This window comes from Dromiciops gliroides, chromosome 4, assembly GCF_019393635.1.
Source record: "Dromiciops gliroides isolate mDroGli1 chromosome 4, mDroGli1.pri, whole genome shotgun sequence".
NCBI lineage: Eukaryota > Metazoa > Chordata > Mammalia > Microbiotheria > Microbiotheriidae > Dromiciops > Dromiciops gliroides.
Window position 1 is genome coordinate 171,972,238 of NC_057864.1, and position 72,089 is coordinate 172,044,326.

The 72,089-nt window shown below is 38.7% G+C and overlaps 1 protein-coding gene across 2 annotated transcripts; it reads left to right on the forward strand.

Annotated features, from left to right (window-relative positions):
• Window positions 1-10,670: 10,670 nt before the first annotated feature.
• TMEM100 (transmembrane protein 100) lies at window positions 10,671-17,738 on the forward strand. Of its 2 annotated transcripts, none has more exons than XM_044004874.1 (3): window positions 10,671-10,805; window positions 14,059-14,251; window positions 16,791-17,738. In XM_044004874.1, exon 3 carries the CDS (start codon window positions 16,851-16,853, stop codon window positions 17,253-17,255), a length of 405 nt encoding a protein of 134 aa, XP_043860809.1. In that variant the 5' UTR covers window positions 10,671-10,805; window positions 14,059-14,251; window positions 16,791-16,850; the 3' UTR covers window positions 17,256-17,738. The 2 variants fall into 2 exon arrangements, with proteins under 2 accessions (XP_043860809.1, XP_043860807.1); XM_044004872.1 differs by having other exon boundaries at window positions 14,086-14,251.
• Window positions 17,739-72,089: the final 54,351 nt, after the last annotated feature.

Here is a 72,089-nt window from a genome sequence, read left to right on the forward strand (position 1 = left end):
GGTCTTCCTGAATTCAGGGTCAGTGCTTTATCCACTGCACCACCTAGTTGCCCCTTCCAGACACTTCTTAGCTGTGTGATCCTAGACAAGTTGCCTAACCTGTTTGCCTCAGTTCCCTCATCTATAAAATGAAGATAATATTAGCCCCTACCTTCAAAGGATGCTGTGAGGATCAAATGAGAGAATTTTAAAGAGCTTAATAGTGCCAGACACATAGTAAGCACTATATAAATATTAGCTATTCTTATTAAAGCAGTCTCTGCCTTCAAGGAGATTATATTCTATCAGGGGAAACAATATGTACACACATACAAGATGTACAAAAATACACAGATACAAAATATTTACAAAGTACATCCAAGGTCATTTCTTGGGTGGAGGCAGGGAGGAGCTCTCATAGGGAGGGATCAAGCAATTACTCATTCTGAGGTTATGAGCAAATTCTGAGGATACAAAAAGAAGGTTAGAAAGACCTGTGCTTCTAATGATGTGTTTAAGAAAGCCTCAGCTCTACTATCTTGAGTGATAGCAAGATTATTTGGGACCATATTTGAATAAAAATGATATAATAATAAAAATGAATGAATGAATGAATGCCAAGCAAGGATCCCAGATGCTTATCCACCCACTGCTTGTTTTCTTTTGTGTTTAACCAGACCTGTAATTTCAGTGGTATGGGGAATTCCTGGTGTGGAATTGCTGTCACCAATGCAGATATGTACCTTATCTGCAACTTAGAATCTTGGAGAATTGTTGAAACATTGATGTTTTTCTTTAATGCAGAAGGTTATATAGCTTGCTAGGTTGAAATATTTGGTACTTTTCCAGGTTGGGTTACCTGAATTTTCTTTTAATTGAAGCTTAAGTTATAGCAAAATTCATAAGTACTTAGAGCTGGAAAGGACCTTAAAATCAAGTTTAGTTCCCTTGTTTGACTGTTTTTTCTTTTTTAAAATTTTTCTTTTTTCAGGGCAATGAGTGACTTATCCAGGGTCACACAGCTGGTGTCAAGTGTCTGAGACAGGATTTGAACTCAGGTCCTCCTGAATCCAGGGCCAGTGCTTTATCCGCTGTGCCACCTAGCTCCCCCTGTTTGTTTTTTCAGTGGAAGACATTGAAGCACAGGAAAGCAAAGTGATGTCCCCAAGGTCAATTAGAACATTCGTGACCCACTTGGGATTCCAATCCATTTTCCCTATTCCTACTCCAGTGATTTTGCACTCTACATGTTGGGTTTAACAAGAAAATCATTCAGCTTTGCTTTTGCAAGATGTCTAAAATTTAACTCCACCTCTTTAGATTCATAATAATAACTAACATTTAAATAATGCTTTAAGATTTGCAAAATATGTATATAATTTCATTTAATCCTTACAACAACCCTGGGAAATGGAATCTAATATGTCCCCCATCTTGCAGATAAGAAAACTGATGCAAAGGTAGATTCAGTGGCTTGCCCAAAGTCACACACCTAATTTGTGTCTGAGCAGGATTCAAACTCAGGCTTTTCTGACTCCAGCTCCAGTGCTGTATCCACTATACCAGCTGATTGACATCAAGAGAGGGAGTGGAGAATGTTTCATGGAAAAAAGGCTTTATTTGGCACTAGGAGCCCTAGATTCAAGTCCCTCTTTCCTGTTTAATACCCATGTAACCTCAGGCAAGTTATAAACTCATTAGGTCTCATTTTTCTTCATCTAGAAAACAAAAATGTCAGGTTAGATGATCTGAAAGTTCCCTTCAATCTTTCAATCTATGATCCTATGAAACCACATTAGAGTTAGAAAGGACAGTTTATTGGAACTGAGTTTAATCAGGAACTATAATCCTGGTGCATTAATATTACATAGTGTTTTTGTTCAGTCTTCTTTTCAGTCACGTCTGACTTGTTGTGACCCCATTTAGGGTTTTCTTGGCAAAGATGCTAGAGTAGTTTGTCATTTCCTTCTCTTGCTCACTTTACAGATGAGGAAACTGAGGCAGAGTTAAGTGACTTGCCCAAGATCACACAGCTAATAAGTATCTGAGGCCAGATTCAAACTAAGGAAGATGAGTCTTCTTAATTCTAGGTCCAGCACTTTATCTACCACACGGCCGAGTGCATTAATACTTTTTTAAAAAGTGGCAAGTCTATTCCATTCAAGAAACTCAATTAAGGAAGAAAGAGAAAAAAATCCTCCAGAATTATTGTATCCATCGAACTGAAAGGGGGCGAATAATTTTATGGCAAATTTATTGGCTAAATGCAAATGGCCAATTAGCACTGGAATATTTCTGAGCCAAACTGATGTCCTTTAACTCATAGTCATTGTAGAAACAGCTTGTTCTTTTCTTTTTTTCTATTGCCATGAATTATTTTGAGATCATCAGGTTTTTTAGTTTGGAAGAACAATAATGCCAACTTCCTGCATACTTTTCTTAAGTAAACTAAGAGGAGACAACAAGGTGCAGTCTCCTTTCTGGAGGAGGACTTTAGAGATTCCATCTAAGAAAATGGAGGTTCTGTCCCCTGAATTGTTCTGAAGACTGAATCCAAAAGATAAACACCTCTATTGATACATAAGTCTACTACAGTGTGGCCAACATTTAATTTTCTACTACCCACTCTATGGCCATTGAAGTCTGTCTAAATAAGTGAAGACATCTTTCTGAACATTTTCTGGAGCTACTCATAATCTCAACAAATATCTGTGTGCAAAAGCTTCTGTGGGAAGGGAAATGCTTGTTTTTTCTCAAGGAAGCATTCCTTTGGGTTGAGTTTCTCTTATTTTGGGTATTTCATAAACTATGTAGAATCATAACTGAACAGTGCTCATTCAGGACCATACCCATTATTTGTGTGTGTAGCCTATGACTGTTCTTTATGAGAAACAATACTCCAACGAGTCTGGAAAATGCTGTCAAACATCTGCATAATTGTCCTACTTAAGACTAAGCATCTAGATATTTGAAAACACTTCAACTGGATAAATAGTCAAGCTGTTTTTTTTTTCATTTTCTGCCTCATCATGGTACAAAATGCCCCATTCTAGGGGCAGCTAGGTATCACAGTGGATAGAGCACTGGCCCTGGAGTCAGGAGGACCTGAGTTCAAATCCAGCCTCAGATACTTGACACTTACTAGATGTGTGACCCTGGGCAAGTCACTTAACCCCAATTGCCTCACCAACAAAACAAAACAAAACAAAACAAAAACAAAAATAAAGGAGTTATAACAACTTAGGGGAACCAATAATTTAAATAATCAAAAAGTATTTTTAAAGACTTCATCACCTGTAAATGACTTAGCTTTTCAGATTAATAACATGATCTAAGACAATTCCAAAGGAATTATGATGAAAAATGATATCCACCTCTGGAGAGAGAAATGATGGAGTCTGAGTACAGAGTGAAGCATAATTTTTCCCTTTCTTTATTTTACTTGCTTTTTTCCAAAATGGCTGAAATGGAATATATTTTGCATCATTTTCCATGTATAATTGACATCACATTTCTTTCCTTATTGGGGGGAGGGGCAGGAGGGAGAGAATTCATAACTCAAACATTTTTAAATGAATGTTTAAAATAAATAAGAAATATTTTTAAAGAAAAAGAAATTGGAAATGTAATTAGGAACTGTTTAGCAAAATAAATAATAAGTACAATGCAAAAAAAAAAATAAATGAAACACATGGGTTCAAGTATTGGCAGAGCTGTAACTAAGGAAGAACAATCAGAACTTTGCCCCAGAACACCAGAGAAGCAAAAATTTAACGATGCCCTCATTCAGAAGCAGAAACAACTGAGCTTAGAAAATGATTGGTATTGTTAAATGCTGGACCTGCAGTTAAGGAAACCTAATCCCTAAGATACTTACTAACTTTGTGACCCTGGGCAAGTCACTTAACCTGTGTTTTCCTCAGTTTCCTCAACAGACCTACCTCACAGGGTTGTCATGAGGATTAAATGTGATACTGTTAAAACACAGCACAATGTCCAACACACATTAGGCATGTTGTTGTTGTTGTTAACTATCTGTGAGCTAGTGTAGTAACAACCTGTCTTTCATACAACTAAACTTGTCTGAATTACCTCTTATATTATGTTCATACCATGAATCACAAAGTTGATTTGAAGATCTTCATGATTAAAAATTCCTGGTAGTACACAGCTCTGACATTTATTGGCCATGTAACCATGGGCAAAGCATTTAATCTCTATGAGTCTTGGTTTCCTTGCCCATAAAAAAGGATAATTGTACTTGACAGTGTAGAAAGAGAGCCAACCAAGGAGTCAAGAGGGTTAGGTTAAAAGAAAAAATGAGGCAGCTAGGTGACAAGGTGGATAGAGCACCATCTCTGGAGTCAGGAGTACCTGTGTTCAAATACAGCCTCAAACACTAGCTCTGTGACTTTGGACAAATCACTTAAGGCTGATTAGGGGAAGAAAAAGCTTGGGTTTAAGTGCTGCCTATGAAGCATATTGACTGTTTGACCATGAACTATTCATTTAATTTCTTAGTTTTCTAGGCAGTTCTTTTAAGGCTAGAAGTCATTAGTGTAGGGACTTTCCACTGTAGTAGTCCTCCCCTCATCAATGAAATCATAGAAGTGAGCCAAAATGAAAGAAGGAAGGAAGGAAGGAAAGAAGGAAGGAAGGAAGGAAGGAAGGAAGGAAGGAAGGAAGGAAGGAAGGAAGGAAGGAAGGAAAATTTGCATAACCTACCTCAAAAGATTATTACAAGAAAAATGCATGTTAAACCTTCACACAAAAAATGCAAGTTACTGCTATTAATTCTCAATGTGTGCCTACCTTTCTTGGTGCCATGAGATCACTGCCCTTAGAAACAAACAGAAGAGCAAAATACCCTTTAAAAATTATAATAAATTGGCTGGTGGGCTAGAATAAAGATGCCAAGGCCCAAATACATCTACCTTCAGAGCATAAATTCAGACACACTCTTGGAAACACTGGAAAGGGAAAACTGGCAAATATCCAGGATCCAAAGGAACCCATTTGAAATGGATAAAAAGTGGACTAGAAACTGTGCCTGTGCCATAGTTGGATGCCCTGGAGGATTCTTCAAAATTGCAGAAATATTGCCAAGTCAACCACATTACATGAAAGTATACTGAAAGTAAATATGGACAAGTAATCCAATGCATATGGGGATGCTTTGGGCAAATTGCAAAATGTGTGCATTCATGAGGGAGAATGTTGCAGTACCCAAAATGTGGCAAACATAACCACAAAATCAAAACATGCCAATCTCCCAACCTAGAACTAGAACCCACTGCCTCTTGTAAAGGTAAACAGACGTCTTAGCATCACAAGGGTTTTTTCAATAGATTTTTCTTTGTTTTACTAAATATTTTCCAATTACATGTAAAAAATTAATATTCATTTAAAAAATTTTGTGTCAATTTTTCTCCTTCCATCCTGCCCTTCCCCCCTTAAGGAGATAAGCAATGATATTGATTATACATGTGAAGTCAAGCAAAATACATTTTCATGTTAGCCATGTTGCAAAAGAAAACAAATACCCACACACAAAAAAACGTGCTTCAATCTGCATTCAGAGTTCATCAGTTCTCTCCCTCTGGAGGGAGATAGTATTTTTAATCATGGGCCTTTTGGAATTGTCTTAGATTGTTATCTTTTTTTTTTTTTTTAAGTGAGGCAATTGAGGTTAAGTGACTTGCCTAAGGCCACACAGCTAGTAAGTGTTAAGTGTCTGAGGCTGGATTTGAACTCAGGTCCTCCTGACTCCAGGGCCCGTGTTCTATCCACTGCGCCAGCTAGCTGCCCCTTAAATTGTTATCTTGATCATAATAGCTGAGTCTTTTACAATTGATCATCCTTATAATCTCACTGCTACTGTGTATAGTGTTCTGGTTCTGTTCATTTTACTTTGTATCGGTTTATGTAAGTCTTCTGAGGTTTTTCTGAAACCATCCTACCTATCATTTCTTATAACAGTATTCCATCACAATCCTATACCACAACTTGTTCAGCCATTCCCAATGATGTGCATCCCTCCAATTTCTAATTTTTTGCCACCTGTGGTAAAATAATGGAATTTGGCAGATGCCCAAGGGTCCAACTTGTTTGATTTAGTAGTGTTTGAATTGGGCGTGAATGAGAAACTACTAAGTACCCACTTAAAGATGATTAGATTTTAGCCACACCTGGCCCACCCTATTAGACCTAGCTTAACTTGGCCAACCCTGAGAAGGCGTGTCCTCAGAAGCTGTGGACTGTGTCATCAACAGGTAAACAGTCTCAGCCACACTACTTGAAGGACCTCCCCTTAGGGGGAGGGAGAAAAAGGTAGAAAAAGGGACCCCAACAGGAAGTGGCTCACTGACTCTTGGTCTCTGTCTGGCCTTGGAGGAGCATTCAGAGTGAACTAGAGACTGGCTGCTGACTCCCATAGAAATTATGGACCCCTGGTGGTGAGTTAAATCCAGCCCTTTCAATTAGCTGAGCTAAAAGTGAGTTTGGGTTTGAGACAGCCCTTGTTAGAGCCAGGGAGATTATCCATTTTCCTTTTTCCCAATTCCCTTGTCCTTGACTTTATTAATTTCACCTTTGCTGTGTATTTTATTCCCATTAAACAAAACCTGATTTGTTTGTGGAAAAGAAGCTTTTAAGCTCCTTTCTTATTGGCCTGGGAGAAATAACTTAAAAAGGCAGTCTGGAGGGGAGAAAGCTTTGGACCTAGAGGTCCCTCATTATTTTCTGAACCCCAATATTACAGCGAGCCACCCAATTAAATCTCCCCATATTAAATTTGGCCCCTGCACACCCATGGGTTTTTCCAATACTGTATTGAATGACAACCCCTCTTCCTAGTATCCTCCCGACAGAGAGGTGATGGATTAGATATGTAGAATGAGACACACATTTTTTGGAGACATGGCCAATGTGGACCATGAATATACTATATAGACAAAAGAAATGCTTGGTAACTGAAAAAAATTAAAATGAAAATATAATGTATAACATATAATGTTTCTTTGTTCAATGACATTTCCAAGTTGATGGAATTCTCTCTGGAAGTGGTGGGGGTGCCAAATCAATTCAATCAAACTCAAATCAGCAATCATATCATAAACACGTACTCTGCATAAGACACCGTTAGGCCAATATATGTAACAATGCCTTTAGGGAAAGTCAGTTGAAGGTTTCTAGATCTTAAATCCATCCATATCTTTCTTTAATATCAATCATTGTAGATGCTAAGTTCCCACAGAAGCAGATAGTAACTCCTCTGTGCCTTTCTACTTTGTGTGATTCTTGGCCATGTTTTCCTATAAATCTTCCTTAGGGGATAAACCCAGAATACCAGAGGCCTTCCCTTCCTCCTTTAGTATCTCAGGATATCAATGTGCCAATAAGACATGCCCATCTCTTGTCTTTTGTCTTTCTTGTTCTTGTACACATCTTTATTGATAATATTCTGTACCATGTTTATGTCTCACATTTATCTTTCTTGTGTCCTTTTAGTTGCTTGCCATTTTTATTCTTCTGAGACAGTGATGTTCCAAGATTTATAACCATGTATTTATGTATTCCCTCCTTCATTTATTCCTCCCTCCTTTCCTTTTTCCCTGGCTCACACTCTTCCTTTCTCCCTCCCTCTCTCCTTTCCTTTTTTCCCCATCATCTGAGCCTCCCTCCCTCCCTCCCTCCTTTCCTTCCTTCCTTTCACCTCTTCTTGCTCCCCACCTTGTTCAATTTTAATAAGCATTTATCAAGGACCTACTATGTATAAGGAACAAATCCAGGCCTTGAGAAAACAAAAATAAAAATGAAACTGTCCTTGTTCTCAAAAAATTACATCCTATTGGACAGAAAATAACATATATACAAGTGGGATTATATAAGTGAGGAAGAAATGGTGTTTTGTGTAATTAATAGCTTGGAACCATCCATGTTTAACATGAGGGAAATATTCTTCCTTTGAATAATATGGTGAGGGGAAGCTTTGGGGGAAAGCTGTTTTACCTATATAACAGTGAAACAAATTGGTTAGTGGCATAAGGGGCAAATCATATTGCATTCTTTGGCTAGATAATTTATTAGTGATGCTACCTTTTCTGTAGGCTTAAGGAAGGCAACACAAAAGCCAGTTCAGGATACTTACAATGCTGTAATGTCCTAATCATCATGTGTCACATATAGTCCATAGATGCCACACTACTTGTATATTAAATACAATATAAAAAATAAAGACATTCTGATAGAGTTGAAAGGGCATTAGGCTGGGAGTTAAAAGAGATAATTCTAGAACTACTAGGTTTATTTCCAAAGATGACTAGGGAAAAAGGAAAAGAGCCTATATGTTATAAAATGTTTATAGTCACTCTCTTTGTGGTGGCAAAGAAATGGAAATTGCAGAAATGGCCATCAATTAAGGAATTGCTGAACAAGTTGTGGAACATTATTTTGATGGAATATTACTGTGCTATAAGAAATGATGAGCTCAATGATCTTAGAAAAACAATGAAAGACTTACATGAAATAATGAAGAGCAAAATGAGCAAAACCAAGAGAATGTATATAGCAACAGCAATATTGTTTTAAGAACAACTTTGAATGAATAAGAAATTTTACTATTATAAATGCCCAAATTCCCTATAAAGGGCATATAAAGAAATTTACTATCTACATCCAGAGAAAGAACTGATAAATATAAGTATGTGTCGAATTATTTAAAAATACACACCTATTTGTGTCTAACAGAAGTCATCTCTGGGAGTGAGGAGAGAGAAAAAAAGGAGTAGGGGAAATTTACATGATAACTCTATTATATCTTTAAAAGGAATAGCAAGTTGTACATAATAGATTTGCAATTTCATGTGCAATTGTCTTTTTTCTTATATGATGTTATAGAAATGCTTGTTTTATTCCATAAAGTAAAAATAAAATAAAAAATAGAACTAGTACTATCACATTACTTATAGTATCTTAGGCAAGTCTTTTCAACAGTGCAATAGGGAAATAATACTTAACTTGGGAGTCAATTAACCTAGTCTTGGCTCTGACTCTACTATTAACTCTTATTAGCAACACAATTCTGGGTAAATTACTTCATTCTCCACCCTCAACCCCAGTGTCCTCATCTGTAAATTGGAAGGAATGGATAGACTACGAAGGGACCTTAATAATCATCTAGCTAGTCTGACCTTTTCTTTTAAGCAGCTAGATGGTGCAGTGCATAGAACAGTGGACCTGGAGTCAGGAAGAGGGGAGTTCAAATCTTGCTTCAGACACTTATTAGGTACATGACCTTGGGCAAATCATTTAACCCCTGCCTCAGTTTCCCATCTATAAAACTGGGATTCAAACCACTACCTCCCTGAGTTGTTATAAGGATAAAATGAGATTACGTACAAAGCTCTTTTCAAACCTTAAAGTATTCTATAAATATTATCTGTTATTTTGCAGATGAGAAAACTGAGATCTAGAAAGGTTACACAGGGGCAGCTAGGTGGCACAGTGGATAGAGCACCGGCCCTGGAGTCAGGAGTACCTGGGTTCAAATCCGGCCTCAAACACTTAACATTTACTAGTTGTGTGACCCTGGGTAAGTCACTTAACCCCAGTTGCCTCACTAGAGAGAGAGAGAGAGAGAGAGAGAGAGAGAGAAAGGTTACATAATCACACAGATGGGAGGGAGTAAGAGAACTGGGATTCAAACCTTGGTCTCTCATTCTGAATCTTCATCCTTTCCGTTTAATTAAGGCTAATGCCATGCATCTTTACTCTCTCAAAAAGTTGTTGTGAAGATTAAATAAGGTGATATATCTCAATCAATAAGCATTTCTTAATTACCTACTATGTACCAGACCAGTGATGCTAAGAGGGAAGTGAAACAGTTCCCAATCCCAAGGGGAGCTTTAAGGTTTACAAAGCACTTTACATATATTAACTATTTGATCTTCATAATAGTCCTGGGAGATAAATATTATTATCTGAGGATGAGAAAACTGAAAAAAGTGAGGAAACTGGCTTGCCCAGGGTCACACAGCTAGAAAATGTCTGAGATAGGATACAAACTGAGGTCTTCCTGACTCCAAAACCCCATTATCTATCCACTGTACTACACAGTTACCTCTAATAAAGCAACTAAGACATCAGAAGGGAGCTTTGTACCCATTTCCTCTGAATCCAGAGCCAATATTATTTTCATCATACTACACTGACTCCCTATTGAAGTAGAAGCTATTATGGAAATTCTTAGGGTTTTGTCATATCATAATTACAACGATATGTTTATCATCTCCTCACTTCAACCCCTCACCTCTTAGAATGGGACTGCTTTTTATTTTTCTTTGTATCCCTACTCCTTAGCACAGTGCCTGACACATACTAGGTGCTTGATAAATATTTATTGACCATTAAATGTTTATTGAGAAAAAAAGATGGGCATTTTGTTTGAAGACACTGAATCCTCAATCGAGGATATCACTTACAAGATCTGAGTTTCAGCTTCTGAAGAGAAAACTTTGAAAATGAAAACCAGAGGGAGGATAGGAATTACTTAAACGACGGCACAATACAAAAGGAAGGAACTTTTCCAAATTCAGCTGCTCTTTAAACAGACCATGATTTGGTCTACATCGACAGAGAGGCTGGGAGAAATACAGCTACGAGTCAATGATTGGGGATTTCCTTTCACCACATTTTCTCTGGTCCCTTAATTGTTTTTAAACCTTGCTGAGTACTTTGTTTACAGTCCCTAGTACAGGGATTTGCATCCTCTGCTCCTGTTTGTGCTGTCCAAGAGTCTGTCTCAGTTCCATTCTGGCTAGAGCAAGGTAAGGATTTTCTTTCTGCTCTGCTCTCTGATCTGAACCTCTGAGACAGAAAAGGAGTGTGTGTGTGTGTGTGTGTGTGTGTGTGTGTGTGTGTGTGTGTGTGTGTGTACGCACGCGCATGTGTGTCTCTATGTGTGGCAAATGACTAAAGGACCCATCGATTTAATCTGATCATTGATGCAGGCTGGCTTCAGAGAGTTGGGGACAATCAGAAAAGTTTCTAAAACCAAAGAATTCTCTTTGAGCCATATGCTTAAAGAGTTTGTTCGGAGAGTTCACTTTTGGCTAGAGATTTTGGTCTCATTTTTAAAAAGGGAAGGATGCTGCATACTGACTTTTTTTTTAAAGCACAAACAAGTTTTGGAGTGAAGGTATCTTTACTTATATATATCCTGTATGATCTGTGTTTCATGCCATTTAAATCTTTGCTTTGCCATCCTGGGCTTGCTGGGAAGAGAGCTGACATTGTTAACCAGGAATTCTTAATTTTGCATTTGGAATCTGTAAAGACTGCAAAGAGAGTATGTTTTGTCTGTTGAGAGGTGGCTTTCCTTAAGGGGATCTCTAAGAGATTGTGTCCCTTTGGGCATTTTTCTTTGGCTGTCTCTGCCTGCTCTTTTCCAAGCCTGGAGGTTGGAGCAATCTGCACTTTGTCTCCAGGAAGGACTTTTAAAGTAGCTCCCCCACCCTCAGATTTCTTACTGAGCTTAAGTTCTCAGCACACTTGGAGGAAGGGGGTAAGATTGTTAAAGAGGGAAAAGATTACCAGAGAGTGAAGGAGAAATCAAAAGGCTGAAGTGAGCCTTTTAAGGAGAAAGATCACAGATATCCCTCCCTTTCCTTAACCTTCATCACCACTGGTCACCCACCTACCCACCACTACCACCACCACCCACACACATTCAGTCTGCCCATCTTGGCAGATTCATTACTTTTCTACCTCTGTCATCTTGTGCATTATAGCTACTAGGAAGCCAGAGCAGTAGCAGCATGATGTCCAAGCATAAGGAAGTGTGTGTGTGGGGGGGGCGATTTTGGCATGGGGTAAGGAATGGGAGGACTATTCTGTAGGAAGGTAGCGAGCAAGCTGATAAAGCAGAGGGGAAACACTTAAAAGAAGGTACTACCTTCTAGTGACAGAACTTTCACACCTATCTCTAGGAATGGTTTTCTCTACTTTTACTATTGCTTTCCAAAACAAATGATATTGCTTTTGAGATGTAATGACAGCATGCATATCTGCATGTGTGTACATGTGTGTATGGCTATGTGTGCATGCATGAATGTGCATGCCTATACATATATGTATATGTGTGCATATTGTGTATGTGTCTGCATATATCGCATGATATATATATATACACACACACATATACATATATACACACAGATTTATCACATATACGAGATACTGGGTAGAAATGGATGGTGTGTTGAACTTAGATATAGGAAAACCTGGGTTCAAATCTCACCGCAGGTACTTACTAACTGTATTACACTGGGCAAGTGCCTCAAGTTCCTCAGGAAAATGAAGAGATTGACCTAGAGCCCCTCTAAGGTCCCTTCCAGTTCTGTCTCCGATCCTATGATCCCTGGAAGGGCTAGGGGAATGGCAAACACCAAGAGCCTACATTGGTCATTGATTACCTGGTGATAACTTCCCCCCCCCCCACTTACTCTGTAAAAGACATAAAAGAGGTGAGGGCAGCAACAGCTGAGACACTCCAGTTATTCCCCTTACTCCTAGCATGTAGTTGTTCATCAGGCAGTTAAACAGGGTGCTGAAGTCTTTCACGATTATTGTACACTTACAGAATTTACATGTCCTGCCTTTTCAACCTCATTGTAAAAATAAAGATGTAATCCTTCCATTCCCCCTCTACTCCCACCTTCCCTTGACAAATAAAAAAAAATGTAACTGATAAACTGGGAGCAACAATACTCTTTTTCAGATGGTAACTTAGCTAAGTGACCTGAATCACTACCTTTGCTCTGTCCCTGTCCCCCACCTCCATGTCATTTTTACTAAAGCAAGTGAACAAGGGAAAAATCCATTTTGCAATTTCATTGCATATGTGGATTTGCTGAATTAAGATAGCCAACCTGCTGAGTCACTAGAAAATGCATGAATTTCACTAAAACAAGAACTCCCATGGGATTTCAAAACTCAGAACAGATTAAGAAAAGTTTGCATGATATACTCCCTGGTATAATTGCCATTTTAAAAATCTCATTGTAACAATCTAACACTTATAGTTTTTCAATATTCTTCAAGACCCAAACCCTAAATGACAGCCCTGTCTTGAGAATAGAAGCTTATAAATGCAGAATAGCTTGAAAAAGATGAAAGAAAAGCTATCCGCATTTGCATTTGAAAGCCACGAAATTTCTTCTCTGGTGTGTCAGTGTGCCCATCATTTACCTATTCATTGATGCAAGCAGTGAGTTGCCACGTTTAATTGGCAACAACTTAAAATCAACATTTTGCACTACTGGAAATCCATTGCCCCCATCTTCCTCCCCTCCCCCATCCCCAAGATTAGCTTGCTCTGGATTCATCTTTCTACAGAACTCCTATACTCCTGGCCTATTCACACCCATTCAGAAGAGGAAGGCTGGAAAAGCTTAGGAACATAAATCTTTTTTTTTCCTCTGGTTCGTAAGGTTAACCCAGCTGCCTGGTGGCTTCCCAGCTGTTCCTGCTGTCGATAATAATTTCCATCCTTTGGTTGTCCCTTGAGAGCTTCCCCCTGAGCCGCCCTCTGCAGGGTCTATAGCAGCACTGACCTCAGGGTGTTTAAACCTTTGGTTCTCCTGAAAACTCTTGAGGCAAGGGAGGAGGGGACAGTGGGGGCCCTAAGCTGGAAGCCTAAGTGGGAAAACATGAGTAATGAAAGTCAGGATCCACATGTAGTCAACTCGATGAGAGAAATCAAAGTAAAAGCTGTGTCCTTTCTCTGGGGACCCAAGCGAATGATTCTGACACTTACCATGTCAGAGAGCAAAAACTGGGAAGGGCTAAAACTTGGAATCTGCTGGCAAGGAAAAGGAAAAAAATGACGGGGAGGGAAGAGGAGGAGGGGAGAGGGAGGGGATAAAAAGAGAGGGAGGAAGAGAGAGAAGAGCTTTTGCTCTTTTTGATGTTGGAGGCACAGGGTGTTAGAGGCAGAGGGCAAGAGGAAAGAGTTTCAGAGTCCTGAAGCTGAGTGGGTTAGGTTTTGTTTTTTTCTTTTTTTGGCTTTCCTCCCTACAGGTTCTTTTCTCATTTATCTTTTCAAAGAGCCCCCCCCCCTCCCCTCTGGCCAAGACACATTACCAGAGGGATTTGGAGCTGCTGCTGCCTTCTTTTCTCAAGTTGACAGAAAAGCTTCAAAGAGATAAGACTTCTGCTTTCTTCCGTAAAAGATCACCCTGAATTTGATGTCAATGGATTTCCCTTTTCTGAGGTAGGTATAAGTAATTTGAACATTGTTCTCATCTATAGTTTTTGCACCATCCCATTATTTTTAATTGGATTTACCATCCCTCCCACCCCTCCACCCCAACACATATCCCACTTCAAAGTCCCAGGTTGCCTCAGTTTTGATTGGCAGTCTCTACTGGGTAACTGCAGGGTTTGGGAAATGTTCTTTGTTGTGCCTGAAATAAGTACAAATGCTCCATTAGGTAGGTGTAACAAAATGTTGGGAGGATATCTGACTGCTAGGACCTGGGCAGACACTGTGAAAATTGCTTTGTTTTGCCTTTATTCTTAGTGGATATTGAAAATATCCAGGGCATCAGTCCGTATGAGGTGTTTCTGCCAGATGACCCTAAGTCTATTTGGTAAGGTTCTACAAGGCAAAAGGCTGAAATGCATGCCTTAAGTTGTTCTGGCTGTCTGCTTCTCAAAACTGGGAGGAAGTGACTAACAAGCCTGAGTAACAGGCAAGAATTTCATCTCATTGACCCAAATTCAGTCCTGTGGATCAAACTGCTTTTCTGTGTCTAAGTTAGGAGACTTTTATTACATTTTCAGGTTTGACTGGATTTTCAAAAGAGGAACATTTCAATAAAGTTAAGTCAGGAGAATTGGAGTGCATCTGTCAAATCTTACTGAAAATTAGCTCTGAATATATGTGCGTTTGTCTATTTGTGCACATGTGTGTTACAGGTAGCCTTAAAGGATGCTCTCTTCATAGGAATTGTGATTTGGCAACTCAGTGCTATTTCAATCAACATGACCCTTTGAGCATTTATTAAGCATTTGCATGACACTGGACTAAGTATTGGGAATATAAAGATAAAATGGGGGAAGGTGAAGTCTCTGGAGAAAGATCCCTGCCTTTAATTAACTTCAGTTGGAATTAAGCTCCTATTGTGTGTCTGTGATAGGCATTGAGGTTGCAAAGATGAAAATGAAATGTCCCTTGCCCTCAAGAAACTTACAGTCTATTGAGAGAAATAACACATACGTGCATAAATGTGTACTAAACGTGTACGAAATAATTGGTTGGGAAGGTAAGAAAGGGGAGTAGATTAAAAAAGACCCATGTAGGAGGTAACCCTTCAGTTTACATTCTGCTGGGGTGATTAAACATGTAAATAGATAAGCATATATTCAAAGGGAGAAGGGAACAAGCACTAACAACCGCAAGAATAGGAATCAACTGAAAATTAGTTTTATTTTAAATTTTAAGAAAATGGAACACTGCAAAACCACTCTCCCTCTCTCCTCCCCCTGCTCTCCCCAACACACTGTCCCTTTTATTTCTTTGTTTAAGGATTAAAAGCCTCCAGGTCAGTTTGGATTGTAGAGTACATACTCATTCATTCTAACTAAAACCTTGTAACATTTCCCTCCACCAGAGGTGCCTGGAAAGTACCTCTATGTAGAAGAGTGAAGCAGAAACATACATGCTTTTCCTCTGTTAACTACATGACAACTAATGGAGGAGTCACAGTCCGACTTTCTCCTGTTCATTGGCTCTGCCTCCATTGACAATCACTTTTGTCAATGGATCATCTTTTGGAAAGAATGCATGTCATGTAGCCACAACACTGGCTTAGAGTTACTGTTAGAGGTATCTGTTCAAAAGACTCCCACCCCTGGCACTGATGACATTTAAAATCTGGATTCAGTCCTTTCTGTTATGTTTCGAGGGGAAAAGGAGCAATAGCATAACGGAAGAGCTAGTAAAGCATTTGTAGCCCTCCTGGGTCTATTAAACACTGTAAAATGCTTCCTGGTTTTTATAACCCCTCTTTCTTCAGTTTTGTTGGCCTCATCTATCAGCTGATGGTGAAAAACATGAAGTTAATTTTTGAATTTCTTTAAGCTGGTTGGATAAATCTATCCAGGCAGAGGTGAATAAGGAAAACCGGGAGAATAAAATATACAATTGAATAAAAAGGTGTTAATGGCAAGATCGGGATAATGAAGCTCATCTGTCTCCACTGTATACATTTTCAGATGTCATCACTGTCATTTTGCTTAGCTGTTTTTCTTTATTACTTGAAAAGGTTCAATTCAAGGTGAAGGTGGGAGAGGGGAGTTAGAAGGGTCCTATATCCAGAAATGACTGTTGTATACAAACAAAAGGCACTATTACAACTAACTTACAAGGTGGAAGTGGGAGCAGGGGCACAGGGAGGCATTAGGGTGAGGAGAGAGGCTTTCTCTAGTCTTCTGCCTCTCAGGTGGTACAGTGAATAGCTAGCTGGTCAGTCAGGAAGACCCAAGTTCAAATTCAGTCTCAAACACTTACCAACTCCAGGGAAGTCATTAAATCTCTGTTTGCCTCAGTTTCCTGATACACAAAATGGGGATAATAATAGGACTAGGGTTGTTGTGAGGATTGAATGACATAATAATTGCAAAGTCCATACTTAGCACAATGTGATCACTATATAAATGTAAGTTATTATTACCATGATTAGAAATTGCATTTTCTTGGTATGTCTTAGAATGAACATTCTTCAGCTGTGTGTCTCTTTTCTCCAAAGCTTTAATGAACACTTCCAGAACTAGTCTACAAACCAACCAAGAAATCCCTGCAGTTCAATATGACTGAAGAGCACTTGAAAGAGATTTTAGGAACAGGGAAGAGTCCAGAGCCCGTCAGGATGGAGAAAAGCAATAACAACGAGTGTGTGGTCACTGCGATTCCCCTGGTCAGTGAGGTTCAGCTGACAGCCGCCACAGGAGGAGCCGAGCTCTCCTGTTACCGCTGCATCATCCCATTCGCTGTGGTCCTTCTGATTGCGGGAGTGGTGGTTACAGCTGTAGCCTACAGTTTTAATTCTCATGGATCCATCATCTCCATTTTGGGGCTTATCCTACTGTCATCTGGACTTCTTTTGTTAGCTTCCAGTGCCTTGTGCTGGAAGGTAAGGCAGAGGAGCAAGAAATCAAAAAGGCGAGAGAGTCAGACAGTTCTGGTGGCAAATCAGAGGAGCCTGTTTGCTTAAAAACAAAAACAAAAACAAAAACAAAAGTGATTCAACAGAAATCTGAGGCCTGAAAACCTGGCCGGACTTTGTCAGATGCTTATGATCAGTATACACATACTCCTCTGTATTTCACACAACTGGCATTTTCTAAATACTAATTTAGAAAATGCAATTGGCAAACTTTGGAAGGGTTTGCTAGCAGTCAGGGGGAAGAATGAGAGTGGAAGGAGTTCACATGACCTGTGTCTTCCTTGACAACATGCTTCATGGCAAAGATTGTTTCTTTCTAAGGCTGACAAGTCAGCTTTTTCTCCACGTTAGACTTTTAGGTGGTTAGGTGTGAGATGAAGACGATTAGTCAATGTTTGGCTAATATTTTGGTTGTTGTTGATGTTTAGTTGTTTTCAGTTGTTTCCGACTCCTCATGACCCCATTTGGGGTTTTCTTAGCAGAGATACTGGAGTGGTTTTGCCATTTACTTCTCTAGCTTATTTTACAGATGAGGAAACTAAGGCAAACAGGGTTAAATGACCTGCCCAGGGTCACGCAGCTATTAAGTGTCTGAGGTCAGATTTGAGCCCAGGTCTTCCTGATGACAGGCCTGGCACTCTATCCATTGCACCACCTAGCTGCCCTGGCTGAGACTGGAAGGCATCAAACAAAACAACAAAATAATGGGACAGATTTGCTCTGAGAATTGCCTACAAAAAAAAATCACTAGCCTAACATTGTAGCATTTAAACACATTGAAGACTTCAAAGGTGTAGATCACTTTTGATTTTATTTCCTTGAAATTCTTTGACTCCCCATCCCCACCCCATAAGCTAATTTTCTGGCATCTATTTTTTATTATTCTGTTCCAGTGACCTCATTGGTGGTACTTTTTTCTTGAAGAGTAAACTTTTAACTTGTTAACTTTTACTGTTGGCTAGATATAAACATGTTTGTAATGGTTTGTGTTCAAAGTAAACAAAAGATGAGCAGAGCTGGGAGGCAATGTTGTTGGGTTAAATTAATATTAAAATGATCCAATCTCTAGCACTTTTGACAATTTTTATATAAAAGTTTTTAAATATAATTTTCATCTAAAATAATAAACACTCAGTGCTGCTGGGAGCTTCCTAAAGGATTTTTTTCCATTATGGACATTTTATTGGCTGCTCTTAATCACCCAGAATCCATTGATTCATTTGGAATAAATGGCTTGTTGCTGTCAGAGGGGAATAGAGAATGTTCCTAACTCCTCTGGACAAACATCCCTTTCTGCAATGAATTCTGTTCTGAAACCTTCACTTTGGAGGGAACAGAGAAGAAAAAGTAGAATCACTTTTACTCCAGATGAAAGCGTTTCTCTGTAATTATAGCTTAGGGGTTTGAGGCCTGGATTTCAAAAATTTTCCACTTTGGTTTGTATAAGATGCTTCACTTACCCTGGTTAACTCTTTAGGCTTTAGTGAAATGGCTAAAGAGACCAAGACTACTTGTTTCATTTTTGTAGGGGTCATTGATCTTCATCCTGTACCCCAGTCACGGCCCACACCCTGTTATTTTATGTGTTATTGGTCACAGGAGAGACAGACAGAAAGTATACCCGGCTATGTACAAAACCTACCCTGTCATTGGAATAACATTTCTGAACACAACCCACTGTGAGACAGTCTTAAAGGCTTGGCTTTCTTTGCAAGGCACTATGTTCAGACAGAGAGGAGAGAGCACTGGAGAGCCCACACTGCCTCCAAGGGCTTCAGTTGCTTTTGGATGGTTGCTGGGGACATGAGGAGGCTCTGTGCCCTATGTACCCCCATTCTTTGAAAGATCTCTATTGATGAAACGGTGTTATTAATGTTTGGCGATCACCACCCCCTTCTTCCTAAGGCATGAAGTGGGAGGATTTGCTCATCGATTTATCATTTTTGCAGGAGGAATGAGGAAGTAGGATGGATCACATGTAATAACCATCCTTTTAATCTAGTCTGTTGAAGGGAAGTGAGGTGGTTTCAGTTCACCCTGAAATTATGGCAGCCCACTTTTCTTTGTGGAAATCAGGTTCTAGATGGGAAACAAACCTAGAGAAGAAATGTCCAGATAGACCTGCCTTTCAAAATGGAGAAGTGAACTCATGATTTATTTTTCAAAACCACCAGGGGGCCCTGTACTGCAGCTTACATACCATATGTTTCCAGGGAATGACTTAGACTCTAGGGAGAATTGGGAGCCAGGAAGATACCTTCTGGAACTGAAAGAGAGAAGAAACTTTTTCTACCCAAGTCCTAGTGGATTTACCCAAGATGCTGTATTCTCTTTTCATTCTTACAGAGGAGATGGACTGCATTCCTCATTTTATAGTGAATGTCATTTGTTGTTATTGAATTGTTTCAGTTGTGTCTGACTCTCCATGATCCCATTTTGGAGTTTGCTTAGGAAAGATACTGAGGTGGTTTGCCATTTCCTTCTCCAGCTCATATTCCAGATAAGGAACTGAAACAAACAGTGTTAAATGACTTTCTCAGGGTCACACAGCCAGTACATTGTCTGAGGACATGTCAAGTCTACTGACTCCAGAGCCTGAGCTCTATTCACTTCACCTCATTGAGTATCTTATGGTTCCTCCAAGAGAAAGAAGCAACACCTTTACAGAATTACCAACCCCAGGGAAAGTCACTTGCTCTCTCAGGTCATTAATCAGTCTCTGGTTCCTTGGACCCCAAGAAAGAGAGTTAAGGTTATGTTGTTTAATTAAGAAGACAAACATTTGTCTTAAATTATAATCCTTTAGAGAGTCATGACAATATAAACTCTTCTGCATGAAGGACCAAGCACATAGCTATGAATAAATGGAAGCTTCCAAAATGAATCATGAACAAAAGGATATTGGGATTACCTGAAGGTTATAGAGCTCTTTATTGACATAAATTAGTTTCGATATATTTTGATTTGATCCTTATAATATCCCTGCAAGACAGTTTATTCCAATATTTAGATAGAGAGCAGATAGACTAACAGATGATAGATAGATAGATAGATAGATAGATAGATAGATAGATAGATAGATAGATAGAATGGCAAATTGGAGAGAGAAAGAGAGAGAGAGAGAGAGAGAGAGAGAGAGAGAGAGAGAGAGAGAGAGAGAGAGAGAGAGAGAGAGAGCACATTTATTAGGGCAAAGCACTGGGGATACAAATACAAGCAAAGTCCATGGCCTGCCCCATCCTCATGCTTCCATAAACTTGGGGGTGGGGGCTAGTATTTCAGGCAAGACATGGAAGCTGGGGCAGGAAGGGATTGCTAAGGGGGCTATTTTATATAAATGCACCATTTTATAAATAATGAAACAGGATTAATGAGGCCAAGCAACTTGCCCAATGTCATGTTGTTGTGCATTCTTCACTTTCAAAGAGCACCAATGAAATCATGAGTGATGTCTTAACTTGCACGTGAATTGGATTTAAGTGAGGCAGAGTAACACAAAGTCCTACAGCTAATATGATACTAGAACCTATGTGTGAAGGTATGTACATATGTGAGCAATGCATCAAGGAGCTATGATTTCACCAAGTGTGAGAAATTATTCCACTATGCAGATCATAGCCCACATATAGACTAAGGCTTAGGGTGATTAGTTAAGTTGCCCATGGACCAAAAGCTCCTAAATATCAGAGGCAGGATTTTATCCCAGGTCTTCCTGACCTCAAGTCCAAGAGTGCTCTATCCAGTATGCAAGGAAGCCTCTCCACACATGCAAATAAATGCTCATGTACATGTTGGATAAAATCCAAACTGTAGCTAATGTTGATAAGAGCTATATTCACTGCTCAATGTCAAATGTGTGTTTAGGAATTCAACAGATAAGCATTTGATTAACTGGTCTTAACTGCCACCACTTGTTAATCATGACATCAATCAAAATGGCTAAGACCTAAAATGAAATGGGGAGAATACTTTATCCAAGGAAAAGTAGCAATCATCTACCTTTGTACATAGCATAGTAGAATTTTAAAAGAGCTTTAAAACACATTGTCTCATTTGCTTTTCAACCACCCCAGGTAATCAAAGTAGTTGCTTTTACTTGAATTGTATAGATGAAGAAACTGAGTCATACTCTACAGTTTTCAAAATATAAAAAGATATCAGGAGGTTAAGAAGGAAAGGGGTTCAGAATCCAAGAAGGTCAAACAGTGATAATTAAGAAACCATATTAACAGGCAGGTAAAAAAAAAAAAAAACATCAGGGAACAAAGCTGAAACTGAAGACAACAGAGTTCAGACCAACTGCCCTAGATAACAGGAGGTCGGACATAAGCAAAATGGCCAAGCAAGAATGGAGTCTGACATTGACCCAGCTGTATTTGGGGGAAGAGATTCCTTCCAGAAGTAGTTTCAACATGCCAGTGTGTCTGAATTCTCAGGTTGGAGCAGAGAGTTATATGTGATTGGAGTAAAGGAGCAGAGAGTCAAGCAATTTCTGTTTGGGGTTTAAAGGAAAACATGACTTTGGTGTTAGCTATTTGATATCCAAGAAGGCTTTTCACATGCATTTTACAACTTCATTTCTTTCTCTTTCTTCTTAGAAGGAGGAAATCTTTTCTGCCAAAAATAAATAACTCCCATCCCCCCAGGGCTCAAACTGTTTGAAACTTGAGAGCTTGAAAATTGAATGTTCCAGGTCCTAAATGAGCTCAAAAGGCTTCCCTTCCCCCAGGCTAGGAACCCTTCTGGGATGATTAATAACATTATGATTCATTTCACAGTGAATTGTAATGCACAGCTGAGTTGGGCTTGAATGGCTGCCACCTTTGGCATCCAGGTACCTTTGGCAGCTTCTACATTGGCAAGCAGGCAATGATATCTTCAATCAATTTTATTGAGGGTGTTCACTCACATTATAGCAACACTTTCCCTCTAGCGAATTTGCATCTAAATATAAAAATGTCTTATCTCCATGTCTCTGAAAGTAAGTGTTTGAAGAAATAGCCAAAATTATCTACATGTTATAAATATTCTGTATTATAAAGATGGCTGCACCATTGACAACTATTCTTAGCTAGCCTATGGACATATAAGTGAAATATCCACCTAGGTTGGGGATATGGTTAAATTACTCTCATATTATTCAAATATCTGACTAAAAGTAGTAGTGTAGATAAGACCCTGAATAGGGTATTTTTTTTCCTGTTAACCTCCCATTTTGGCCTCCATTTTTGTTGTTGCTGTTGTTCCAGACTTGTGATTTTAGTGGTGTGGGAAATTTCCAGTGAAGAAACACCCTGTACCAAAGCAGAGCAGCAACTGTTCTACAACTTTTTGCTTTAGAGAGTTGCCCTAGAGGCACCTGTTTTGCCTCAAGTTCTACAGCTGGTATATGGTAGAAGCCCTATTTGAACCCAGGTTTTCTTGACTCTGAGGTCCACTACACTATCCTTACCTAGTCTTTAATATTTACTTTGAAGGATTTCATGTGATTACACTAGTGTGCTCCCTCCAATCACACAGGTGGGAACCTCTTAAATATATAACAGTCAATACTGTGCTATTGCTATGCTCCAAAAAGCCCATTATCATCTGCTAGTGATGAATCAACATTCTAGAAATGAGTCTATCCAATGATAGCCATGCAGTCCTTCATTGGACTCATCCTCAAAGCTTTTCCAGCTTTGTAAAACTTGTTGGACCTTGAACTTTGGGGGTGTAGACTTGGAAAGTCCATGGAGTCACTTTCCCACTATGATCAAGCATTGCAATAGAACTTCAGTGGAATTCCCTGCCAATAATATCTGACAATCTCAGTAGCTATTAGACTGGTTATGTCTGTAATTGATTCTGATTGAACCTTTCAACTTAAAGCAAATTTCCAAAATAAGCATTTGTCTTTTTCAGTAACTTCCATCCTTTCTTTGTTTCTCTTCCTCCTGACTTTTCTTCCCTCTTTCCTTTCTTTCTTTTTCTCCTGCCTTCATTTTTTCTTTTCCTCCCTCCTTTCTTTCTTTCCCTCCCTCCTCTCCTTCCTTCCCTCCTTTCTTTTGTCCCTCCCTTCATTTCCTTCCTGCCTTCTTTCCTTCCCTCATTTCCTTTTTTCTTTCCTTCCTCTCTTCCTTCCCTCCCTCATTTCCTTCTTTCTCTCCTTCCTTCTTTCCTTTCCTTCCTTCCCTCCTTTCTTCCTTCCTCTTTCCCATCCCTCCTTCCCTTCCCTCCTTCTTCCTTCCTTCCTTCCTTCCTTCCCTCCTTCTTCCTTCCTTCCTTCCTTCCTTCCTTCCTTCCTTCCTTCCTTCCTTCCTTCCTTCCTTCCTTCCTTCTTTCCTTCCTTCCTTCCTTCCTTCCTTCCTTCCTTCCTTCCTTCCTTCCTTCCTTCCTTCCTTCCTTCCTTCCTTCCTCCCTTCTCTTACATCATAATCATTTCTATATATATCTCTCCCTCATCTGCCATTACTTATTAATAAAGATTTTTAAAATTCAGCAAAACCAATTACATCAATCTTATATGATACCATATGAAATATTCCATACCCAAAGACCCCAACCTCTGCAACAAAGAGAAGGTGTTACATTTCCTCAACTCTTCTCCAGTTCCAAACATCCATTATAATTACATGATGTTCTGGTTTACATGACTAATGTTTCCATTTGCATTATTGTGTTCATTGTGTATATAGTTTTTCTGCCTTTACTTATTTCAATCTGAAATCACGCATTTAAGTATTCCCATACTTCTCTGAATTCTTCACTTTTATAGTCTTATATTGTATTCATATTCTATTACACTCATATATAACAATTCATTTAGCCAATCCAAAATTTCTAAGGATGTACTTTGTGTCGAGATTTTGCTCCCACAAACAATGCTGATATGAATTTTTGGTATACCTTTCTATTGCTGACTTCATTGTGCTATGTGCTTAGCAGTGGGATTTGGGGGTCAAAAAGGCATGGCTGGTGATTCCATGGTTTTTCCAGTAACAATGTATAGATATGATAGTTGGACTATAAGGAAAGCTGAGAGTCCTGCAGAATTGATGCTTTTGAATTTTGGTGCCAGAGGTGACTTTTGAGACTCCCTTGGAAGCAAGGAGATCAAATCAGACCATACCTACAGAAATTAATTCAGGAAGGTTGAATACTGAAACCAAAGTTTAAATACTTTGGCCACATAATGGGAAGACAAGACTCATTGGAAAACACCCTGAATGTTGGGAAACATTTAAGGCAAAAGGAAAAGGGCGCAGCAGAGGATGAGATGGATAGATAGTGTCATGGAAACAACAAACATGAACTTAGACAGACTTTGAGAAATAGTGGAGAATACAAGCTCCATGGGGTCATGACGAGTAGGACACAAAGACTGAACAACAACAAAGTTTAGTTACTTTTAAAAACATAATTCAATATCACTTTCCAGAATAATTGGACATATTAACAGATCCACTAATGACACAATTGTTTGCTTATCTTAATATGGCTGTCTTTTGCAGCTATTCTAACATTATTGACATCTTTTGTCATCTGTCAATTTTCAACAAAAGTGAAACCTTAGAAATTTTCAATTTGCATTTTTCTTATTACCATATTGGGAATGATCTTCTTATAGTTGTAAATACATTGCAGTTCTTTTTTTTTTTTGAGAATAATTTGTTTACATCTCTTGAACATATCCATTGGAGGAATGGCTTGTATATTTGTACATTAATTCCCTTTATATCTTAGACATTAGGCTCCTTCCTTTAAGGGATATTTGCAATGATTCCCCCCCCCCATCAACAGTTTCCCATCTTATTCTATTGCAATGCTTTTTTCATTTAAAAACTTTTTAGTTGCATATAATTAAAATGAACAATATTTTCTTCTGTAATTTCTTTATTACTGCTGTCCTTTTTTCCTCTTCCCTTCTAGCCTGTTATTAACTCTGTGCTCAACTTCATGGTCTATATAGTCTCTTGTTCTTCCCTTATGATGTTTTCTTCATGATGGTACCACTCCTACCTGAAGGTTGAATTACCTTCTCTATCCTATTTTTATATCCTCCTTTTTTCTGTTATGCTTCAGTCTTAGTATTATCAACTCACTATAAGATAAATGTTGACTAGAAGGAGTATCATCTAGTTGGAGTCATTCTATACCCTTAGTCATGAGACCTTGTCTTATGTCCTGACATTATCATGAACATTAAGCTCTCTTAAGACCCAAGTTATCCTTTCAACCAATAAACATTTCTTTAGCAACTTCCAGATACAAAACCAAAAATGAAACAATTTCTGCCCTGAAGGAGCTTACATTCTGTTTGGGGAAACATATATGTGTATGTGTGTGTGTATATATATATATATATATATAAATACAAGATAATGCAGTTGAAGAAGGCACTATCTGTAAGGACCCATGTAGAAGATGGAATCTGACTTGAGCTTTGAAGGAAATTCAGCATTCTGAGAGGCAGAGGCTAGGAGAATTCATGCTAATGTAAAGGAGGTTCTGCCTCTATCACAAACAATGAAATCACAGAAGGCCCAGATGGTTCAAATGAATCAGTCAACATAAGCCATATTCAAATAAATCCTTAGTCTTAGGGGAATAGAATGTTCTGGTCACTGGATAAAGGTGAACAATAAGGAATTTTCTTGATATTAGCTGAATCATATTTACTTCTGGGCTTATTATACATAAAACAGCAATCGCATTCAGAATTGGGCAATCCAGTATCAGGCTACTGTAGTGGTAGAGAAGTTCCAGCTAAATTTCTGGGGTCTTACATAGTCAAAAACTTACATAGTCAAAAACTTACATAGTCAAAAACTCTACTTGAGAATTTTTACTCTGGTCACTGTATGGAGGATTAAATGGAGAGGGAAGAGACTTAGGGCAGGAAGACCACTTAAGAGACTTTTGCAATAATCCAGGAGACCCCTTTCTACCCCTCTTTCTCTAACGCTTCCCCACACCCTTACCATGATCACTAAGTTCTATTAAGGTCAAGAAGAGAAAGGTTCAAACAGTTGCTGTGAGGAGAACAGTTGAGAGTTGAACAGGAAAGCATAAAACAATTAGCAATGAGGACCCAGTTGGATTAAAGCAATATAATTTTAAAAATATATTTTATTGATATCTTTTGTTTTTGTTTTACTTTCCCTAAATTTCCTCCTGTGTCCTTCCCTTTTCCCACCCAAAGAGTCATCATTTATCAAAAGGCATTTTCTTTTAAGAAAAAGTGGAAGAAAAGAAAAATCAGCAAAACCAATCAATGCATTAAATATTTTTTGATATTATATGTAACAATCTATGCCTATGAACCTCCATTTCTGCAAAGGAGTAGGGGGTGGGGGTATGTTCTCAAATGTCTTCATTGGGGTCATGTTTGTTTCTTATAATTACAGAACATTCATTTTTTATTGTTTTGTGATAGTTGTTCTTTCCATTACATTGTTATCATAATTATATATATATATATATATATATATATATATATATATATATATTGCTTTCCTGGCTGTTCACATCACATCAGTTCATGTAAGTCTCTCCATGCATCTCTATATTCATCATGTTCATCACTTCTTAATGCATGATCATGTTACATTATATTCACATGCCTCAATTTGGTTAACTCTGCCCAAGCTACAGGCATCTATTTTGTTTTCAATTTTTTACTACCATAAAAATGCTACTTTATTAGTTTGTTATATATGCATAGCCTTGCTTTTTGTCAATGAACTTGAGATACATACCTAACAGTGGAATCTCTAAGTCAAAGACACTTTATTTGTATTATTCCAAATCATTTTTCAGGATAGCTGTACTAATCCACAGCTCCACAAACTGCACATGGCTATGCCTATTTTTACACAATCACTCTAAATTTGACTATTGCCATATTTTATCTTTGTCAGTTTGCTGGAGGTGAAGGGAAACTTTAAGATTTCTTTAATCTTCATTTCTTTTAAGACTAATGACTTGGCCATTCATATAGTTATTAATAATTTGCATTTATTTTAAGAACTCTTTGTTTATATCCTTGACTACTTAAGAGACATCTTATATATGTCTATTAGCATAATCAGTTTATAGTGGTACCAGTCAGCTTTAGGTCTACCATTCTCCAGACACATGGCAGGCTTCATACAGGCTGGGACTATACTTACAAATTCCAAAACTGAGTGGCAGTGAATTTATAGGAATTCCCTTGTGTTTGGGACTGGAGGGTGTATGTGTGTTGTGCGGGAGGGGTAGAATTGGAGGAGGATATGACAGGGTCTTTTCACTGTATTAACCCTCAACAGATCTCCCAGTCATTGATACACAAAAGATGCAATGTTTTTACTCAGAAGTTTTCAACCACTACTATTGGGAACCATTTGCTGATTCCAAAGAAAATAGAATTACATCTTTCTTCCATCTCAACCTCCTATTACAAAAAGGCACACAAATAATTTTCCATTTTAAGTTAAAATGCAAAATGAATTTCTTCTTGGGTTTTTTTGCCCAGAGTATTTAATGTGGGCTTGGAAAATGGCAGCCAGCCAGTCATAAGTCAGCTGTAATCCTATTGTTATTTGGACACAGAGGGAGAGAGAGAGAGAGAATATGAGAGAATTGGAGAGGGAAAGAAAGGGAGGGGAAGGAGCTAAAAAAAAAACACCTATATACTGGAGAAAGGCTGATAACTATTCACGAATACCCTCAGTCCCCAGCACAAGTTGCCTTCCTGAGTGTGATGGCCTGTCTCAGCAGAAGGGCAGGTGGAGTCAAAGTTTTCTGCTCCTACCACTGCACTATAATAAAATTGCTTGCATCAGGGGAAAATAGACAGCACATTTTAGAACTTTCACAGCTCTAAGTTAATCATGGCAGGAAGCTTTTCTGCTACTAGGAGGCTAAGCTGCGTCATCAGAACATCTGACACTGGTATCTAGTGTCAATCACTTTGCTTAAGGTCATTAAAGAATATTAAGTGTCCTCTTACAACATGAAAGAAAGCCAGGAGTGACAATTAGCAAGAAGGCCACAGCATGACAGATAATTGAACAGGTGGATTAAAGAAATGTCTTTCCTGTTTAAAATGAGAGGGGTGATTGACAGACACAAAGGCTGGCTGTTGAGCTGGGCTTTCTCCTGAGCCCAGAGAAGTCTGGTACCCACAAAATAGCTGGATTGGTTTTTATTTGAGTCAGGGAGGTACCTGGGGTTTGATGAATGCCACTGGCTTTAGCCAAGGGGAAGCACCTCAAAGTCAGTTCCTGACAAGGGATTTATAGGAAAACCTTTCATTTACTGACCTGGAGAGGCAGATTTTAGTTGGATATGAAAGGAAAAACTTCTGAGCAATTAGAGTTAACCAGAAGTGGCATGGATTGCCCTGAAAGATTGTCCCTCACTGGCGGGGTGAAGGCTTATGAATATGGAGTAGGAATTGACCTCAGAGATCATCTAATCCAACAACCTCAGTTCACCAAGGAAAGTGAGGCAAAGAAAAGTGAAATGATTTACCCAAGGTCGAACTGGTAGTCACTCAGCTAATAAGTGTCTGGATCTGGATTTGAACTCAGGTCTTCCTGACTCCAGGCCTAGCATTCAATCCACTGCATTGCCTAGCTGCCCATATAAGTGCTAGCTATTATTATTATGTAGGTATAGCCTATATGAATGCACAGGATTTGAAAAAAAGGGCCTTTGACTATAAACCCAGTGCTTTTTCCATTGTATGAGGACTCCGGACAAAGACTGAATAACCAATCACAGACAGTTGTTGAAAGAGTTCTCCTTTGGGTGTGGATGGGATTGGATGATCTCCAAGGTCCTATGCGATTCTCGGAGTGAGAATGCCAATTTGAAGCCAGTTTGCATAGAGCAAGGAGAATAGTAGGTCAGGATGCACCAAATATATCTGTTCTGACAGATCTCAAAGTACTGGGCTTGGCCCATCAAAGCCAAACCAAACATTAGCCCTTCCAGTTTTATTCAAAATCATCTGTGCAGAAAGAAAAAACATAATAAGGGGAAGAAGCTGTCTAGCTCATTGTGCCCATTTGTAGGGTCTTACATTTAGAGCTGTAAGGGACTTCAGGAGCCATCAAGTCCAAGTCTCTCCTTTTACAGATGAGGAAACAGAGGCTCAGAGAAGTCAAGTGACTTGTCCAGGTTCACACAGCTAATAAGAATCCAAGGCAGGGGGGCAGCTAGGTGGCACAGTGGATAAAGCACCAGCCTTGGATTCAGGAGGACCTGAGTTCAAATTTGGCCTCAGACACTTGATATTTACTAGCTGTGTGACCCTGGCCAAGTCACTTAACCTCCATTGCCCTCCCAAAAAACAGACAAACAAAAAAAGAATCCAAGGCAAGATATGAACTCTGTTGTCACCTAGCATAATAATAACAAAGGCACCAACAGTTTGGGGAGAAATTCATTCCCAAAGCTTTCCTACTTCTTTTAATAAGTACTGCTAGGCCATAATCACTTTAAGTTAAAAGAGAATAAGGTCAGCTAGACATTCTTAAGAAAGTGAACCATCCTGTTTCAATTTGCAGCCCAGGGGTAGTATTTGAAGTCCTCAGTGAAAAAAAAAATACCTTCCCTTGGACTTCAAAGCACAATGGGAACATTTTTAAAAGATTACAGTAGTAGTCTGGTCATTATGGGCCCAACATTGCCCAAGATTATGAGGTATGTCCCTGGGAAACACTTAGAATTGTGCCTCTCCCCTCCTCAAAAGAGTTAGGTGAGTGAAAAGCTTAAGGCACAAGTTGGGTAGGGAAGGGGAATAAAAATTCAAATTTAAGTCTGGGTTATCTGGGGGATTGGAGGGGGCCATTGAATGCATATTTCTACCAAATCCCAACTTCTTATTTTGTCAAGAAATTAGTGCTTTACAAAGCTTTAGGAGTATGGCTTCTGTATGGTTTGCCTAATACAATGTGAACTGTGAGGAACAGTGGATAAAGTGGGCAGAATTTGGTATCAGGGAAAGGGATTTTAAATCCCTACCTTCCCCCTCCCTCCCCCAAGTATCTGTGTTGCCTTGGAGAAGTCATTTAAACTACCTGGACCTCAGGTTTCCTCATCTATAAATGAAGGAATTAAAGTAGATAACCTCTGCTCTCTAGAATGATGTTCCTTCAAGCTCAAAATCAAGGGTTCTTAACCTCCAAATTTTATTTTAAATTTTGATGCCTATCTCAATACAATTGTTTTTTGTAATCCTATATATTTTCTTTTATGTATTTAAAATTATTATTCTGAAGAGGGGTCCATAACCTTCACAAAGCTGCCAAAGGGGTGACATAGACACGCAAAAAAGGCAATCGCTCTAAATCTATGACCCTATGAGATAGAGTTGGCCATATCAATATTTGACAAACATTCATTATAATGTGCAAAGCACTGTTCTTTCTCAGAACCAGAAACCAGCTCCTGCTCTCAGAGAAAATAGATATTCACAGATAAGCAATACAAACTCATTTGAGGAAGGTGGGAGAACTAGCAACAGGGGAAAATGGGAAGCATTTAAGAAAGGTGGCATCTGAGTCAAGCTTTGAAACATGATAAAAGATTTTGAAGAGAAGGTGGTGAGAGAGGAGTGTATTCAAAGATATGGGGAACAGCTTACATGGCTGCATAGAGATTGGAGATGTGTAATAAAAGGATAGGGTGGTATTGAAGATAGAGCACTGGACTTTGAGTCAGCAAGACCTAGGTTCAAAACTTGCCTCAGATATTGACTAGCTACATGATCCTGGGCAAGTCTTTTGACATCTCTGTTGCCTCAGTTTTTCTCATCTGTAAAATGAGTAAGTTGGATTCAATGTCCTCTAAGGTCTCCTTCAGCTCTAAAATTGATGATCCTCTGAAATGTTGATTCAGCATAAGCCTATATAATCCATGTTTGTTAGACCACAGAATGAATAAAGGGGAAATAATGTGAAAGAGGGATAGAAAGGTAGATTGGAGTCAGATTTGGAGGGCTTCTAAATGCTAGGTGATCGATCTAGTTTCTGTTTAAGTACTAGAAGCAGTAAGAAATGGTAAATTAACAGAATTCATGGAAAGGTTTTTTCCTCAATTCATCCAGGTATTTCAGGTGAGATTTGCTAGAATCCCAGCAATATGGCTTCATGGACACAAACTACAGATTATTAATCTCACACTATGTCATGTAGCTACCAGCCACTGGTTCCTTAAGCCTTTGTAAAAGTAGCAATCCTATGGAGCATGCCCCTTGACTTTTGGCTCCATGTGAATCACAGGGGCTTGAGCCCCTTGATAAAGGTCAATTGTGATGACCTCTGGTTGCCTACTTGGTAGGCTTTAAGGCGAATTGTAGAAGGGGAAAAAAACTCCATCTCTCTCTCTGTCTCTCTCTGTCTCTGTCTCTGTCTCTGTCTGTCTGTCTGTCTGTCTGTCTGTCTGTCTGTCTGTCTCTCTCTCTCTCTCTCTCTCTCTCTCTCTCTCTCTCGTCTTTAGGACTCTACTATGTTTCCATTGGACTTCCAGTGGGTGAAAAGAATAAGAGTTTGTCTCTCTTCTCATTCCCCTAACCAACAACAATGGTAGAATGATTGTGATGATATATGTGCTTGCCTAAACATGACTGAAACCAGACCTAAAGATCCTTGTTGCCCCTTTTACTTTGCATCTCTTTCCTAAATGCAGGTGACTGAGCAGCAATTCTCAGAGACAACATTTCCAAACTTGGCAGAATCCCATGAGTTTGAGACTTGAGATCATTGGATCAAAGATTTAGAATTAGAAAATAAGGCCATTGAGTTTGACCTCATTTTAGAGATGAGGAAACTTAGGCTAGGAAAAGTTAAATAATTTTTCCATGATTACACAGCTATGAGGCACCTAAAGCAGGATCTGAATACCAAACCTCTGTCCACTGTACCAGCTAGCTGTGCTTGGCTTCCTAAATTAAGGCTGGTTGCTCTCAAAGAGGTATTTCCTGCAAATATGCCTCTTCTTGGAAAAGACAAACCAGCCCCAAAAGCAAACAACATGAGCATGCTGAAACTGAAAGGTCTAGGAAAACCTGAGCCAGGAACTGGCTGACCAAGAAAGAATATATCAGATGTAAAAGTAACATCAAATGTCCCATTAAGTAATCTTTACCTCTTACGAAAGACATATTAAGGAATGAGTATAATTCTTTGTATTTCAAGCATCATTTCTAATATGTGGTGGGATACAATTGTACCTATGATTTCATTGATATAAGTATCTCCCCCAAAGGAAGCTCTCTCTTCCAATGCAGATTGGCAGCTTCTTCATTATTATTATATTATGCATCTATTAATATATTATTAATATATAGTATACATCTATATAATATAGACTATGCTTCTATTATACAGCTTAGAGTCTTGATATAGAGAAGTCAGAGGTGCTAAGCAGCTAAACAGCTAAACAACTAGCCTAGGGTTAAAGACAGTACCATCAGAGGCAAGACAAGTACCATAAGAGGCATTGTCTTTCTTAGAAGGAAATGTCTTAACCTTTTTTAGGGAAGACCCTAGATGGAAGCTATGCTTACACATTATTTATAAGATTTCTCCCTGAGTTCTAGATTAGGGGCAATGAGATAGAAATAGCAAGAAAAACTTGATCTGTTCTTTGGGGGTCAGGCTCCTCAGGAGTGAATCTGGTCCCTATGAATTGAAAGTTAGAGTCCCTTTTGGGTGGCTTCCCTCTCCACCTCAATGATTTTTGCAAAAGCATTTTTGGAGGAAATGGTTAATAAAAATAGAGTGAGGACAGAAAGAGACCCAATAACCTGAAGTTTAGATGGAATAGTCTTGCATAATGGAGTGTGGTGGTAGAGAGTAAGCAATGAGATGGGTGACAATTTAGGGAGCTGGAAAGGGTACTATAGGATTTGGGAGAATGGTGAGGATGATATTAAAGAGGGGATAAGAGAGTCTCCTAAGGCTTACTATTGGGAATTAGCAGCTAGAGGCAGTTCTTTGACCTTTGGATTTCAGATTATATCCTTCTCCAGAGAGAATACTCAACTATCCAACATAATCTTTAGAACACCAAGGAAGAGTAAGGATCTTAATATACCAACTTCCCACCCTTCTACCTCCTCCCCATGCACCATTTTGAGTTACTGAAATCTCAGTCTTCTCTATTCAATACTTTCTCCTCTGTGTATACTAGGGAGTATTGGTTGTTGTTGTTGTCCTTGTCCTATTTCTTTGTCCTTCATTCTCAAAGAGGACCATGACATTGGGGTGATGTCATGACTTGCAGTGAACTGGATTTAAGTGAGGAGGGGCTGTGCAAACTCACCAACCTCACTCTCTCCTCCAGAGCCATCTGGGACCAGTGGCAAGATATATATCAGAACAACTGGAGATGGCCCCCAGATGTTTAAGGCAATTGAGGTTAAGTGAATTGCTCAGGGTCACACAGCTAGTGTCCAAGGTCAGATTTGAACTCAGGTTCTCCCAACTTCAGGGTCAATGTTCTATCCACTGCACCACCTAGCTGCCCCAAGGGAGTATTGGTACAAAAAAGTTAAATGAGGCCAATGGAAGGAAAATACAGGTTAATAATGAAAGAATGAAACTGGGAGTTAATTTGTTTTACAAAAAGGACTTTTATTTGATTTACCAAAACAAAACAAAACAAAACAAAAGATTCATTACAGGATTATTTTCAGCAGTTAGCTTCTCTCCTGCAAAGGACAATTTGATTATCAAAAATCCAATAATACTCAACTGCTCAGGAATACCCAGTTTGGAAAGTGAAGGATTCAGCCTAACTTGAATTTAATAAGAATTCTTTTGAATGACAGTGTGGCACAGCTGAAGAAAGTCAGAGGACCAAAGTTTGAATCATTCCTCTTTCATTTATTCCTTTTATTACTTTGGACAAATCACTTAGCATCTTTAGTCTCAGTTTCCTTATCTCTAAAAGGAAGGATTGGATTGATAACCTCTAAGGTCCCTTCTTTGGAGGTAGGATATTGACAAGAAAATGGAAGGCTGAGGCAGATTTTTAAATTCCTCAAATCTAGCTAGGCTAATGTGGACAAATAGCCTCTCCTTGTATCCACCAGGGCAAACAAATATGAGGAGAGAGATCTATGGACTCTGGAAAGTAAGAATTTTTCTAAGAGAAGGTGGCAGTGAAGTATTTTGATTATTGCTAGATCAGAGGCTGCACTGATCTCAAAAGGAAATCATACTTCTCTAGTGGAAGCCAGTTTTAGTGCTCATTTAGGCTCATGCAGGTTAAGGGTTGGTTAAGGATTAGATGATGACTTCTTTACTGCATCCTGAGAAGCTGCAGGATCCTCTCATGTTTTATATTTATTTATCCTGTGACTAGGCAAAGCTTCTGCCTTTGATATTGCATGCTAGTACTCATTCTAATTGGAAAAAAATCATCCCTGCAGATGTGGAGTGAAGTGGGTGAGGGGGACATGGCAAAGAGGCAGCCCAGTCCAGAGGTAGGGGAATGAACTGGATGACTTCTTTAGGTCCTGTCCTCTCCCTAGGATTCTGAGATCCTTTCCTTCTGGAAGGGGTGGGGTGGGCTGGGAGCCAGGATCAATGTTATGGTCACAACTGGAAGTCTCTCCCTTCCGATAGTGTCAGCTGCATCACTCCCTAGAATTGTAATAATGAAGAAAACATTTCCAGGGATGGACAATTATCTAATCGGGGAATTAGCAATGGTAGATGATGCAAACATTAGGGGCCTTGTAAATAATCTCTCTTTCTTGTGTTTTTTTTTTTTTAAGACTCCAAATACAGGAAATAGTGCCTGCAACTACACCCTGAGTTGCTATTGTACAGAGAGCTTATTACGGCACAGTACAAGATTCTGAGATAATAATCAAATTAGCAAACACTTGTTGAGCCTCCCTGTTCAGGCTTCCCATGCCAGGAACTGTGGGAGATACCAGGAAGTATCCCGATTCTTCCACTTGCTAGCTGGGTAATCCTGCACTAGTTAATATTTCAGCCTCTGTCTCCTTGGCTACAAAATATGTCTAATAACACTTACATTATCTATTTCAAATAGTCCCATAGATTTAGAGTTACAAGGGATTTAGAGGTCATCTAGTCCAGGGGTATTACTTAAATAGAAACAGATCTCTGTGGGAGTCATATTAACTTTGAAAACCACAAATTAACATTATCAATGTGTTTTGCTTTTATTTATTTTGTTAAACATTTCCCAATTACATTTTAATCTGGTTAGGCAACACTCAGGAGTTTTCCACAACCAGCACACAGTAAGTTCAATTCCAATGTTTTAGTCCAACCCCATGATTTTAGAGATTAGGAAATTGAAACCCAAAGAGGTTAAACTACATGTCCAAACCATGCCCAAAGGGCAATAAAACTGTGCATACCCTTTGATCTAGCAAAACCACTGATAATTCTATATCCAAAAGACATCCAAAAAAAGGAGAAAGGACCTATTTGTACAAAAATATTTATAGCAGCTCTCTCTTTGGTGGCTAAGAATTGGAAATCAAAAGGATGCCCATCAATTGGGGGGGGAGGTGGCTAAACAAGCCATGGTATATGATTGTAATGGAATATTATTGTTCTATAAGAAATGACTTGCAGAATGATTTCAGAAAAACCTAGACTTACATGAACTGATGTATAGCAAAATGAAAAGCACAAGGAGAACATTGTACAGAGTAACAATATTGTTCAAAGAAGAACTGTGAAGGACTTAGCTATTCACAACAATACAGTGATCCAAGACAATCCCAAAAGACTAATGATGAAACATACAATCCACTTCCCTAGAAAGAATTGATATTGATTGAATACAGACCAAAGCATGCTATTTTTCACTTTCTTTTGTTCATTTCTATTCTTTTGAATCTTCTTATACAAAATGACTAATATGGAAACGTTTTACATAATTGCACCTGTATAACCTATATCTGATCACTTAGCATCCAAGGGATAGGGGAGGGGAAGGATAGAGGGATAGAATTTGGAACTAAAATTTTTAAATAAAAATGTTAAAAAAAAACTGACCAGGGTCACACAAGTAGTAAATAATGAGATTTAATCTTTATGTCCTTTGAGCCAAATTCTATTGTTACTTTTCCCATGATATCACACAGCTTATTGATCTATCTGTAGATATATAGATAGGAATCTAGGTGGCTCAGTGCACTTGGCCTGGGGTCAAGAAGACTCATCTTCTTGAGTTCAAATTTGATCTCAGATACTTACTAGCTGTGTGACCCTGGGCAAGTCACTTAACCTTGTTTGCTTCATTTTCCTCATCTGTAAAATGAGCGCTAGAAGGAAATGGCAAACCACTCCAGATTCTTTGCCAAGAAAACTACAAGTGGGGTCAGAAAAAGTTAGTCACAAATGAAAATCAATTGAACAATAACAAGAAGGTGGATAGATAAGAATCAAATCAGGGTCACACAACCAGTATGTATAAGAGGTAGAATTTTAACCCAGATTTTCCTAACTCTATGATGAGTTCTCCATCTACTATACTATGTTGCTTATGCTTGTAGATATGCTTTCCACATGTTAAATTATTTTACATATGGGTATAGATGTATATGTGCACATATGTGTGTATGTAGTAAGGTCTACATCCAGCACATCTAGCACATTTTCCCATTTTTCCTGACATAGAAAGGATACTCTATGCACCTAGAATCCCTTTCCCTTTGCCACATGAGAAGACCAACTTTTTACAAGGTACATGTCCTTGATGGCATCTTTTATTGTATTTCTTGTTTGATATTCTTTCTTTTTTCTATAAAGCAGACTTCTCACACTGCCCTGGTATTCTAGATTGAACCCTGGGTGTTCTAGGTGATAACCTGTTCACACCTACCCTGAGTGTTCAATATGGAAGCCTGCTCATACCACCCCTGGTTTTTCTAGATTGAAGCCTACTCACATCTACCCTGAGTATTCTAAGTGGCAACCTGCTCACAGCCACGTTGGGTATGGCAAACTCATGAGAGAACAAGAAAAAAAGTCACACCGAATAAACAACAAAGGAGGTCAGAGATTTTAAGTGATTTGCCCAGCATCGCCCAGCTAGCAAGTAACAGAATCAGGTATCTTCCACTGTGTCTGGTGTAGGAGACTTGAACAGAAAGGCTCCAATAAGTGTGAGCACTTAACACCTCAGAAATTCCAAAAGCTACAAATCAAGAATTGATTTATTAATTTGTTGATTGTCTTCCAGAGGTGTTGAATTCCCCTATCTAGTTATCTATGGTCAGGTTCTTTTTCTTTGTTTATGCATTTTTATTTTGTTTCATTTGGCATAAATTAAAAATAAAATAAATACAATTTTAAAAGCTTAAAATAAATTAAATTTTAAAAGATCTATGCTGTCAAACTAAAAAAGGCAGTGGTGGGGATTGAGATTCCAATCCAAGTATATTTATTTCCTCTTCAAAGTCACCTAAAACATCAGTATTATTTTTGACACTTGTCTCCTTTTAAGGTATGATTTCTGGAGTTTACATCAAGTGGAGATTTTCAGTAACTTTAAGGTCTTCAATTTTTCCCCCTTCAGATTTAATTAAATCTTCAATTTCAGTTCTTATTTCTTCTCATCTGGGTATGAGAATTGTTATTTTTTAAGACTGACTTCATTATTCTGTAATACCTTATTGGGTCATTTGGGGCTAAGAGTATCCTGAGCAGTATGAAACCCTTGTCTGTAAGTGGTAAGATCAGCTTCCAAATTTTTTATGTTTTAAATAATAAATATACATTTATTAAGTGCCAATAGTTCTGCTACATAATAAAAAACATTCCTATCTTCAGGAGCAGGTAACAGGTAGTGTGTGCTTGCCATAGTAAAGTACAGTGGGGACTTAGTGTGTTTTGAAAGTTTCCAATCCATGTGATTACCTGTGAATGAGTGTCAGGTCAGAAGCCCTGAAATGCTGGAGAATTGAACTCTAGAAAACAATCTATTAGATTAACCTTTCAGTCATATAATATAACCTCTTCTAATAGTCCAGGAAGTAGATAAGTCAGCATTAGCTAATGTGTTGGGTCTATTTCTGAACCAACATGATGATCAGCTTGATGCAGAAGATAGCAGAAGGAGTGGTAATTCTTTGTGTTCTGATATCCTAAGGAGACACAAAGAAATCTCCTCTTCTCTTTCACCTGCCCCTCATGGTATGAACAATTCATTGGACTTTGAGAAGGTTATTATTTATTACACAATATTATGGATAGAAATGTAACCTATTATTGTCTAGTATTACTCATTCCCAGGTGAGGAAATTCCCTTTACCAACATGCATAAATAATTCTTTAATTAGAGAGTTACCTAGAGAACTGATAGGTAAAATGACTTCCCCAGAGTCACAAAGCAAGTAGGTGCCAGATGTGGTATTTGAATCCAGGTTTTCCTGACTGCAAGGCCAGCTCTTTATTCACTGTGCCAAAACTACACATAAAATAATATAAATATAATTTATCATTATTATTTTATTCTGATCTTTTTTCAATGGATTTCAGGTAAAAAATAGTCCCATAACAAGTCTCTTGCCACTGCTCCGGTGCAGGTATTCATCACCTCATGCCTGTATTATTGCAATAAGTTACTGATTGATCTTGCTGTCACAAGTTTCTCCCCACTCCCATCTATGGTCCACTTGGTTATCAAAGCCATCCTCGTAAAGATGATAATTATTCAATATTATATGGATATTTTATGTTGTTTCTGTGCTGTAAAGGAATGATACAGATAGAAATGTTGTCTCCCAATTATTATACAATATTATACAAAGTTATATGGATTTTTTTTTTAGAATTTGTTCCTGCAAATTAAATGAAGTACATAGATAGAAATGTCTCCCAAGCTCAGCCAGTTGTTGGATATCCACCAGCTTCTGTTCTTTAGCACACTTTGGGTTTGTATGACCAAACCTTAAGCTGCCAGGGTATACATTCTGGGGTTGTCAAGATCACAGTTAGGAAGAAATTCTATGGTTGCTTCAGCACTTCTTTGTTTCCTAGAACTTCCCAGAGTCCATCTAAAATCAGCATATCATCTGTTCCAAGCTCATACTGCATGAGATCATGGACTTTCACCTGAGGAGATAAGAATGGTTTTATGTTGGAGACATATACCTTCAGATCATGGTGTCCAAGTCCCCTGATAACACCAAATGGCTATCACTTAAACCTTGCCTTCTCCATACATAAGGGACAACTTTAGGTCTATCTTTAATGGTTTTGTATGCCCAACCTGTCATGCCAATAGGTTGCAGAGCCTCTTCTTTCCAAGTCCTTTTCTCTGTACTCTCCTTGGAAATTCCAAATGTGCAAACTATTTTCCCAGCAAGTGAGGCTTCATGAAAGCCTTAAACTGTCTATCTCCAGTGCGAAATTTAAAAACACAAGGAAAATTTCTCTATCCTTAACATTAATCTATTATCACAGGAATTTGACATTTATAGCTTTCCCAACAGGGAGACCACAACAAGAGCCATACAACTTCCGTGTGTGTGCGCGCTTCCATATATAAAGCTGGAGTGTCCTCTCCAGGGTGCTGTCCTGGGCAGATCAATATGGAAAACAAGCTGTTGCCCATGCAGCAGGTTTTCCCTCTCTGCGCCATTGGTGGATCCAAGGGAAAGGCAGAGCCAGTACAGTTTGGCACCAGTGCCACCGCAGGAGTTGCCAGAGGGATGTGATGTCCAATATCCTACTGCCTAAGGGACTCCAACTCTTGATTTTTCCTTGGGGTTAACTCCTGAAGCTTTTCCCATATATGGGTATAGCCGCAAGGCAGCGGAGGTTTAAAATCAGGGTTTTCTTTCCCCTAGGTGAGTTGTCTACCAAGGCTGACGAGCCCCACCTGCCCAAAATGACTGGTTTTAAGGTATGTATATGTATATTTATGTGTGTACATATATATATATATACACATATGTGTTTTATATATAGACATATATATATACATATATACACATATATACATATATACATATATACACATATATACATATGTGTGTGTGTGTGTATATATATATATATATATATATATATATATATAAATATGTGCTCCTCTCTGATTCTCTCCACAGGTCCATCTCCTTGAACACATTTTCAATGGCCCCAATAACAAGGTACATCTCTGACCATGTCACCTCTTCTTCAATAGACTCTAGAGGCTCCCCATAACTTCCAGGATCTCATATAAAAGCATTTGTTTATAACCTGCTCACTCCACACCTTTCCAGTCTTCCTACACCTCACACTCCTGACATACTCTTCAATCCAGTGATGCTGGTCTCATTACTATTCCTCAAACTAGGCACTCCATCCTTTGACTCTGGGAATTTTCACTGACTATCTCCCATGCTCTTCATCCTCATCTATGCCTCTTGTCTTCCCTGGGCCCCTTCAAGACCTAAATAAAATCTTATCTTCTAGAGGAAGACTTTCCCAATTCCTTTAATTTTAGTGACTCCCTGTTTCTTTCTTTCTACTCTAGATTCATATTTTTAGTCCTGTAGAAAAGTAGAAAGAAAGAAAAATGGATAATGAAAAGACTAAAAGAAACCTTTTCTGGAAAGGGATGCAAAAATGAAATTTTAAAACCTAATGAACAGGGAAGTTGAAGGGAAAGAGAGGGAAGGGTAGTCTGCTTGATTAACTGAGAAGGAAGAGGAGGGTGAATTAAAATAACCAGATTGGAAAAAAGGAGGAAACCCAATATTAGAGACAAATGGGAGGAAATATAAACCTAATTCATAACATCAAATGTAAATGGGCTAAACAATCCAACAAAATGAAAAAGAGTGACAGATTGGATAGGAAAACAACACGCTACAATCTATTATTTATTTTTAAAAAACATTTAAAAATACATATACAAAATAAAACAGGAAATGGGGTGGAGGGACTCCACTATGGATCAAGCGAATCTGAAATCCTATTTGACAAAGCAATACCAAATATTCAAAAACAAAAGGAGATTAAAACTGAAAATAAATTGTAGTGAGAAGAGCTGTAGACAACAAACAAATGTCAGTAATAAACTTATAAGCTCTAAATGCCTTAGCATCCAAATTAATAAAGGAAACATTAACTAAGCTACAAGAAGACATAAATAGTAACAAAACAGTGAGAGGGAACTTAAGTATTTCTCTCTGTTTTGGATAAGTCTATCAGAAAGATAAACAAAAGAGAAAATATGGAACTCAAATTTCTGGAAAACAAAGTTTTTTTAAAAAAACTTATGGCATCTTCTATATAGAAAAGCAGAAGAATAGACATATTCTCAGCACCACATAGTACATTTACAAAAACTGACCATGTATAGAGATATTGTAAACAAATGTTAAAATGAAGAAATAGTTATAGACCATAATGCAGTAAAAATAGAAGGTGGAATGTTTGTTTCAGGGACCACAAACAAAAGACACAGACCCAAATGGAGATTTGACAATGAAATCCTAAATAATGAATGGGTCAAAGAGGCAATAATTATGTGAAAGAAGATAATGATGACACTATGTATAGTTATAGATATATAAGGCTAGTTTATATAGCCCCCCCCAAAAAAAACAAAAGGGATAAACATGCCATTTGCCCTTCTCGCATCTGCTTCTCTTCCTGTTGGTGGCTGCTGATGGAAAGGGTAGGGAAGAGAGAGACTCATGTTGTCATTCATCCAACAAGTCCACATTCTTTTTATTGAAAAATAGAATCAGCAGACAGGAGGAGCAGAGGTTTTTGAATTATTTAGAACTGGCTCAGATGGAATAAATCACTTCCTTAAGTTTAAATGGTCTCTGTAACTCCATCTGAATCACCTAACGTCATTTGTCAGCTTCCTTCCCCTGCCACACCTTACCTCATTGCATTCCTAGGTCAGGGACCTTCCTCATTTCCAATTTTCAAAATTCTCCAATCACCCAAATATCCATTCTGGAGATACCTAAAGTCCCTAAAGATGCTCAAAGAATTCCAGTGGCTTCTTATTATCTCCAGTATCAAATATAAAGTCCTACATTTGACATTAAAGGTTCTTTATAGTCTGGTCTTTTTCTATGTTATCAGTCTTGTAACTTATTCCCATTCATGAACTCTCTGATCTAGCCTCACAGGTTTATTTTACAGGCCTTTGAACTCGGTGTTCTTTCTCCCATCACCATGTCTTTCTATTGGTTGTCCGTCAATGCCTGGAATTTTCTGTCCCCTCACCTCTATCTTATAGCTTCCCTGGATTCCTTCAAGACTCATCTCAAAGCCCACATCCCATAGTAAGCCCTCCCTGGTCCCTCTAGCTGACAATACCTGCCCTCAAAGATTACATTTATCTCAGGACGATTAATGGTGACTTTAGTTTGGGGAGTTTTTGTTTTGTTGTTGTTGGTTTTTTTGGTGAAGCAATTGGGGTTAAGTGACTTGTCCAGAGTCACACAGCTACTAAGAGTTAACTGTCTGAGGCCATATTTGAACTCAGGTCCTCCTGAATCTAGGGCCTGTGCTCTGTCCACTGTGCCACCTAGTTGCCCTAATGATGACTTTATAAAGCCTTGACTCATTTAAATCCAATTCACTTGCAAGTAAAGACATCACGCTGCTTATGTCATTGCTCTTCTTCAAGAACAAAGTACAAACAACAATAACCTTCATCCAGTCTTCCCATATCTTATATGTTCCAAGTCATTCACATATTAACTCTTCCCCTAGAATTTAGAGCAGAGACTATATTTTTATTTATTTGGCATTTCTTTGTACCACCAGTGCTTAGCATAATATCTGGAACATAATAATAAATGCTTGCTGACTGACTGCTCACTGCTGCTGTTTCACCCTTCAGTTATCAACCTAGAGGCCTTGGAAGCAACAGCTGGAAATGTCTTTGTCCCTGAACTGAGCAGTGAAAGTTCTTACAGAGCTGAGAATTTGACCGAAGCAGTCCCTGTTCCTGGCTAAAACAATCACAGGATTTTAAACAGAGACAATTAAAAAAAATATCCCATGCCCAATTCAGCAGCCTCTCCTCTCCATTCAGTCCAGGGAGGGCCCTCCCACCTCACCCTGCAGTTTGTGAATCTAGTTAGCAGAATTCCTGGAAAACTGGCCCATGGCTCATCTTTCTTGTGAACTCCATCCACCTGTCAGGTTGAGGTTTGGTGGGAAGCCAGGACAGACAGGAAATAATAGGCAGCAGGATACTGATGTGTGTGTCAATGGCCCCGACCCTCCCATTCCTGAGCACAAATGAGTTTCAAACCTGGGAGGCTTCACAGTCCATTGGCTCCAGAACCCAAAGAAACATTGGTGGATGGGGGTGGGGAAGATGACGAAGTTTTAAAATAACATTGAGGCTGCTGCCCTGGGAGAGTAGCCCCACCGCTGCAGGGAACAAGCCCAGCTATTACTAAAACCCTTCCCTTTGTTCTTGCTTGCCTTGCTCTGAGTGCACAAGGGTAGAAGAATAATATTTTGACAAACACTATCCCCCTACTCAATCTCCCCCCAACCTCCCCACCTAGTTCACAGAATAACTGCATTATTTTTTTAGAAGATCCTTTTCCTGGCCAGTCCTTGGAAACTTACTTGCTTTATTTCCTAAGATTTAGCTACCTCTCTACCCCCATCCTCAACTGTTGTTATTTTTTAAACATTCTGTTTCCCATTAGTCCGTTTCAGGAGACTGGAGCAAAGGCCTGGGTCTCCTGGCCTTCTTCTAGCCAGAGAACTAAACCAGACAGACAGACAACCCTTCAGGCACTTTGAAAACCATTGGCTCTTGGAGGAAGGAAACATTAGGTTGGGAGGAGGGGGGGGGGGACTTGACATCTCTAAAGTAGCAATAAATCTCCCATTGTAGCATAGGCCTGGGAATGTTTGGGTGGCCTGCCTCCCTTTTGCAATCCCAGTTGTAGTGGATTTTACCCCCTTAATTGTTTAATGGAAATGTGCAAAACGCGATTTAATTATCTATCTGGTTGTAGTTGCCTTCTTGCTGATTTAGTGACTTCAGCACATGAAAGCAGAAGACATTGGACTGCCATTATGAATGAATGAATTGATAGATGGATGGAAGGGTGAATGAATGAGTGAATAAATGAAAAAGCATTTATTAAGTGCTTATTATGTGTTAGGGACTCTGCTAAGGACTGAGAAATTTTTTTAACAAATCAAGACCGGGGCAGCTAGGTGGCGCAGTGGATAGAGCACCGGCCCTGGATTCAGGAGGACCTGAGTTCAGATCCGGCCTCAGACACTTAACAATTACTAGCTGTGTGACCCTAGGCAAGTCACTTAACCCCAATTGCCTCGCCAAAAAAATGAAATCAAGACAATCCCCACTATCAAGCAGCTTACACTCTAATTAGGGAAGCAAGACAAAAGAAAGTTAAGCTAAAGGACAGATGGAAAGACATGAAAGTTTTAAAGTACATCAGTGATGAGGATGGCTAGGGCCAGAGGCTCCTGGGTTATTAGGTAGATAAGAGACTGCAGGGCAGAGGTACAGCAGATGGTAAGGCCATCATGATGATAATGATGATAATGGTCTTCTTCTTCTTCTTCTTCTTCTTCTTCTTCTTCTTCTTCTTCTTCTTCTTCTCCTCCTCCTCCTCCTCCTCCTCCTCCTCCTCCTCCTCCTCCTCCTCCTCCTCCTCCTCTTCCTCCTCCTCCTCCTTCTTCTTCTTCTTCACTTCCCAAGATATCTCTATTAACTTGTAGATGGGTGATGGTATATGTTCAGGGAGGGAGTTCCCATAGTCATAATGTCACATATTCTTGATATGTTAACAGCCAAATTCCCCCTGACAAGCCTAATACTTAGAGAGGATAATGGGGAAGTGCTTGTGTTGAAAATCAACATAATATGATATAGGGGAATGAGCACCAAACTAAACATCTTCATTGGGATTGTTGTTCAGTTGTTTCAGTCATGTCTGATTCTTTGTGACCGAATTTGGGTCTTTTTGGCAAGGATGCTGGAGTGGTTTGCCATTTTCTTCTTCAGCTCATTTTACAGATGAGGAAATTGAGGCAAAGAGAGGTCAGTGACTTTTCCTGGAGTCAAACAGCTAGTAGGTGTCTGAGGCCAGATATGAACTTAGGAAGACGAGTCTTCCTGTCTCCAAACTCGGTGCTCTGTCCATTGTGCCACCTAGCTGTCCACCTCATTCCTTTTGGGGGGGGGCAATGAGGGTTAAGTGACTTGCCCAGGGTCACACAGCTAGTAAGTGTCAAGTGTCTGCAGCTGGATTTGAACTCAGGTCCTCCTGGTGCTTTATCCACTGTGCCACCTATCTGCCTTCCACTTCATTCCTTAACAGAGAAATAATAGTACATTGTAGCACAGTTTATTCAGGTATTCTCTAGGTATTTATCTTTTCAAGCTAATTCCACCAAGGTTACTTTAGTGATCCACACAAGTTTCATCTTGTCCAAAGATATTTTCTATATTGAGAGGCAGCATAGAACAGTGTGTGGACATATGGCCCTGGAGTGAAGAAGACCTGGATTCAAGTCCCTCCCTGATATATACCAGCTATGTGACCCTGGACAAGTCCTTTTATCTCTTTGTGCCCTGAAGCATTTATTTAAGACTTTATGAGGTTCAGATAAAAATGACAGCCTGAGGGGCAGTTAGGTGGCCAGTGGATAAAGCACTGGCCCTGGATTCAGGAGTACCTGAGTTCAAATCCGGCCTCAGACACTTTATACTTACTAGCTGTATGACCCTGGGCAAGTCGCTTAACCCCCATGGCCCTGCAAAAAAAAAATTAAATAAAAATTAATTAATTAATTTTAAAAAATGACAGCCTGAATTGTTAAAGTTTCCTCAGGGAGCTGCCTATGCTGATAAAATGTCAGCTCACATGAAAATATATATTAAATATATTTGTATAGAGTGTCCCAAAAGTCTTAGTGAGGCATTAAATTTTAAGAACTTCAAAATTGTAAATGACATAAAATTAAAAGTTATAAAAATATTTTAAAGGTTAATTATTTAAAGTTTTACAATACTGAATGTCTCATTAAAATTCAATATAACTACCATCTTGTGCTATATACCACTCTAGTAGATTTTTAAACTATAAAAAATTTTGGCAGCAGCAGCTAGTCTACACAGTGGATAGAACTGCTGACCTGAAGTTAAGACTACTCATCTTCCTGTGTTCAAATCTGGCTTAAAAGCTGTGTGACCCCAGGCAACTCATTTAACCCTGTTGCCTTAGTTTCTTCATATGTCAAATGAGTTGGAGAGGGAAATGGCAAACCACTCCAGAATTTTTGCCAAGAAAACCCCGAAATGGGGTCACAGAGAATTAGACATGATTGAAACAACTCAACAATACTTAGAGGGTTGGTATTTTTTTTTCCTATCATCAAGAAAAAAGGAATTAAGCATTCCTCCTCAAATGTCTTATCAATTCAGAGTTGGCAAATGGTTACTGTTTTTCCTCCACCTGATTCATATTCCTCTTGTTGAAAGAAAGTATCTCACCATTCTCGTTCAGAATTTTTCTTCTGACTTGTGTACACATTTGTAAGCTTAAGCCTTTTGGATATCCTCTGGACCTTTGCTCCCAAGACAGGAATCTAGTCCTCCTTCCCTATTTTTTTTTGCAGGACAATGAGGGTTAAGTGATTTGCCCAGGGTCACACAGCTAGTTAAGTGTCAAGTGTCTGAGGCCAGATTTGAACTCGGTACTCCCGAATCCAGGGCTGGTGCTTTATCCACTATGCCTCCTAGCTGCCCCTGCCTCCTTCCCTATTAATAAGACTACACAAAACTCTACCTTTTTATTGGAGTCCTCACACTTACTCAGCCCCTAAATCTTAGCTAACTTGTAAGCCTTTTATAATGAAACATTTCCATATACTTCTTTTAAGCATATACTGTCTCTATTTTCCCTTGGCAAATGTTAAGAATCTTACACTTAATGGAATCCAAATAACAGAACTGATAATTGGAGGAAGTCCTCCTCCAGGGAGTATACACTGAGCATAAAAGCTATCAAGAAGAAAACTCTAGCAGAATACATGTTAAGAGATTAACTGACATCTGAAATTAGAGTTGGATAGGTTGGTTATTGGTTGGTTATTCATTCTTGAAAAGGACCAAAATGACATCCCTATGTTGGAGTCAAGGTACAGTATGTCTGACTGTGGCTTATCAGACCAGTTCAAGCTCAGAAGGCTCTACCACATATCAGGCACAAATGGTCCATATGAACATTTGAGATGGAAATGTCCCTAAATTTGTGCATTTTGCATTTTTTTTTGGTGAGGCAATTGGGGTTAAGTGACTTGCTCAGGGTCACACAACTAGTAAGTGTTAAGTGTCTGAGTCCAGATTTGAACTCAGGTCATCTCACATTTCTTTTGAGCTACTGCAATTCGGTTTTACTCCTACAGCACAGTTCCTTCTTTGATGAGAACACACCATCCTGGGTGATCCTTTGCCAGTGTCTCTCATGTCATCCAATTGATTTCAAAGTTCTTCAGAGAGACCTTGAGAGTGTGTTGTATTGCTTCTTCTGACCAGCATGTGAACACCTGCCTTGTGTGAGTTCTCCATAAAATAGTCTTTTAGGAAAACATACACTTGGCATTTAAACAACATGGTCAGCCCATGAGAGTTGTTCTCTCTGCGGTAGAGTTTGAATGCTTGACATTTCAGCCCAAGAAAGATCTCACTGTCCTGTACCTTATCTACCCAGGTAATCTTCAGAATCTTCCTAAGACAATTCAAATGGAAGCATGGTGCTGGTATATGGTCCAAGTTTTGCAGGCATATGACAATGAGGTCAGTATAGCAATTGGTAGGCAATCCAATACATCTCTCCCACACTTTCCTTCTGAGTCTCCCAAACACTGAACTAGCTCTGGTGACGCATTCATCAACCTTATTATCAATGTGCTCTACAAGTCATGACATCACCTCCCAGGTCTCATGGTCCTCTTTGAGAATTAAGGACAAACAACAACCACCAACAACATTCTGGAAAGTATACTGCCAAGGTAAGTGAACTTATCCATGTTATTCATAACTTCTTTATTTACTATAATTGGTGCTTCCACTTTTGGATGGTTGGATGGTGTTGGCTGATGGAGAATCTATGTTTTCTTGGTGTTAATTGCTAGGCCAAAACTGGCAAAAGCAGCAGAGAATCAATTCATACTTTGCTGTAGAAGGGGAATAAGTCTCTAATACCAATCTTAATAAATACCTTCAGAACTGTTAAATGGACCATAACAGATTTGGAAAGTATCCTAATAAAAAAGCTACACAATATTTACAAAACACAGGTCATTATTACTAAGGTCCTTTCTAGCTCTAAATCTATGATCTTTAGTAAAACACCACAATTGACCATATGTTTACCATCACACAATTGACTAAAGAAATAGATACTACAAAATCCCACTGTGCTTATTATTTCTTGTTTTCTTAAAATAGATTTGAATTGACAGAATAAAATCTACTCATAAGGCCTCTGCCCCACAAGATGTCACCCATCCCTACATCAATTCTATTCTCAAGATTCTTCTGATTATAAATATGAGGTGAGTCTGAAAATGGGTCAGAATTCAAGTCAAAGAAAGATTTCCTTTGGATGAATGACTGTAAGACATCACAGTTTATTGCCTCTACTCTTCTCCCAGGGCCTACAGAAACACTAGGTAGAGGAGGGATGACAAAGTTTTAAAATAATATTTACTCAGATGTCCTTATATTGATGTTTCACCACTTCAGAGAACAGGGCCCAACTCTTTATGAAACACATACATTTGACCTTACTGGCCTTGCTTTGAGCACACAAGACTAGGATACTGTTGGAAGAAGAAGCTGTCCTCAAGATGCTATTTTTTTTGTAGATAACATTGTACTAATTGCTCCAAGCTCTAGTACATTGGAGAGCTTCCAGTAATATACCCATAATTACTCAAATGCGTTTAACCTAACTATCTAAATATGATAAACCAAGTGGATGATGAAAGTCTATTGCCCAGATTATGACGTACAGTTGGAAAGCTTCCTATAGAACTTGTACATCAGTAAATAGATCTGGGATAGTACAAAGAGACAACCTGGTGGGTCCAGAATAATATGGGAAAGAAGGGAACAAACTAGATTACCTTAAGAAAAAAATTTTCATAACAAAATTTGGTTTTGTCCTCCCTCCCACCTCTATTCCACTGAAAAAGACCCAAAAATCCCTGAAAACTTCCTCTAATAACCCCTGAAAGTCTCTCATAAAGACCCATTTTAAAAATCAATAGTTAGGGGCAGCTAGGTGCCACAGTGGATAGAGCACTGGCCCTGGAGTCAGGAGTACCTGAGTTCAAATCCGGCCTCAGACACTTAACACTTACTAGCTGTGTGATCCTGGGCAAGTCACAACCCCATTTGCCTCACTAAAAAAAAAAATCAATAGTCAACCACTCTCACCTCAAATTTTCCTTGAACACTTTATATATTTCCTTTGTCCCAATGACTCCTTATCTTGTATTCAGAGCCATAAGGAGTGCAGGGAAAATGTGGTTTTGCCCCATGGGCACTGAAAATCAGACCTCAAAAAATTTAAAAGATTTTTTAAAGATTTTGACATGTTAAAATTTGTCACATTTCCATATTGCCAGCACATGCATTCCTTCAGCAATGATAAATAAATGAGCTTAGCACCTAGTTAGCAAGAATAATTAATTAAAAAGAAGCTACCAGATGGTCAACATTGCTAGTAATAGCCATCTGTGAACTACCATAGCAATGCATTCTCCTTCCACTCGGCTACTATTGTTTTAATTACTTCTTCTATTATTTTTATACAAATTACAAGTTGATTCGAGGGTGAATTTAATTCTGCTTTCCTCAAGCTCCAAAATTACTAGTGTTATCTTTGCTTGTATTCTTCTTACATGATTATATGTAGTAATCTCCTACTCATTTCCAGTAGAATGTAAGTTCCTTGAAGCCAACATCTTGGTCATTTTTCATCTTTCTATCTTCTAGTGCTTAGCAGCACCATATATAATAGGAAATTACTAAATGCTTATTCTTCTTCCATTCCACTCCAATTCTTTACCTAGCCTGTGCTTTCCCTCCTCTTCAAAGTTCCCACTTATTCCAGACATCTGATGCTCATCATATTCCAGATCAGAGTACACAGGAGAAAAGATGGGGATACAGTTTTAAAAACTTCCAAAGTTCTGTTCCTATTCTGTGTCCCCCATATCTTGGCCTGCAACTCCAGACTCCCTATTTACCAGCCCCTGGAATAAAGTCAAAGTGGAAGGTAGGGGAACAGAAGTGGTAAGACAAGAAGCATGGAAATAGGGTAGGGTGGGCCCCAAGAGATTTGCATATTGATGACTAGAACCCTATAACTTGGGGTTTAAGAGAAGTTCCTGGGGTATTAAGTAATTAAGTGACTCTCCCTCTCTCACAAAACCAGGATGTATGAGAGATTGGAACTTGATCTCAAGTTTTCCTGATTTGAAGGACTCTAGATGCTCTGCCCCAGTGTTTCTACTTGAAGTAGGTGCTTAATAAATGCTTGTTTAATTGAACCCAATTAGAAGTTTTTAGAGCCAATTTTACTATAGAGCTTGTTTTGAAAAGTTGGATTTGTTCCATTGCAATTGCTGTATTGTAGGAAGCAATTTGAGCATAACTAGAATTTTAAATTTGCTTATGTGTGATTTTGCCAGAAACAGTGAGGACACAAAAAAACAACACTACTTCACAATAATTCACAAACTATAACCTTTCTGGCTCCTACTTCCACAAGCAAACTTCAAGTCTTTTTTCAAAGTAAGTGTCATATTTATTGTGTATCTTCTGGATCAGGAGGAGCCGTAGGCAGAGGAGGGCTGGCTGGTCCTCACACATTCAATCATTCTCCACCTCCCACCAGAGCTGCAGCCCCTGTCCACCAAATCCCAGATTTGGGGCTTCTCTCTCCCCCATAGCTATAGACTTTGCCAGACTTTGGGCCAATCCACATCCCGAGGACATAATTATCACCACTATTTATTGTACTGTTTGTGTATTTCTTAACCATTTAACATGTATAAAACTATAATACTGTTTTTATTAGCTTCCTATCTTTTTTATGTGTCACTGACAAATTTTTGAGTGTTGTATCCCTAGCTTCATTTTCCTCATTAGCCCTGGGGTTTTTATGGCACAACTTTGCATGGCACAGTGATTTTTTAGGAATGAATATGTCAAGCATGTCAGGTTAGAACTGACTGTACCTTATTCACAAGGCCGTGAAAACTATTGGAGTAAACTAGGAATCTAGGCAGTGAAAGTAAGTTAGGAATTAGTAGGGTAACAGTGTGGAAGAATAAAAAGTGCCTTGGTTTCAAAGAAATTGAGGGGAAAAAGAAACAGAAAAAGTCCTTGGTGTTGCTTAACAACCTCTCTGTTTTCTGAACACTTTTATTGCTGGCAAATCAGCAGCTTGGAGATAGATCTGTGGATTCTCACACTCAGCCCTTCATCTTGTTCTTATACTGAGACCAGTGGGCCAGTCTCTCTGTCTCCATTGCTCTCTGGATTTGTATTTTTTCCTTACAAGAGTTATGTATATGCAAAGGAAAGAATGTTGACCAACGTGAAATAATTTTGCCCTGGATACAGGACTTCACAACCCAGTTCTGAGTGTAACTAAATGCCAGCCCTTACAATGCTAGGAGTAAGAGAAAGAAAGCTGAATGGGGACCTTTCCTTTGGACGAATGAAGATGAGTGGGAAGAACTTTTTGTAGACAGAGTTCTTTCAGGCATATTAGCTCAAAAGGACCAAAGGGGTCACAAAACCTAATGTAGCATTTTGCCTCCTACCTCCCAGTGGTTATCTGTCATTAAATCAAACTGAGTTGGGAGGGAATTTCATCCTACTGCCATGGCAATCACTGACATTGGAAACTGGGGTAGTTGTCTGAAAGAAAGAAAGAAAGAAAGAAAGAAAGAAAGAAAGAAAGAAAGAAAGAAAGAAAGAAAGAAAGAAAGAAAGAAAGAAAGAAAGGAAGGAAGGAAGGAAGGAAGGAAGGAAGGAAGGAAGGGAGGGAGGGAGGGAGGGAGGGAGGGAGGGAGGGAGGGAGGAAGGAAGGAAGGAAGGAAGGAAGGAAGGAAGGAAGGAAGGAAGGAAAGAAGAAAGAAAGAAAGAAAGAAAGAAAGAAAGAAAGAAAGAAAGAAAGAAAGAAAGAAAGAAAGAAAGAAAGAAAGAAAGAAAGAAAGAAAGAAAGAAAGAAAGAAAGAAAGAAAGAAAGAAAGAAAGAAAAAGAAAGAAAGAAAGAAGGAAGGAAGGAAGGAGGGAGGGAGGGAGGAAGGAGGGAGGGAGGGAGGGAAGGAAAGAAGGAAGGAAGGAAGGAAGACCTTTCTCTTTTACCCTCTGCTGAAATGAAAAAATAAGTACTTGGCCATTTCAGAGTATGAATTATGTAATTATTCCCTTTTAATCAAGTAGATTCAAGGATTTTGTGTTGCATTTTTTTTAGTCTAGTTTTTTGTTTGTTTCAAATAAGTATCTGTCACATACTATGGAACTGAAAGTAAAATTATGCCAAAAGGGAGACAAATATTGAAGATGTTTCTGTGGAATCCCAAACATATTTTCTCTCTTCTAGGGGAAACTGATTTGGTACTGACAAGAGACTGATTGTAGATACTCAAGAAAGATAGATTTGTTTTTCATTGATGTCATAAATGACATGGTGGGGCTTTTTGTTTAGTTTAAAAGCAAGAGGGAGCAGATTTTCATATAAAAGATTAAAAAACAGAATATTGATTTCACGGTTGTGGAAATTTTCTGTTGTCTTTACCGATGGAGATCAGCACTTTCTGGACACCTTATCATCTTAGACAGTTGCTTGGGGCTAGGAAAGGTTGAGTGCCCATGGAAACAGAGCCACAATATGTCAGAGGCAAAATTTGAACCAAAGTCCTTCGCATTCCAAGGCTTGTCCTCTGTTGACTATAAAATTATACTTCTGTAGGAAATAATAAACCAATCAAATAAAAACTGACTATTCCAAAGAGTAACGTGACTTTCTGGTAGCACCCATATTGGTGAATGTGTTGTCCTGTTCACTGATCAGAACAATTGAAGGACCATAGAATTTAGAATTAGAAGTGACTTTAAAACTTATTCGGGGGCAGCTAGGTGGCACAGTGGATAAGGCACCTGCCCTGGATTTAGGAGTACCTGAGTTCAAATCCAGCCTCAGACACTTGACACTTACTAGCTGTGTGACCCTGGGCAAGTCACTTAACCCCCATAGCCCCACAAAAAAAAGAGCATATTGCTACTATTTGGGGCAGCTAGGTGGTGCAGTAGATAGAGCACTGGCCCTGGATTCAGGAGGACCTGAGCTCAAATCCGGCCTCAAACACTTAACACTTAATGGCTGTGTGACCCTGAGCAAGTCACTTAACCCCAATTGTGTCACCAAAAAAAAAAAAAGAAGAAAAGAAGAAAAAGAAGAAAAACTTATTTAGTCCAAAGTTTAAATGACCAGAAAAAGGGAGTACTCTTATCTAGTGAATTCTCACTCTTCTACTCTGAAGACTTTTCCATCCATGCCAATCAGTCAATACACATTTATTGAGGACCTACTATGTGCCAAGCACTTTGTTAAGCTCCAGAGATATTCTGGGAGCAGAGAAATGGAGTATCTTGTTGGTATCACAGCCAGGAGCCCAGTGTCACTGGATCAAAGATTATGTGGCAAGCTGTAGGATGTAAGAAGACTGGAAAGGGGGGAGGTAGAAGGAAGATAGGTTGTCAAGGACTTTTCATGCCAAATGGAAGATTTTTTATTTGATCCTGGAATCAATAGAAAGCCATTGTAGTTTATTGGGGGGGGAGGGGAGAGACATGATTGGACTTGTGCTTTGGTAAAATCACTTTGTTGGCTGAATGGAGGATGGATTAGAGTAGGGAGAAACTTGACACAGGTAGATCCACCAGCAGACTGTTGCAATAGTCCATGTGTGAGGTTATAAGGCCCTACACTAGAATTGCTGTTGTTATTTGTTCTTCATTCTTGAAGAGGACCATGACATCGAGGTGATGTCATGACTTGCAGTGAATTGTATTTGGGGGGGGGTATGCCAAGTCACCAGGCTCACTCTCTCCCCCAGAGCCATCTGGGTCCAATGGCAAAATATAGACCAAGATGACTGGAGATGGTCCCAAATACAGTGGGAGACAGACCTTGATCTCTTAAGCTAAGGTTTTCCCCAGGTCTCAGTTTGCCTGAAGCAATGCCCACTCTGATTAAGTCTATATAAGAAATGAGGAAAAGTGTCAAAGGAGAGAGGGGGACTTATTTGAGAGATCGTGTGAAGATGAAATTGATAGGCTCTTGGCAACAGATTGGAGATAAGAGACCAGAGATAATGAAGAATCCAGGATGACTCCTGGGTTGCAAACTTGAGGGTATAGGAGGATGGTTATGCCCTCTACAGTAATAGTTGTTTTTATTGCTTAGTTGTTCCAGTTGTGTCATATCTTCTGTAACCCCATTTGGGATTTTCTTGGCAAAGATACTGGAGTATCCTTCTCCAGCTCATTTTACAGATATGGAAAATGAAGCAAACAAGGCTAATGTCTTGCCCAGGGTCCCATAGCTAGTGAATGTTTGAATCTAGGTTTGAACTCAGGTCTTCCAGAGTCCAGATCCAGCACTCTATCCACTGCATCACCTAGTGCTCAGTAATTGGGAACATAGTTAGTGGGGAAAATTTAGGGGACAGATAATGAGTTCTATTATGGACATACTGAATTTAAGATGTCTACTGGCCAACCAGTTTGAAATGTCTGAAAAGTAATTGGACATTCAGGTTTAGATTTCAGTAGAGAAGTTAGAATAGGATAGGTGGGTTTGAGAATTATCAGCATAATAAATATGGTACATAAACTCCTTTAATTAACTTCTTCCAGAGTACACTAGGAAAATAGTATTATATAATGGAAAGAGCTTTAACTAAGAGTCAAAAACCTAGATTTGAACCCCAACTCTACTACTTACTAACTATAATTTGTACAAGTCAAATGGCTTTCCTAAGCCTATTTCCTCATCTCTCAATTCAGGGCATTCATATGGATAATGTGATGACCACTAAGGTCCTGTCTAGATCTAAAGTCCTATGATTACCTCCTTGATGCTAAGACTACAGAATCACATAATCACTAAGTTGTATGAGACTTAAGAGGTCATATATTTCAACCCACACAGGAATTTCCTCTCTGGTATCAATGGTAAGTTGTCATCCATCCTGTGCTGGAAGATTGTTAGTCATGGGGAGTCTATGTACCAAGACAATTGGGGGTGATTTAGTGGGAGAATCCACATAATCCATACTTCCTTGTTAGATTTATGTAACATTGAGAAAAGAGGGGAGATGTCATCATGGATATACTGCTGCAATAGCTAGATGGATATATTTATCACTTTGCTGGAAGTACATTGAGCCCCACTGTGGACTTACTTTCCCAGAGGGCTCAAAGACATATGCTATTGGTAGTAAGATCCAGTCCATGAGTAGTCCCTGTTCTTATAGCCTAGGAAAAATAAGAAGATCCTACCTTTTAAAAAATTAAAGATTTGATGAGAAAATAATATTGTTCCCATACACATCAAGAATAATAAAATATTAAAACTAGATAATATAGCCCTAGGATTCTTTACATTTTTATTAATAATTTGGTAGACCTATGGGTCATTCTCACAATGATGTTTTTTAAATAATTGAAGGAAATTCTAAATTTTCAGTTAAAGGTTAGTGAAAATAATGAATAATTTTTTACTCATCCAAGTTTATGGATTTCCTCAAACCTCCCAGGTTAAGAACTCCCAAAGCAGACTTGTGCTGGCAAAGAACTGGAAATTGAGAGGATGCCCATCAATTGAGGAATGGCTGAACAAGTTGTGCTAGATGAATGGAATGGAATACTATTGTGCTATAAGAAATGATGAGCAGACAGATTTCAGAAAAAAAAAACTTTAAAGACTTAAGTAGACTGATGCTGGGTGAAGTGAAAAGAACCAAGAGAACTTTGTACACAATAATAGCAACACTGTGTGATGATCAACTGTGATAGACTTAGCTCTTCTCAGCAAGACAATTCCAAAGGACTCATGATGGAAAATGCTATCCACATTAAGAAAAAAGAATTATAGAATATGAATGCAGATTCTTTACCATACTGTTTCTACTTTTCTTTGTGGTTTTTTTTTTGAGGATTTTCCCTTTTGTTCTGATTCTTCTTTCACAACATGACTGCTGCAGAAATATGTTTTATGTGATTTTACATAAATAACCTATATCAGATTGCTTTCTGTCTAAGGGAATGGGGAGGGGAGGGTAAGAGGGAGAAAAATTTGAAACTAAAAATCTTATAAAAACAAATGTTGAAAACTCTCTTTACATATAACTGGAAAATAATACTTTTAGGATTTTTTTTTAATTCCCAAAGTGGACCATCACCTCTCACTGAATTCAGTCCCTCATCTCTGTAATTGATGCCTTCATACAGTTACAGAATTGATGCTAAAGTACAGCCCTGATTATGTCAGTCCTCTGATCAAGAAGGTTGTATTCTTCCTTTGCCTTTAGAGAAATGTACAAAAACCTCTGTTTGCCATTTCTAGCCCAAGCTACCCTTCCAGGCTAATTACACATTAATCACCCCTGCCTCCTCTTCTCTCTTCACAGACAAGCTGACCTAAATCAGTAACCCAAATACATCATCCTACTTCCTATCTCTGATTCTCTGCACAGGCTGTCTTCCATGTCTGGAATATCCTCCCTCTTCACTCATATTTCTTGGAATCCCTAACTCCCTTCAAGGGACCTTCCTGATTTTCCCAGTTTTTATTTCCTACCTACCCCACACCAAATCACTGTGTACATATTTCATACATATCCTATATTATTTCTCTGCAAGTATGTTGTATACCCATTGTATAAAACAAGTTCCAGAGGACAGGAACTGTTAAGAAGTTTGTTTAATTTGTATCTCAAGTGCCTAGAACACAATAGGTGCTTAATAAATACTTGTTAACTGACCTATACACTAAGCTCCTCATTTTATACATGAGATAATTGAGGCCTAGAAAGGGAAGGTGACTTGTCAAGTCAAGCTAACAATTGGCAAAACCACACCTTAGAACATAGTTCTAATGCCTCTTGGCTCCCACCAACTCCTAATTCAACATGAATTTCACACTATCATGTGGCAATTCTGTGGTCCAACAACTGAAATTTCAGGCCATAAATTTTAGTTTTCTAAAAGGAACACATGGACCCTTTATTGTGATATGGTGTCAGGAAAAGTAAAGAATTGCTAACAGCAGAGACTTCCTGGGTGGAGCCAAGATGGCAGAGGAAAGGCAGTGACTCCTTGGAGCTCTCCCCCAAATCCCTCCAAATCCCTTTAAATAATGCCATAAGACAATTTCTTGAGCAGCAGAATCCACAAAAGGAGGGGGTGAGATTATTTTCCAGCCAAAGATGGCTTAGAAGTTTGACAGGAAAGGTCTGTTGTACCAGGGTGAGAGTAGAGTGCAGATCTGGGCCACACCACACAGACCCATCCCCAACCCTAGAGAATCAGACCTCTGAAGCCTTGGAATCAGGTGAAGAAGCTGATACTTTTGGAACTCAACTCAGAGACCAGTGAGGAGGTCAAGTGGTTGGCCAGAGGGAGATTTCAGGGGTCCATGCTGGTGCTGAGGAAGAACTCTGTTGTGTTGCCCATGTTCAGAACCAGGAAGCAGTCTCGAGAGTCAGCCCAGGTTGGGGAAGGGCACGGGCACACCAGAGATTGCAACCACAGTGAAACAGATTTCTGTTCCCAGGTTAAAGAACAAGCAGGCCTGTGGTTACTTACAGAACAGAGCACAGAACAGGGGAGTGTAGAACATGCCTCTCCTTAAATCAAACCACCTTGGACCCCCTGAAGCTTGTCACAGTACATCCTGGAAGCAGTGCCCCACTTTAAGAAATAGTAAAAAATCAAGAAATAGGCTAGGAAAATGAGCAGACAGAAAAAATTGCAGACCATAGAAAGTTTCTTTGGTTACAAGAAAAATCAAAATACACCCACAGAAGAAGTTAACAAAGTCAAAGCTCCTACATCCAAAGCTTCCAAGAAAAATATGAATTGGTCTCAGGCCATGGAAACACTCAAAAAGGACTTTGAAGATAAGGTAAGAGAGGTAGAGGAAAAAATGGAAAGAGAAATGAGAGTGATGCAGGAAAGTCATGAAAAAAAAATGTTAACAGTTTAAAAAGCCAAATGGAAAAGGAGATACAAAAGCTCTCTGAAGAAAATATTTGCTTAAGAATTAGGATTGAGGGGTGGCTAGGTGGTGCAGTGGATAAAGCACCGGCCCTGGAGTCAGGAGTACCTGAGTTCAAATCTACCCTCAGACACTTAACACTTACTAACTATGTGACCATGGGCAAGTCACTTAAACCCAATTGCCTCAATTAAAAAAAAAAGAACTAGGATTGAGCAAATGGAAGTTAATGACTTTATGAGAAATCAAGTCACAATAAAGCAAAACCAGAAGAATGAAAAAAATAGAGGGCAATGTGAAATATTTCCTTGGAAAAACAGCTGACCTGGAAAATAGATCCAGGGAAGATAATTTGAAAATTGTTGGACTACCAGAAAGCCATTATCAAAAAAAGAGCTTACAAATCATCTTCCAAGAAATTGTCAGGGATAATTTCGCTCATATTCTAGAAGCAGAAGGTAAAATCAATATTGAAAGAACCCACTGATCATCTCCTGAAAGAGATCCCAAAATGAAAATTTCCAGGAATATTATAGCCAAATTCCAAAAGAATTGCTAACAGCCTTACTCCTTCAAAGGAAAAATCCTAGCAAGTATTTATCAGTCCTCAAAAGTAAGAAGGAAAGAAGTGTTATTTTGTTGTTGTTTTTTTAACTCTAAGAGACTGTATTCATTAAGGCTCATAGGATGAAATCTCTCAAACCACTCTCTTTCATTAACTGGAGAAATTCTTATTAGCCACTGTGGGTTTTGTTTATTTGGTTGGTTTTTCTTTTTTGTTTTCTTCCAAAGCAGACGTCGATCTTTGCAATTTTCTCAAGAGTGGAGCAAAGAGCCATTCTTACTTATCTGCATTGAATTCAGAATATAAGAATGTGCCTATAGTTTCATGTGTCTTTTAATTTCTGAATCACATCATCTCATTATTATTAGATAAGAAGAATCTGAAGCAAACAGGTATTGGCCATGTCAAATACCTGAGGATTTGATCATTTGTTGAGTCAAGGCTTACAATAGCATAAGATCATATATTTGCATTTGGAAGGGACCTTAGAAGTCCTCTAGATGTAAAAAAAACCCTTCACTTTTACAGATGGAGAAGCTTAGGCCCAGGGGGAGTGAAGTGAATCCCCCAATGTTTCATCTAGTTAATAAGAAGCACTGTCAGCCTTTGAACCCAGGTGCTTTGAATCCAAATCCAAATAATTTCCACTTTCTCATACTCCCTCAAAATAGACCCCTTCATTTTGCTCCAAGGGGGAGTGTTGACAGAATCATCTTTGGTCTTTAGCATACATGCTAAGATGGCCTAATCAAGTTTCAATAAATACAGATTTGACTTCCAAACCCCTCCCAAGGATACCTCATCAGGGATGAATCTGAATTGTATTCCTAACCACAGGAAGTCACATTTGAAATCCCAGTAAGTTTCTCTAGGCCTCTGACCGCATTTTGTATTACCAAATAGCTCAAGAATATCCAAGAAAACCCAGGTATCATCCAAGTGATTGTTAGAGAATGCCATTCCTAAAACATTTTTTGTTTTGTAATTATGGGACAATGTTAATTTCTTTGCTAGAGCAAGAGAGAAGCACAAAAAAATATATAACCTTGTAAGTACAAAGCTAAGGATAAAGCAGTTAATTTTTATATCTCCTTCTCTCTGAAGAATCATCATCACTGTATTAGATCATTAACTTTTCAAGAGGAGGGTGTGTCTTTTGCTTTTCTTTGTATCCCCAGAGCTTATCACAGTGCCTGATACATAGAAGTCAGTGAATAAATGTTTATTGATGGACTAACTGAATGGTTTTAGCAGTAGAATATGGGTGTATCCAGCCAAATAATGTCAATTTTACCTGTCATTTTCTTTCCATGCTTCCTGCTGCACTTACATTTAAGTCTTCTACTTCTCACTGAACTATTGTAGTAGCCTCCCAACTATTCTCTCTGCCTCTAGGTTGTCATCTTTAATTGATCTTACACAGGTCTGTCAAAATAATCTTTTTATGGCACAGGTTTGATCCAGAATTTTCAAAGCCTTCCTATTGCTTATTGATTAAAATTTAGGCTTCCTGCCTGGATATTTGTAGCCTTAACTCCCATTTATCCCCAACTTATACCCTATACTTGACTCAGAGTAGGTTATTCTTCATTTTGTTTGTGCATATTTATTACAAGCCTTTCTTTTTCATTCTTTTCCTAATAGAAGGGGAGTTGAAATGAGAAAAAAATTGATTTTTATTAATTAAAAAGGTTTAAAAACAGAATAGATAAAGTGATGTGCCTGAAGTCAGGAAAACTCATCTTTATGATTTCAAATCTGGCCTCAAATACTTACTAGCTACGTGTTCCTGGCCAAGTCACTTAACCCTGTTTGTCTCAGTTTCCTTATCTGTGTGAATGAATTGGAGAAGGAAATTGCAAACTGCTCCAGCATCTTTGCCAAGAACATGCCAAATGGGGACATGAAGAGTTGAACATTACTGAAAAAATAGCCAAAAAAAATGAAAACAGAATAAATTATTTACTGTATCTAGAATTTATCCTAGGCTTGCTTCACCTAATATTTCTGTACATCTAGTTCTTTGTTCCTAAAATACCCTTCTCCACCTTCTCCACTAAGCATCTTTCAGTAATATTGAAATTGGCCATATTTTTGAAGCTGCTCTTTTAGAATTGCCTTCAGAGCCTACAACACATTCTGTCCTCAGTGGAAACAAATCTTTCTCCTTTTAGTAAGGATTGTTTGGAGAATTTGAGGAATTAGCCAAAATCACTGAAAGTCAAGTCTAGTGAGAAAGGGGCATAATCCAACTAGTAACACTAGTTTGGGGGCTTTTTTTTTGCTACGGGGCAATGAGGGTTAAGTGACTTGCCCAGGGTCATACAGCTAGTAAGTGCCAAGTGTCTGAGGCTGGATTTGAACTCAGGTTCTCTTGAATCCAGGGCCAGTGCTTTATCCACTGCACCACCTAGCTGCCCCCAGTTTGGAAGCTTTTTAAATAACTATAAATATTATAAAGTAAGAAAATTGACTTTTTAGATGGCTCCTGAAATCACTCTTTTTTTTCTGAATAGAATTTTATTTTCCAAAATATGTGTAAAAAAACCAAACAAACAAATTTTGACATAAACTAATGTGGGAATGTTTTCCGATTTTTCTGAAATCACTCTTAAGGGAGTTTCCAAAAAGGACTGCCCATATTGGTTTGAGTAATAGAATTCATAACTGAAATCCTTTCATAGCTTCCCAAGGAGACTACTTTCAAGTACAACCAGTTACTTAATATACAGGGTAGGCCAAAAGTCACTAAGGGAGTTCATTATTTACTGACTCCTTCATTTTCCATTTTTGATTTACCATATCATAATATCATATACAGTGTGTTTGGTGTATATATGAATTTATATTATGTATGAAAGATAAAATCTAATCAATGGTAAAAAATGAAAAAAATAATTATCAAAAAGTTTTTAAAACAGTGTGACTTTTGGCCCACCATGTATAATCTCTTTAAAGTGAGCTCAAAGAGGAAAATCAGAAATTTTTTAAGTGTCATAATGCTAAAGCTATACCTCCTGTACAGTCTTCAACAACAATGCATTGTAACTAGTACTTGTTAAATGCCTACTTTGTGAAAAGATGTGCTTGATGCTGAAGAATATCAAGACACAGACATAACCATTCCTGCCCTCAAGGACCTTAAATTCTATTGAAAAATACAAAATGTACCCAAACAAATATAGGACAAGGGAAACCAGAGAGGGAGAGAGCACTAACAACTAGGGGAAATCAGGGGAGACTTTATGGGGGAAAAATAACAATTGAATATATCCTTGAAGGAATACAAAGATTCCAAAGTTAATGGAAAACAAACAAAAATGTTGAAACAATAATTCCTTGATTTGGAGTCAGGAAACCAGCATAAATTGTTGATGCTGACTTATCTCTGACTTTTCCTAGGTGCTTTATGGCTTTTTAATTGCTCTCTGATTGATAACTCCTAAGCAGATGATGCCTAAAATATTCATGCATTGAATCCTTAATAATTTGACCTAAATGAAAAATATAGTCATTTAAGTCCTTTATCCATTATTTACACTGAGTTCAATCAATCAACAAATATTTCTCCAATGCCTACTATGTGCTAACCATTGTGCTAAGTGCTAGAGATACAAATAAAATAAATGAAACAATCCTTATTTCCAGAGCTTAAAACCAATGGGAAGACAACAAATACATATATGAGTATATACAGAATAAATAAAGGGAGAATGAATATCATAAATACAAAGTAGTTAAGTATAACATAGTTGTTGAGGGAGGGTACTAGCAGTATAGAGATTATTTATGTAGAAAGCTATACTTGGTCTACATTTTGAAGGAAAAGAAGGATTCTGGGAGGCAGAGGTAAAATGAGAGTGCATTCCAGGCATGGGGAATGGACTATGCAAGGATGGAGATGGAAAATAGAACATGTTATTTAAGGAAGAGAGAGAAAGCCAATTTAGCTGGATCATAGAAAACAGGGTGGGAAGTAATGTTCAAGCAGGCTGGAAAGATAGATTGGAACAAAGTTGTAAAGGACTTTAAAAACTAAACAGAGAAGTTTATATTTGACCTTTGAGAGAACAGTGAGCCACTGGAATTGGTCAAGTAAAGGGAGTCACATGGTCAGATCAGCACTTAAAGAGAATCACTTTGGTAGCAATGTAGAGGATATATCTCTTACTTCCCTTATCCAAGCTATTGCCACAGCCAATCAGTTTCCTCACTGTAACTTCTCTTATATATGCCCCATTCTGTCCTCTGCCACTCATATAGGTATAGGACCACCATTGCATTGGACCAGGATTATTACTATAACTTGTTCATGAGTCTGTGCCTCAAGTCTCTGCCCATTCCAATCTATCCTCAATTCAACCACTAAAGTGATTTTCCTAAAGCGTAGGTCCAACCATGCCACTCCATCACTGAATAAACTCCAGTAGCTCCCTATTGCCTCCAGGAGCAAATATGAGATGCTCTATTTGGCATTCAGAGCCCTTCTTAACCTAGCCCCCTCCTAACTTTGCAATCTTGTTACACCTTCCTCTCTGGCATAGACTCTTTCATCCAGTCATGATTGCCTCCTGGTTGTTCCACAAATAAGATACCCCATTGCCTGACACTCTGAATTGTTTTCTGGCTATCTCTTATGCCTAGAATGTTCTTCCTCCTCAAATTCACTAATAGATTTACCTGGCTTCTGTATTAGGTTCCAACTAAAACATCATATTTTACTGGAAGCTTTGCCCAAACCTTCTTAATTCATCTTCCCTTCTGTTACTTATTTCCTATTTATCTTGTATATAGTTTGATATATAAAATATATATGTGTGTATATACATATATATATACATATATAGTATATGTGTATGTGTACATTTGCTTGTGTGTGTATACACACATATATATGTGTGTGTATATATACATATATATGTATATGTGTACATGTATGTATGTATGTATGTATGTATATATAATTTGTTTGCATCTTGTCTCTTCCATTTAATGGTAAGCTCCTTGAAATGTATGGGGTGTTTCAGGACTGCTCATCCACCTTTGGTGTCCACTTTTCACCCAGGTCTTACCTGTGGCTCCAAGAAGCTGTAGTGTAGGCAGTGGCCACACCCTCATAAACCATCTCAGGAGATGGTTAAACTAGGTTCAGGGTAACTGACAGGCCTCAAACCCATTGGTGAGTTAAGGGACTCTCTACCCCAAGTGTATGAAGACTTCTCCCTGGCAAAATGTATAGATGAGAACAATTTGTTCCAATGGCCATGAAGGTAGCTAAAAAAGGCACTATGGAGTAGTTAGAGCTTGGTCAGACATCAAAAATGAAAAGGTCATCCACTGCATCCTGGGCCATCACCAGTCATCTTGACGTTTGTCTTGCCACAAGACTTTGATGACTCTAGAAGAGAGAGTGAGGCTGATGACTTTGTGCAACTCTATCTCACTTAAATCCATTTCACACATGCGTCAAAATCCATGATGTCCTTCAAAAAGGAAGGACAAAAAACAGCCTATTCCTAGGGGGGGCAGGGACTATCTTTGCCACTCTTTGTGTCCCCAGTACTTGGCACAGTGCACAAAGGAGGTACTTAATAAATAGTGATTAATTGATTCATTAGTTGATATACTGGAAAGAATGGGGAAAGACTTGAAGCAGACCAGTTGGGAAGCTCTTATAATCATCTAGGTGAGAAGTGATAAGAGCCTGAAATAAGATGATAGCTACTATAGGAGAGAAGATAAGCATTCAGTTATGAATATAAAAATGACAAGATCTGGCAACTTATTGGATATGTGAGGTGAGAATGAGGAGTTGAGGATTACACCAAAGTCATGAGCTTGGGAGACTAGAGGAATGATGGTGTCATCCACAGAAATAGGGAAATCTGGAAGAGGGGAGAGTTGAAGGAGAAAGATAATGGGTTCAATTTTGGACATATTGTGTTTGATATGTCTCTGGGACATCCAGTTTGAAATGTCCAATAGGCAGCTGGTGATGGTATAGTGAAACTTAGGGGTGAAAGTAGGATGGCTATGTAGCTGGGAGTTATCTGCATGGAGGTAATAAATCAACACATGGGAGCTGATAATGTCATGGCCAGAACTATATAGACATCCCTTTCCATTTGGTCACTTAAGTTCTTAAAGTATGGGGAGCAGATAAATTTCTATTTTAGTTCTGGCATAGAGTTTCAAATTTTCCATGACTGATTACATAATCCTAATCCTTATGTTTTAGTTTACAGGTATGACTTGAGTTTGTTCTTTTTGTTCAGTGGCTTCAGTCCCAAGAAGAGAAAAATAAGTGAGTCTCTCTAAAATACTCTGCCTTATACCTAATAGTTACTGAGTATATATAGCCCATAGAGCCAGTTCATGAGTAATCACATCTCAGATGTACACTACATTTGTATAATAAACTGCATCTGGAATTAAATCAGAAGATGAAAACAGGGATTATACTTAGGAAATTTTGTGGGGCATTTTAATGACTAACCAAAAAGTTTTTCCTGAAACAGACCCATTTTTTTGTGGGGCAATGAGGGTTAAGTGACTTGCCCAAGGTCACACAGCTAGTAAGTGTCAAGTGTCTGAGGTCAGATTTGAAATCAGGTCCTCCTGAATCCAGGGCCAGTGCTTTATCCACTGTACCACCTAGCTGCCCCCAACAGACCTATTTTTAATGGCAATATTTTTCCAATGGTATTATAAAATTATGTCATGAAATGCTCCCATTATTAAAAAATTGAAGTTGAGGTACTGCATGATGGTTGTGAATAGTCCATAATATATTGTCATGAATAATAATGCCACACAATTATCTTCTAGATAGATAGATAAGATATGTATATGTAGCTTCAGAAAAAAATATGTGCCTGGTCACATAGCAGTAATAGGAGAAAGCCAGTGGAGAAGCTTTATCCTCCATGGGTATCCACAAAATGTCAAGAGACCTAGAGAAAGGCTCCTACACACCGGATTAGACAAGGGTGTACTAGAGCCAACACACACTGACCCAAAGAGCCAATTGTTAAATTTTCAGGTACATTTACACCTTAGAAATCAGCAGGTAAACACTACAAATAAGGGCTTGATTTATTGTTTTCTTGATTGCTTATATTTAATAAAGTGCTAATAATACAGATAAAATTGAAATCATGTCCTCTGTACAATTTTTTAAGGGGTGGTTGTTGAACATTTATCAACACACCCCTGCTCCCACTAGAGGATTTAGAACAGGACAAAAATTACAGAGGATGATAAGACAAAATTGAGCTGGAATCAGAACTTTAGGGATGAGTACCTGCATTGATGACATGACAGACCATTAAAATGTCAAGAATTAGCCCCAAAGGTAACCTTGCATTTATTCATCCTGTGCCAATGAAAATGGAAATGGAAAAATAAGTAAAGAGCCTTGAACTTGGAGCATTGAACTTGAAGTCATTAGACCTCGATTTGAAAGTGAGATCTGCCACTGCCATGTGACCTTGGGTAGGTCAATTAACCCCCAATATGAACTCCATTACAAAATAAGCAACTGTACCTCTATCCCTGTAATAACTGTCAAAATTGCTTTGGTAATTTTTTTTCTCATCATGTCCAATAATGCAGAAAATTTTTATAGAGCTTTTAATAGCAATTGTATGGAAAATAGCAGTTCAGTCTCAGAGGATTCTTTTAATTATAAATAACATTTATTTATATGTAACATACTTCCCATTCTTCTCCAATCAATCCACAGACAAGAACACTCAAACTGCAAAAAAGTCCCAGTTCCCAGTTCCCAAAACCCAATGATGCAGCCCTTCCAGCACAGGGTGTGGGGAGTTAAGAGTGAAGAGAGGCCAAAGAAGCCAGGGTGGGTGGGGCTCCCCATGCTCTAGGGGTAGCTGTCAGATGGTTTGGGAACAGAATGGAAACTGGCTTTGCAGAATATTAGGACAGCATTGTCAGCCAATACTGAGAATATTGATGCTGAAGTCTTCCTGCTCAAAACAGATGTCCAGAACACCATGGCAAAAATAAGGCAGGACAGGATGCCAAGAATGCCCAGGATGGGTCAAAAGGTTGATTGGGATAGTCAGGGTTATAATGAGACAAGACAGAACCAGCCCCAAACCAAGACTGATTGCCAAGAGAGTTGTATCAAATATTTCCAAGGGTATTAACAGATGCAGAAAAGTTAACATGTTGTTCTGTACTGGTTTTTACCTCTGTGTTACTTCCTTGCCAGGAGATGCCCCACAGGTCCCATTTGCCTCCTTAAAGGAGCTGGACACTTGGAAATTGGAACTGGAACACTCAAAACTCCAGATGTCAAATCCTTCTGGCTGGCTCTAAGGGTTTTCATGAAAAGTTTTGCAAGAGCTCTGAATTCTGCTCTGAGCTTCCTGAACCAATATTTCTGTGGCAAATCAGAGCCTGCTGCTTTTTAATTACTAACTGCTTTGACTGTCTAGTCTAGTCACCTCAGATCTTGCCGTAAATAATGTTTCCATGACTCCATTTGCATGAGTTTTCTCTCATTAATCCCACATTTCTTCACTGTTCTAACATTTGGGGACTTTTTAATTTTTCGTCTCATATTCTTTAGCCTTCCCTAGGATTCAATGTGGAGCTATTGCAAATACTAGCAAAAGGCATGGATATTAATGTAGTTTGGGGGAATAATATAAAAGCGTTTGGGGTTTTTTTTCTTTTTTCCATTCTGGCTTTCTTTATATGTGCATAATCATGTTAAATAAATAATTCTCTTTGGTTTGTATATATAAATTGTTTTGGTCAGTTTAGCTTCAGTTAATATTATCCAATTCCAGGACTTCTTGTGGGGAAGGGGTATTTTTTAACCTTGGTAAGATGTCTTCTGTTTTTTGTGCTGAAAATATTTCCTCAGATGTCATCTGAGATTCTTTTTTGCTTGTTTTATTTTCCTATTTCCCACATAAACTCAGAATTCACCTCATCTGGGCTATGGAGGATTTGTTAATTCTCTTCTTCTGTGAGTACACATATACCACATATGTCCTCTAGATATTCTAGGTATCATATTTAATCTCTGTAATGAAAAACAAACTGGATCTTTTAGTAGCTCATGATGAAATTCAGTTTCTAAAGGTGTATGAGACCAGGGAGTCCCTAACTCTATGCCATTAGCAAGCTGTCCTAGTAGGCATTTGACTTTATAATATTAAGTTCAGAATGAAAAGCATCACATTCAGATTTGCTCAAAACATGGCAAATGAATTAAGAACAGGGAGAATGTATGACACTCAAAGCTCCGAACTATTGCTAAAAACTGGGCTGGAGAAGTTGCTGGCTTGGAGTTAGGAAATCCCTCCTCCTCACTGAAGGTAGAGAAGTTTCTACAATAAAAAAGAAAAAATCTCAACTATGGAAATGTTCATTTTGTTTATATTTTACTCCTTTACAATTTATACACCAGGGATCTTAAGTCTCATTTAATGGTTCACATAATAAAGATTTATTGTTCTTGCTAAAAAAAAAAGTGTGTAAGATACCATGTCATTGTCTTTAGGAGTTATATAATGAATGCTCAGCACTGGACTTCTCGGGTCAAGGCTGAAAGAAACTTGTTCTCATTATTGTTTGACATTTAACCATGTGTTCCAGTCTTTTCATCAATTCCAGAGCCTCCATCAGAGTTTTAAAATGTGATTCAAAAGCATAAGTGCCATCATCTAGAACTAGCTCTCAGCATACCAGAAACTGAAACTCCCACAGGAGGCTAATCTAATCAGCCCCCATGCTTGGATGCTTGGTCAAGCTTCAGAACAATCAGACCTGTCATTGCTGCAAAACAGGCTGCTGTTCAGTGGTCAATCTTGCTATCACCAACAGGAAACCTTATTTCCATTCTGTTTACAAATCCAGTTTTCGGAAATTTGGTCCTAATCCCAGACTAACTTCCTCAGTGATAATTACTAACATAACAGTGCAACATGGAAACTTTCTTAATGGAATCCCTTCTTTCAGAAGTCCATCCTGTACCCAAAGCTCTCTCGCTGATGACATTCATGCTGATGTCAGAAGGCTTATTTCTAGGGACCAATATGAGTTTCCCTGGCATCTCCCTGACCCTACCAGCCCCATCCTGAATGACTTTCATTCATTTCTCTATTGATCCACAACCTCAGTGAAACTCAGTGTCAATTGCCCTTATTCCCTTATCAGGGAATTTCAACAATACTTGTTGAATTTGTCTAGAAACTGTTGAAATTCTTTTGTGCAGATTAAAGCTGCTATAGAAGAATTGCCCATTTATCCTAAAAGAGCATAGCCCTAGGAGCTTTGTGTTATATTCAATGGTTAGCTTCCTTTGCAGCATGATGAAGGTTATAGGAAATTGTTCTGGACACCAAAGCAATGGAAGGTATGGCTGTTTGTCCCATGATCTGTGGAAGGTAAATTGCTCTTTTTTGAGCTTCAGGGATTCAGGGGATAGCTGCAGTGGTCTGAGTCTCTTGACAGCTTGTCTACTAAAATTAGGAGTATGCTGAAGTCATCTTGGATGCAGGTCTCAAAAGTGAGCATTTGCACCTTAAAATTTTTCAAATGCTACAAATCAGGGCTTGATTTATAGTTTTGTTAATTGTTTCACCTTAAGAAAGTGATGGGGGGCAGCTAGGTGGCGCAGTGGATAGAGCACCGGCCCTGGATTCAGGAGTACCTGAGTTCAAATCCGGCCTCAGACACTTAACACTTACTGGCTGTGTGACCCTGGGCAAGTCACTTAACCCCAATTGCCTCACCAAAAAAAAAAAAAAAGAAAGTGATGGAAAAATGTTAATGGTGCAGATTAAATTTAAAAGTGTGTCTTTGGTAAAACAAAATGTTTCCAGAGAGCTGGTTGTTAAACATTAACTAGCACATCACTGGTCGGACCCCTCTGAACTAATTCAATTTACAGGATCATGCATTTGGAGCTGAAAGGGAATTGCGACCATCTAATTATGTCTGTTCTCCCAACCCACTCCCCACAATTTTACATATAAGGAAACTGAGGCAGCATTGTCCAATGAAAAAAGCAATACTGGCCTTTGAGTCAGAGGGCTTGGGTTCAGATCCTACCTGTGACACACTACCTGTGTGTCCTTGGACAAATCACTTACCTTCCCTGGGTCTCTGATATCTCTTCTGTGACATGAGACTAAATGACCTTCAAGGTACCCTCCAAACTCCAGATCCATGATCTCATGATCCCATGAGCTAGTACTTAAGTAATTTGCTCAGGTACATAAGAAGTGTCAGAGTTGATTTGAACACAGGCCTTCAGATTCCAAATATGTAATTCTTTCCTCTGTAACAGAGGTGTTTAACTCTCAGCCCATAAAACTCCAAAATTCAAGGAAAACTAAATTAAAACATAATTGAGAAATGTTTGATGATCCCTCCCCCAAATTCAATGGTGCCTAAATAATGTGAATGTATAGTTTTCTAAGTCAATATGCAGCCCACATGGATCTTTATTTACACTTTAGTGACACCATTTCTATTTGGCTCTACTGTTCTACATAGACTTAAAGTGTGTCTCCAGCTGGTATGAGAAGATGCTGGAAGTTTCCATAGCTTTTTTCACTAAAGGATAATAAAAATTAGTCAAAGGAATAGTCTTTTGGGATTGAAGCAATCCTTCATAGACTTCCCTGACAGGGATTTGAAAGAAATGGTTGACAGATAAAAGGTGATGTTGATGGTGCCCCTTATCTCAAGATGAACTGATTTGCTTTTTATATAGTGCATCATCACTCAATTCCAAACACTCTGCAGTCACTGAATTAAAAGCCCCAGGTTGGCTGGTATATAACAGGACCTCTCCTCCTTTACAATCCTATTTGTCTTTTAGACCTGAAGATATGTATTGATCTCTATTGTGTACAACTATGTGAGGCTCACTGTGATAGGCACTGGGAATATAAGGGCAAAACCCATCCCCAAGTATAGCACAATGAATAGGCTGCTAAACTTAGAGTCAGGAAGACCTGAGTTCAAATCCAGGCTCACACACTTACTAGCCACATGACCCCAGTCAAGTCTCTTAACTCCTGTTTGCCTCAGTTTCCTCATCTGTAAAATGGGGGTGACAATAGCACCTACTCTCCAAGGGTGTTGTGAGGATCAAATGAGATAGTTGTAAAGTGTTGAGTACAGTGCCTGGCACATTGTAAATACTACATAAATATTAGCTATTACTTTTATCATCATTATCATTATTCATATTCTGCTCACCAAATGACATTTATTAAGCTAGTCTGAATTTCTGAGTATGTTTCCCTTATGCCACATTATTTGAGAATAGTATTCTATTGTAAGGCCATAGGGAGGAGGAGAGAATGTTCTCATCTGATATTTCTAGCACCTGGGACAGTGCCTTGCAGACAGGCGTCATGAACCTAAGGATCACAGCTCTGGAGCTGGGAGCAGCCTCACTGGCTATCTAGTCCTACCCTCTCCTTTTATAGATGAGGAAACTATAGCCCAGAAACTGCAAATGATTTGGCCAAGGTCAAGATAGTAAGTGCCAGCTCTGGGGTTTGAATTCAGATCGCATAACTTTGAGTTCAGCACTCCAAATTCAAAATTCTTTCCATAGTCACTTATACAAACATCTATGGAACTCAACTGAATCCTAGCCAGAAGGAAAGACCAATGAGTCTTGGGTACTTTCTTTTATAAATGGCTGATTTCCATTAGTCTTCCTTTATTTCCTTTAGACCTTGCACATGTACTTACTCATGTGAAAGGTTATATTCCATTTCTCTGAAATATATGTTTTTGTAGAGGCAGTCATGTGGTGCAGTAGATAGAGTCCTGGGCCTGGAGTTAGGAAGAACTGACTTCAAATCCAATCTTAAACTCTTAGTAGATAAGTGGCATTGGACAAGTCACTTAACCTCTGTTTCAGTTTCCTCATCTATGAGACAAAGATGATATTTAGCTCATATTTCCCAGGGCTGTTGTGGGGGCCAAGTGAGATGATAATTATAAAGGGCTT

What these genes read in the sequence shown, in the direction of transcription:
- TMEM100 (XM_044004874.1), top strand. Translation starts at nt 16,851, where the DNA reads ATGACTGAAGAGCACTTGAAAGAGATTTTAGGAACAGGGAAGAGTCCA.